Raw genomic sequence first — 69,866 nt, 5'->3', positions numbered from 1 at the left:
CTGAGAGCAGCAGGAGGCAGCAGGTAATGTGACAAATTCCCGCCTCGGGTCTTCCGCACCGCTGAAGCGTTGCAGTTGCGGGAGCTGAGGCCTTATACCAAGAAAGGCAGCGGTGGCCCTGGTGCCCATCTGCCTCCAGCCGCGCTAGTGAGATCACTCGTGCCTCAGGCCGTACCCTGGCTGAAGGCTTGTGTAAATTTAGATAACTGCTGGCGTCGCTTTCACTGACCATAATTGGAGACAGGGCAGCGATCGAGGCAATAACCCTCCAGATTCACGTGCTGATGCGCAGCAATGCTCTGAGATGGACCCAGATTGATGCTATTTGCTCGAAGGGGAATGGGGAAAAAATGGATGTTGAGAATTTTTCCTGTGGTGATGTGCAGGGACCTTTTTAAGAGTTAAAAGGTGGCAAGAAGGAGGAAAAACATTTACCTTGTTTCCTTAGTAACCAGACTCCATGACTGCACAAGCTGGCTGGCTCCCTGTCAACCTCATTTAACACATGAACCTGCTGCCTGATTTCAGCCAAAGTGTAACAAGAGGTCTCACCCATTAATGTTATTTTCTTTATTTTCCGTAAGTTTCAAATTAGCAGGTAGGTAGAGAAGAGCCCCAAATTACTATTCCCTCAATGCAGGCAAGTGGAACTTCCATTCTTGGTCCATCTTGAGGCCCTGGCTTTACGAGCAGCTCTGAAGAGTGAGGTTTTCCTGCACATTAGGGAACCTTAAGTGGCCTTTTTGCTTGGCTGTGAAATTTTAAACCATGTATGTGTGAGTTGGCTGGCAAGTGCCCGGCCCTAAGCCAGCCCTGCGTGCTACTGCTGCTTCTATCAAACCAGTCAGGCGTGTCAGGGGCAACCAGGATTATTGGGATAAATGATGAGGTGTCAGGGATGAGCATCCATGATGAGCTATGTGCCACCTTCATGAAAATCTGCAAAAGCACCTTATTTTTAACAAATCAAATCCTGTAGTGAGGGCTCCAGTGGAGGCTGGGGAGTTGGTGAATGTCTTTTGAAGTGGCAATGGCAGGGGAGAAAATTTTTAGTCAAATTAGCACCTAATTAGAAGGAAGTTGTGCTGAAGAAATGCTGTCCTTGTTGAAGATGCTTGGCACGTGTCTAGCAGGATGAGCTGCTTCAGCTTGAGACCCAGTGCCAGACTTGAGTTTGTTTGTGAAGTGATGGTTGCTGACTAATAAAATGCTGGATGGGGGTGGGAGTGGAACCCACAAAAATGGTTTTTAATTGTTTTCCACCCTGGAATCCTGGGGACAAGAGAACAACCAATGTCAGGAGGTGGCGCTCCTCCCTCTGTAGATGGTGTGCAGGACACTTGTCCCGAGGGGCTTGGCTGGTGGGACTGGCCTGGAGAAAAACCTTGCCTAGCTGAGGCCAGGTCAACTGAGGCTCTTGGCACCTCCAAAGGGTTCCCTGAAGCCCCATGATGCCCCCCAGGTGCTTTGCTGGGGTGCTGTGGGGGTCCAGGCTTGGGAGGTCCCTGCAAAGCTGGGCAGGTGGGGTGTGAAGCTGAGGGACACTGAGCTGGCTTCAGCAAAGCTTCCTGCTCCCAGTGCCTGGTTTCACCCAACAGCCCTCATCCCCCTAGCCTTCCTACTCTGTTTTGGGGACAGTCCCAAGAGCAACAGGCAGCCACCAGTGCAGGTCACAGATCAGTCCAGCAGCTCCTGACAGCCCAGAAACTGCTTTTATTTGGGTTTATGATTTTTTTAACTGCTTTCTCTTAAGAGTGAGGTTTTTTCTGTTCTGCTCGGTCATCTCTCCTGTGCAGTGCTGTGATGGCACTACTCAAGTGTATCTTCCCTGCTACAAAATGGCCAACAACCACCCCATCAAAAAAGATCCGGCATCCTAGCGATGCTCAGACCAGTCTGTGAACCGCAGTGGGGGCAGACACAGCCCTGACCCCATCAAAATAGCACCGGCACCGTGGGAACGTGCCCCATCCCAGCTGGTGCTGGAAGGGCTGTGGCTGTGAAGTGGGGCTGGGTTTCATCCCCAGCTGCCAGTGGTGCAGGGGCTGGGACCTGCTGCTCCCTGCGGGGGGTGAGGGACCTCTTTTCCAGCCTTCCTGGGGCACATCTGGCTCCGGCGCTGCCTCTTTCCCTTGCTGGAGATGAAACGAGATGCAGCTGTGAGGCTGAAGCGGAGACGTTAGAAGTGTGTGAGGACACCCGGGGGGGGAAAAAAAGTTGGAGTTCAAGTTGGAGGTCTTGGCTCCCACAATCAGCTTCACAAGTGGCCCAGCTGACACCCCTGCCTCCCACCCCAGCCCCTGTCTTTGATCTCAGTGACAGGCAGGGAGCTTTAAGTATGCTGGAAGGGGGAAAGGGGCTGATGGAAGCGCCCTGGGGGAGCCACGGCTGGGTTCACATGCGGCACAGCAGCTTTTCTCTACTGGGCTTTTCCAAGCATGACGTGCATTTGATTTGCAGCCCCCCACCCCGGCCTGAGGACTGCTTTCCTACCTGACAACTCTCTGGCTTCTCACCAACCCTTAGAAGTGCCTGTGGGACCTGGTGGGGATGGATGTGGTGGGGAGATGGGTCCCCGTGGAGGTCTGGTCCTCCCTGCATGAGGCGAGGGGGTGGTGGGCAGCCCTGCTCTGGGACCCCAAACCTGCGGGCACCCCCAGTTCGCCATGCCAAGCCAAGGCAAAGCCCAAGCTCCCCCCATCCCCGTGGCCACCAGGGCCTCCCCACTGTTGGGTGACACTGGTCCCGGTGCAGCATTGCTTCCTGGCCTACACAGAGCTTACAGGAGCCCACGTGAGTTTTAGGAAGTCTTCTCATCCCCCTGCAGTGTAGTGCTGCAGAATCACATGTTTCTGTGGTGGCCGTCAGGCACAGTGGGGAAGATTAAATTTATCTCCTACCACCTCCTAGCTTCCCCAAAATGTGGTGCAGGGCTGCCCTCCCTTCCCAGAGGGGACAGCCGCTGTGCTGGGGTCCCCGGGGCCCCCAGGTGACACCTGAGAGGTAGCACTGGGGCTCAGCCCGCCCCCCATCCCCAAAGTACCCTGATGCTGAGTAGATCCAGCCTGGTGCCCTAAGGGACATGGGGACACCTCTTAGAGGCTGTCCCTGGGCTCAGGCATCACTTCGTGCCCAGCCATCACATCACAGGGCTTTTAAAATACATATTTTTTAATTTCTTTATTGACGCCAGCAGCATCCTCCCACAGACACAAATCCCCCCCAGCTTTACGGCTGGAGTTGTCTGCCATGCACTCCATTTCTATCCACCACCGTGTTTGAGGGCTGGATGGAAACCAAAGTTGATTTTTCCCCTTGGGGATCAGCCAGCAACCGGGGCCCTGGTGGGCTGGGTCGACGAGGAGCTGTTGATGGTGGGAGGTATTTATAATCTTTGTTTGGTTCCAGCAAGGCTGGACGCCCACTCCCGTTTCCCTCCATACAATAAGATCAAACAGCTCCAGGACATTTCCTCGCTCCTCTCGGATGAAATCCCTGCATCTGCTGCCCCGCTCCGCCCTACCCAGCGCTGCAGCCTCTTCCTTGGCTCAGAGACTTGAGGGATTGCTCCTGCTGTTTCTTCTGCCCTAAAATGGGAGATTTCCTCATTTTTCTCACCTCCCTTCATTTTCAGAGGTCATGGGTGAGGGGTGTAGGTGCACTGGGACTGCAGCAACTTCCCTGGCTCAGCTTCATCCCCTGGCCCACCTCTGAGGGACCTCGGTGAGGACTCACGTGGGGTCTGAGGGCTCCTGTGCAGGACATGCAGCCTGTGCCCACGGGTGTCACTGAGACCGGGGGTGAGAAAGCAGGATGAGGGGAAGGTGCCCAGCAGGAGTTTAATTCTCTGTCCCATCACTCCATCCTCTTCCTCGGTGCCTGGCCCTGGTGATGAGCAGGGATGAGGGGAGGGTGGGGTCCCAGGAGCTGCAGCTGGCCACATCCCAAGCCAGGCTGTGCTGTCCAGTTCTTCTCCCAAGCTGGTTCCCGCTCCTTTCTCCCAGCAGGCACCTTCCCCAGGTGTCCCCAGCGCCAGGGGGCTGCTGGTGTGGTGGGGGCTCAGTTGCAGGTAGGGGCTGCGGCTGCTTTTCATGTTTCCCCCCCAGCCTGACTCACAGTCACTCTTTCAGCAGGTCCCTATGATCTCAGGGGTAATTACAGGTGTCAAGTTCGGGGCAGCCAAGAGGGGATTTCGGAGGTGGGAGGTAGCAAGGAGCAGTTGGGGGACAGTGAGGGGCCAGGGGAGGATGGAGCTGGGTGGGTGCTAGTGGGATTTTGGTGCCATTTCACATGGCTCCTGCCCTGCTCCATATTGAGGTGCTGGGGCAGCCTTTTGCCCTGGGCAGTTGGGCGCCAGCTCCCTGTTTCAGGGTCTGCAGCTACCCCCTTGCAACCATACTCAGTGTCTGCAGAGACCAGGATGATCCAGCTCTGTTAATCACGGCTTCTTGTGTGCAGCCTGGGCCTTTCCTTTGCTGCATACATGCAGCTCCTGCTCAGCACTGGACAGAACTGGGGAGGTAGGATACAAAAGCTGCAGCCCCAAAGCAGTTCCCTTCCCTTAATGACGTGCCTTTCACCCTCCCTCGCACACTGCTTTGCTTCTTGCACCCCAGATTGAGCCAGACCTTCACAGCACCTCCTTCTGGAGCGCACCAGGGTGTCAGGCTGTGCTTGGAGGGCCAACATGTACACATCGCCCCCAGCTCCAAGCCCTTGGCATCCCTTCTTCAACTCGAGCCTTTGTCCCAAAGGGAAAACCTAGGTAAGGCACACCTATGCCTCCCTCCTCCTCCTCGCCCCAAGGTGCTGAGCTGGGTCTCCCCAAGGCAGGGGCACGGGATGGGTGCCAGGGGCTCAGCTGCTGGCGGAAGCTGTGGAGACGGCGGCGCGGCAGGGACCCAGGTGTGAGCCTTGCAGGTAGCAGGGCCATGACTCAGCCGACCGAAAGCTCCTCAGTGCCCCAGCCGCCGGCACGGCTGTGGCCAGGGGGGCTCCAGCAGGGAAACCAGACAAGCCACCAGCCTCAACGCTCACCAGCGTTCCGCTCCAGCAGCTGTGTACAGCACTGAGTTTCCAATTTTAGTTCATGCTGGGCAAAGCACCTCTTTCTCTTTGAGCCCCAAGAGAGGTGTGTACCCCAAAGCTTTTTCCCCTCTTTGGTCAGCCTAATGTCAGGACCTGACAGGGTCCGACCATGGAGACCTCTTCACCTTGTAGGCAACCTTCCCTCTTCCTCCACAAAGAGTTAAATCTTTCTCTTCAATTCAGCACTTTTCCCCTCCCTCCTGCCCCCGGGATAATGTTTAACTGAGCCCATTGCTAATTAAATATCGATGACCTCAGGCAGGTTTTGTTATCGTCTGGAAACACCTGATGCATGTGTCACCAGCAAGAGTTTTTTTCATCTCAAGTACACCGGCAACCCTTGAACTCGTGTTGGCTTTTCCCTTCTCACCCCATCACCAGCCACCCCTGTCTGCGGGTGCCAGAGCCAGTGGCTGAGGTTTCTCTGGCTGCTGAGCTCATGTGGGCTCGTCATCGCTGATCCTAATTGCAGGGGACAAGCAGAGTGGGAAGGGAGGGTGTATTCCTCTTCCCCTCTCCCAAAGCAGGGCCACTGCCTCCCTCCTCCACTGCCGGGCAGGCTCAGCTTCAACTTGGTGGATCTTCCTCTTCTGGGCTGAACTTGTGCTTTGCTACCTCATGTGAGTGTGTGGATGGCCCGGCTGGGACCTCAGCTGTCCAAAATACCTCCTGGGCTTTCCCACTGGGGCAGGAAAGACCCACAAAGAGGGGGATACCCTGTCCCCTCTTCCTCTGTCCCTCAAGGCAGATCTGGGGCAACACCACCAGACTAAGTAGACTGGAGCTGAAACCCTTAAGGGCTGTGGTGGAGAAGGGGACAGAGAAAAAGGAGCAAAAAACAAAAGCAGTGAGAAAGGGGAGGCTGCGAGGGAGTTGGAGATGTTCTAGGAAGGGGTTATGGGAGACGAAATGGAGCCATATCCTAGATGGGTTTGGGACAACTGGCTCCCCAAGATGCGTGTGTGGAAGAGGAGGGGACTCCTCAGGGGTCACACAGCAGCTGGGCTTTCCCGCCAGTTCTGCCAGCCTTGCGAGCAGCCTCTGAGCCTTGCTGCTCAAGGAGGGCTCTCAGCCCTGCAAAAATTCTCAGGCTTGGTTTTCTTCGTAGTGAAGAGCAGAGGCTTCGCTGACATAATCTTCACACTCCATGGTATAAATAGCCAACCTAAAAAACAAAGGAAAACTCCCCATGAAGACCATGTAAGGCAGAGTTACAGTTACACCATTTATTTGTTCGCTCACTGTAGCTATTTCCTGCCTCTGTTGGTCAGAGACCTCCTGTGCTGGCTGAAAGCCAACTTTTCCTCCCTCACTGGGAATTTATGGATCAGCAGCATTACTGGTAAATAGGGATTACAACCCCCTGGCCCTGGCAGGACAGACTCACACCTATGGTTGGCCTTGGTCCCACGAGTTGCTCCAAGGTCCTGTGCATCTGCTGGGCATCTACAGGGTAGGGTAGTGGTCATCTCCCCTTGGAGCAGCAAGGTCAGGGCTAAATCTGGAGGGATCAGTAAGGCTGGAGACAGCATCCTGCTCTGGCTTTGCTCTGCAAGGCTGGTGTTTGCTGAGTGTTGCAGCAGGCAGGACTTCTTTGAGCTCCTCCATCTCCAGGGCATCTCTTGCATTGCTCCACCTCCCAGACACATGCAGCCCAGTGGGAGGCAGATGATGCGTTAAAGTGGGGCATGGCAGTGTGGTTTCCAGGCCATAAAGCCAGGGGGGATGTCACTTGGGTGGCTTTTGTCACCCAGAGGCAGTTTTTGCTGCACCCCAAGCTGCAGGTCCCTGCCATGTGAGGCGAAGTTTGGGGTGAGCAAGCACCTGCGAAGGGGAGGGCATGCGGACACCCGTGCATGCACGGACCCAGCTTGTTTAACAAGCCAGTGCAAAGTTACAGACATGTCTTCTTCAGGCTCCAGCTGCGCTCCCGCTCTGCAGCTCCCTCCCCGTGCTTGTCGCTGCCTCCAGACCTGCCGCTGGATTGGTCTGTGCTTGTGCTTCCCAGCTCGCTGCAGGCAACGTCAGCCAGGCGCGCTCAGACCCTTCTTCCCCTGCCCCAGCTGCACCAGCCAGCTCCGCACTAAGCAAGGTGGGCGATGCTTCCCTCCATGGCTCCACCAGCACGCTGAGAGGGCGGCAGCTCCTTGGTAGGGAGAGGGGGTGAGCAGCCAGAGATGGGACCTCCTCCAGAAGCACAGCTAGATCGAGGAGAGGTCTTTGGGCCATGGGTCAGGGTTTCCCGAATTTCAGAGCTCGATCTGATGGAACACCTCTCCTACAAGGACAGGCTGAGAGAGTTGGGGTTTTTCAGCCTGGAGAAGAGAAGGCTCCGGGGAGACCTTATTGTGGTTTTTCAGTACTTAAAAGGGGCCTATAAGAAAGATGGAGACAGACTTTTTAGCAGGGCCTTTTGTGATAGGATGAGGGGTAATGGTTTTAAACTAAAGGAGGGGACATTTAGGCTTGACACAAGGAAGACATTTTTTACAATGAGGGTGGTGAAGCACTGGCACAGGTTGCCCAGAGAGGTGGTAGATGCCCCATCCCTGGAAACGTTCAAGGTCAGGCTGGACGGGGCTCTGAGCAACCTGATCTAGTTGAAGATGTTCCTGCTCATTGCAGGGGGTTGGACTAGATGAGCTTTGAAGGTCCCTTCCAACCCAGACTATTCTATGATTCCATGATCTGAGGTGCTAAGCAATCCCAGCTCTCCCTTGGGCATGCCCAGCGTAGATGGATGGACGCTCAGGTCCAGGGCTACAGCTGCACAGGCACATGTCTGCAGGCATTATATCCCTCGATCCTGCCTGCAAGCCAGAGCTGCCTTCACCTCTGCTCATGGATGAGGCTGGAATGCAATTGCTGTTGGCTGCTCCCTGAAAACTCCCTGACCGCAGGGAAATGAAGCTGGATTGGCCAGGGAGAGCACAGTGTGGTCCCTGCTCTGCTGATCACTGGTGGGGACGGAAGCTGTTGTGGGGATGATCAGAGCTGCTTTGCCTGGCCACCATGGCCAAGCTCTGGGGATGGATGCACCTACCAGCAGGCAGCAGGTCACCCAGGATTTCCCCTTTTTGCCTGTTCATTCCCCTGCCTGAAATCCTCCCCATGCACCATGACCCCCAGGGACACGGAAGATGGGGCGCCAAAGGTTGGCGTGAGCTGGTCAGGGCCCCCGCTTGGTCTGGCTCCCGGAAGGGTCCTGTCCAGCGAACTGTCTCCTTGGTCATTGTTATCAGAGTAATTCTCCAGCAGCTCGAATCCTGTTTTTGTGCCGGTGTTGCCTGACTCTACGGGAGTGAGTGGGGAGAGAGAAACACAGGAAACGGCAGCAACGGAAGCAGAATCATCTCCTGGAGGGAGCGAAGAGCTGCTGACGCCACCGAGGGGAACAAAGACAGAGATTCAGAAGGGCTTATGCATGGGCTTGTGCTGGAGACGGCTCGAACAAGTCGTCTCAGTTCCAGGTTAGAGCACAGCTCCCGCCCCTCCATCACACTGTGCCTCCATCTCCCCCAACCCGAGATCCCTCTGCTGAGCTCTGGGGTACAAGGAGACCTAGGGGAGCCAAGAGTGGGGAGAGGAGGCAGCTGTAAGCCAACACTGATGGTTTTGGCATGGAGAAGCCCTGCAGAAGGCAACCGTGGGGAATGTCTTCTGTCCTGGCTCCGGCTGCTAGAGCTTTGGCTGGGGCGGTGGAGTGAGGATGGCCGTGAGAACATGGCAGCACGCAGTGGTGGCATGGGCTCTGGCCTCGCCACTGCCTCAAAGCTCTGCCCCCATCACCCCGAAATGCCAACTGGGCTGTCCCTGCGCCCTGCACACACAATGGGCCCTCTGTCCCACAGAGACAAATGGAAACTTTGAGTGAAAAGGCCAGAGGCCCTGGCTGCCAATCTCACCCAGGGCCAGGAGCAGCGTGCAAGCCTCTGCCTTGCAGAGTCATGAGCCGTCCCTGTCCATGTCCCCATCCATGTCACCCTTCAGGTCCCAAGAAAGCCCCTGTGTTCTTCCTTTCCTGAAGGTGTGGCTTGGCAGTGCCAAGGGCTTTTTCTTGGCTCAAGCCCTTCATCCTCCTGGAATACCAGACGTGCAGACAGCCTGCACAGCCCTGGAGCAGGAAACCCACTGTCCCAACACGGGGCAAAGCCCTTGAGTCTCCCAGGCCCTGGCCTGGTGGGACACAGGTGTCCCAGCCAGGATCGGCTGGAGAGCTCGCTAAGCCCTGGCCTTGTGCATAGCAGTAGAGAGCAATGACAGTGGTCACAACCTTCTCCTTGACACACTTGTGCCAAAAAAATTCCCTCCACCATCATACGCCTAATTCCAAGAAAAGGGCATGTGTTACAGTTGCCTGCAACAGAGACCCTCCTTTCCTGTGTTACAGGGGGCAGCACTCACATCTCAGACCCTTCTGCGGCTGAAGAGCAAAAGCCCATCCCAGTCCCATCAGACACAGACCCCCTTGGTCCATAATCCCGTCCCTATGGCACATCTACTACCTCCTCCAGAGCAGAGCCAAAGGGGGATCTCCCATCAGAAACACCGTGAGGCTCAGCGCTGCTGGGGGGCACCACTAATGCCCAGGAACACATCAAGGACTGTGGAGCCTTGAGGACTGTGGAACCTTGCCTTCCCTGGGGGGAAGCCCACAGCACCCTTGCCCCGCTGCCTGCAGCAAGGACAGCGCAGCCAGGATGCTTCTGCTGCTGCCGGGAGTGCTGCTGTTCCCAGGGTCTGCCTTCGTGAGCAGTGTTTGTGGCTGGAACACAAGTGCCAAAATGTCATCAGCCCCTTATCTACAACATATCCGGGTCCTTTTGGTACCCACTCAGCCTCCAAAAATAGCCCCAGCAGAGGGAAAGAATACATCCCTAAAATAGCACTGCCACTCGGGCTCGCCAGCTCTGGAGCTGACACCTGGTCAAGTGCCCATTGCGGCTTTGCAGGGAGATTTCAGGTCTATTATCCTGCACTTTCCCAGCCTAAAATAGCAGCCATGACCTCACCATGCTGGGAGGTGAGCAGGTGCTTTGCAACCTTTGCCCAATGCAGCACCAGCTGCTGTCCCACCACTCTGTGCCACCCCAGGCCACCACTGGCCGTTGCCATGTGTGGGTCCCAGGTGAGACCCGTCTGCTCATGCTGCCCGTGCTGGCCACGCTGCCTGCGGCAGGACAGGGAGGTGTAAAGCTGCGGAGCGCAGTGAGGGCCAGGTGAGTCACCCTGAGGGATGCAGCCAGCGATGCGGGAGGAGCGGTCCAGCTGGCCACCTCTCCTGAAAAGGAGAGCTGCTGAGGAGGAGGAAGCCGGGAGGAAGGAAGGCCTTGTTTGTCTGTTCCCAGAGCGGCGCAGGAACTGCTATATGAGGAATTACCTGAATTCACTTACATGTCCGGATGCTCTTCATCAGCTTCACCCCCCTTTCCCCATTCAAGCCTCCTCCCAGCTCTCACAACCCTGCCTTTGGCTGTGCTGCTGTAGCTTCTCCTCTAAGCTACCCCAGCATCAGCAGCTGGTTTCCTCCAGGTTGTGAGCTCTCTTCCACCTCCTTATGTTCCAAATTTATCTGCACCTGCTCTTCCTCCCGGAGAGACTGTGTTCACTCCTCATGTGTGAATCCAGGAGCCCAGCTCTGCCTGGCAGGGAAAGCCATGGTGGGTGGGATGGTTTGTGGGCTTCCAGTTACAGGGAGGATGCTGCAGGTGCAGGGTGGCTTGTGGGATGCTCTATGGGACCCAGCTTGGAAATTGGAAGCTCAGGAAGAAGGAAATCAGGGCTCTGCATCCATCACCAACATATGTTGGCCTTTTGCGTCACATTCCAACCCTGCATATCCCAATTTGCTCCCTGTGCAACCCCAGCCTCACGCAGTGTCGCACAGCTGGACTTGTCAGCATCCGTGAAGGACAAGTGGATAAGACTATGACACAAAGGTTTCATGCTCTTTGTAGACTATTGCTTCCTTTCTTGCCCAGCCCTTTAGAAGATCTGGGCAAAGATGTTTATGCAGAATACAAAAGGTTTAAGGATGTGTGTTGGATACTGAGGGATGGAGCCCGGCAGGAGATAAATGGTGATCTGGCAGCAGGATCCAGCACTGCTGCTCTTTGTGTTGAACAGCATTTCCTGGGGCAGGTGGTGGAGGGGGTGAGGCTGCCGAGGACAGGAGGGCTGGGAATCATGAAGCCAAGATACTCTCAGGGAGCAGGATACAGCCAGGGGCTGATGTATCTCGGAGCCAGGGATGGAGGCACATTGTGCTGCAGAACAGACCTGGGGGTTGTCGCATGTGTCCAGGAGCAGGGCTGGGAAGGGAAACGTGGAAAGGCATCCAGAGGAAGGGGAGATCGGCGGTGACGTGTGCTGAGTGGAGGTTAGAGCAGGGATGCTGTCAGGATCAGGGAAGGCTTCTCTTTCAGGGACCATATTGGCAAAGGAGTAGATGCTCAGAGTACCTCCAGGAACAGAGGTGCCCCCAAAAAGCAAGCTTGAAGGATACAGGGCAATGGAAAGGGATTGCTGATCTATACCAGGGAGAGCTGAGAAGGTAAGGAGTGGTAAAACCTCCCCACCTATGCAAAGCTTTGTTTTCCTGCAGGGAGGACCCGTTCAACTGGGGAGTCTCCAATTCTTTCCAACTTCTTAGCACTCCACCATGGTTAAATTAGGGGCTGAGACCATTCCAGGCTGGAGGAGGAGGAAGAAGAGGGTGTGTGAGTCAAAGCAGCAAACAGAAACCTTGAGGAGGCTAATTTTGAAATTGGGAAGGATCTTCTGAAATAACAGGTTATTTCTAGACTTAGGAAACAAACCAAGTAGCCCACTGGCCCAGAAGGGACCATGGGGAGGTCTCATGTCTCTGAATTCAACAGCCTGTTGATCAAGCTGAGGTCACCACTCTTTGCAGAGGACAGGAACTCAGGGAGAGGAAGAGGGGACCGGATGCTCAGCCAAAATACCTTAAGAAGTGATGTTAAGGATATCCCCTCTCCTCCAGAGCCAAGATGTGACGGTACCTCCCTAGGGCTCCATGGAGAGTGATGGTGAGGGGGTCACTTGCAGCAGGTGTCCTCAGGAGGGTTTGACCCATACTTCTTCCCACCTTCTCCATTTCTCTTAGCCTTCCTCCATCAGTAATGTTTGTCTCCCCCCTCCCCCTGTTTTTCATTTTGAAACAAGAACCGGCGATTGAAACTTTCCAAGCCCACGCAAACAGGATACACGTGGGTCAGGACTAGGCAGGGAGCAATGTAGTGACAGAGGGGTGAGATTGCTGACCCTGGAGAGGCCGTGGAGACAATCTGATGGGCTTTGGGAGGTCTGGAAGAGCAAGCAGGATCATGTTGCAGCAGCAGGAGAAACAAGAGGCCAGCTTGAACATCATGCCAGGCCTTTCTCATCTTTGAGGGACTTAGAAAGCACATTAGCCTGTTCAATTCCACTGTCTATCTGAGCGGGGTTTTGTCATTGCTAAAGTTAGCTGTCAATCCTGGTGGTGCTTCCCCAGGGAGGTATGGGAAAGCCCTGCCAGCATGGGGATCAGAAGTCCTGAGAGGCCTTGCCTACGTTCCTTGGCCTGCTTCTGTCTAGTAGACAAGTCACTGCTAAAGAACTCAGGTCATCTCATGCAGGGAAGGTGGTACCATCCACTCATCTGTCAGACAAATGTGACTGAACTTTAGAATCCTCGGTAGAGCCCTGTGAACTGTTGATGGTTCTGCAAAGGGGGGGGATGTGGTCATGAGCAGGGATGTGGCAGAATATGAGGAGAGATGCACAGCTTTCCTGGTTCCTGCGAAAGGAAGCCACCATCTGTTACCAGAAAGATGAATACCAAGGGAAGAGAAATTTAATTAGATAATCTATTTAATTAAGACAGGTGACAGGCTGTAAATTTACCTCCTGGAGAGAACTTTGGAGAGACCTCAAGCAAGGATGCTCCTGACCTTGTTCTTTCAGCCAAGTCCAAGTGCCTGGGCAAGAAGAGGGGCTGCAGGTCCCCAGCATCCTCCTCACTGCCCAACCCCACTGGCTGCCCTCCCGACTGTGGGGGGACAGATGAGACATGACCCCCAACGCAACCAGCTGGCTGCAGCTCTGTGGGAGCTGGGAGCTTCGAGCTTCTGAGCTCCTGAGGCCCTTGCTCCATCTGAGTGTCCTCTCCTCCACAGTGCTCGGATTTCTAGTCCTCCCCTCTGCTGGGGTGGAGACGTGGTGTTCACAGACCAGGCCATGGACTGCAGCTCTCAGCAGCCAGGTGGGACAGCTCTGCAGGCCTGGCTGGTCATCAGCACCTGGGGATGGTGGGAATTGGTAGCCAGACCACGTCCTCAAAACAAAGCACCCCTTATCTAGGAACGAGGGATCCCACAGCAACAGGCCAGGCTATGTGCAGACCTGCTTTGCCTTGCAAGTCAACATCTGCTGAAGGCCCAGTTTACTCAGGCTTAATCCCTGTGGCTTCCTCATTCTTCCCCTCTCCCCACCCCCTTTTTCCCCTGAAGAAGTTTCTAAGATTTTTTTTTCTTTAATTGGCATTGTCTGTTTGATCCGTAGCTCCTGGCCACGCAAAACAAGGCATGCATCTTACTGGAGACAGGATAGAGGACTCTTGGAGTTAATAGTTTTCTCTATTGTCTTTCAAATGTGTGCTGAGATGTCCGTAGCTGGGGGACCCATTGTGCTGCCTTCCTGCTTGTTTTTCCAACAGTCTCCAGTGAATAAAAGCAATGCAGGGCTTGTAATACACTTACCATGACCTCTAATCTTGCTGTACAATCTATCTCAATTGCCAGGTCACATACAGTATTCACTAACAGTGGTTCCACCTCCATCTCACCTACTTCTCCAAAACACAGCCCCAAGCTTTTCCTGGCTGTCTCCGGCTTTCCTTGTTGTCTGGACCACCACCTCCCCTACCTTCATCCATACCTTCTTCTCCCTCCTCCCTTCTTTTTGCTCTCCTGAGTGGTCTCTTTACCCTGCTTTCCCCTGAGCACTTGGTCTCTGGAGGTGCTGGCACAGGCGTGTGCTGTGGCAGCGAGGTGACTGATGCTATTGAAAGTGTGCCTGTACCTTCAAGGTCACATTTGTTGAAGACCATCTTACCTTCTTGTCCCACCATGGGTGGATTGGGGTGATGCCCTGACCCACCCGTGGTGGGATGAGAAGGTAGTAACTCAGCAACCAGTGTCAGCAGCACAACAGGGAGCCACTGCAACGTCTGAAGGGGACTTCAGGGCAGACAAAGCCTGCGGGTTTGCCTTCCCACCCTGGCTATGAGCTCACTCTGCCGCGTGGGCTTGATGAGATTCGCAGATGTGGCGGCACACAATGCAGTGGGGAAACCCTTGTTCTCCTGCGGTTATTCGGCATGGTTCCTCTGGGAATGTTTGCCCTTCCTACCGTTTTCCTGCTACGCTGGAAGCCCTCAGGTGTCCCTCGACTAGGACAGCCACCTGGGCTTTGAGGATGAGTCACCCCCTCTTCCCGCGCTTTCCTCAGCCTTCCCTTTGGCAAAGACTGGCAACAGACAGCAGGAATGAATCAGGGGCTGGGATGGCTAAGGGACCAGCAGCGCCCCCCCCAGCATCCTGGTACATGTGTCCCAGCTGCAGCACCATAGAGGACTGGGCAGTGCCCATTGCTGAGCAGCACGGGTTGGTAACCCCAGGGGACAGAGGAATCTCCAAGTCATCTCACTGGAAGCTGCACACAAGCATTGCCGCCTAAAAGGACTGAATTCCAGCTGTGGTCTTTTCCAGCACCAAGGGAACGTTCCCAGATCCTGCTCCAGACAGAGCAAGGATCCCTCCCTGCTCCAAGGGTTTGTGTCCAGACCAAGGATAAAGCACCAGCTCTGTGCTTTGGCATTCTGGGTCCATCATCCAGCCTTTCCTTCTTGTTTTTTCTCTCATTTGCTTCTTCACACCAGTGGGTAGACCCCAGCCTGGACGTCCATGCCCACCTCAAACAGTTGGCAGGTTATTCCTCCTGAACTGCCGGAGCAAACGACCAATCTCCCTGCTGTTGGCAAGGAGGTGTAGGCAGGAAGGTGCGGAGCTGGGGCACCACCACAGCCCAAATCTCCAGCCAAACTGTTCGTCAGTCACATCTGCTGAAGAGGCAACCGGCAAGCCTGGTCATGCTCTGGGATTCCCGAGCACTGTGCAGCTGAGCCTCTCTTGAGAAAACTGGCAACAGGCTGAGCCTCACTGGTTCCAACCGCTTGCAACTTCGCTGTCTTCTTCCCATCTCCCACACCGAGCCTGTAACGTGCTCATACCTCACTGTGCCACATCTCTAGGATTGGTCACTGGAGGCATCACAGCCACAAAAACATGGGCTGGGGGAAAGGCTTGGCAAGCAAGATTTTCTGGATTGTGTCATGCAGGGTAGGGAACAAGGGGATCAGACTAAGCACTCAGAGTGGTTGTCTTTGAATTTAGGAAAGGCAGCTGGAAATCAGCCTCCTCTGGAGGTGGTTCAGACAGTTACAGAAGAGACTTGTCATTTGGCTGCTCCTCTGGGCCTTTCTTCCCAGAGTTCTGCTCATTTCAAAACCACCACATCTGTGGAGGCAGGAGATGGACTCAGTGCCTCTGAGAATTAGGAATGTGGCCTTGATGATAGGCAAAGCTTGCAGGAATTTGTGCAGGGGTCTTCCACCTGGCCACTATCACAGGTAGTGGTCCCCAGTTGCTCTCCTTGGCCTGCATACACTGTTATGGGTGCTCTGGGTTGCTCATGATACTCTCCAACCTGGCTCTGGTGCAGGTCTGTGTTTGGTACCATGAGTGTGAAAATGGCTGACCACCATGATGGGAAGGTGCTGAACAATCTCAGAGTGCCCTGGTGGTGGGCTGTGAGAGCTGGAAGAGACACGGCAGTGGTAGCTGGAAAGACCACCGCCATGTGATACAGCTGGAGGGCTCAAAGGCTTTGAGGGCCAGGAGGGACCAACTCTTCCAACGGCATCTGCAGCCAAGGCTGGTGACAGTGTGGGCAGGTGCTCAGATCCTCCCCGCTCCCTCCCAGGCAGGTAGTGCCACAGTGAAACGCTACCCAAATATTCCACCATCTTTATCAGCCTTGGCTTTACCACACATAATCTCACTCCCTTTTCCGAATTGCTCCTCAGGTTACACCTCCTGATGGTAATCAATGGGACGTCATGCAAGGGGACCTGAGGACATGGGTGAGACATGGGGGCAAGGAGAGGAGGCTGTGGCTGAGCGGCTCCCATGGAAGCCCACCAGAGAGGGTGGCCAGCCTGGGCAAGTGCCCAGGGGGCGCAGACGCAGGGGTGGCTGCAGCTGCCCCTTCTCGTGCTGGCAGCTCAGCTGTGGGTAAGCTGCCTGCGATTCGTGTTATCTCTGACGAAAGGCAAACAGAAAGGGGAAAGTGAGAAGGAATTCCTCATCTGAGAGGGCTCTTATCGTCTTTCCGCTTCCCTCGCCCTGGAGAGATAGGGCAGCTCAATGCTCTGTTGTTCCTCAGGGGGCCTCTCCTCCCCTACCCCCGGCTGCTGGGGGATGCGATGGGAGCTCCTGACCATGGCAGTCCCTGCCCTGTGGCTCACCACACACCCCTGAGCACACGTTCCCCATTATGCCTGTACCTCCATCCCCACCTGAGCCCCCACCACAGCGCCTTTGAGTTTCGCAGCCCACACACCGGAGATCCCGGTCCAAGCACATGTTGAGCTGGGCAGCAAGCACAGTCAGCACATGGTGGCCCCAGCCACGTGACAGTGCTGTAACTCACTGCAACCTTGATCAGCCTCATGTAACTGAGGCCAAGAAATAAAACTCAGACTCTTATCAACCCTGCTGTGATTCGCAGCACGCTTATGCAGTGACCAAGTCAGTTAAATCTCTGGCAGAAGCAGAGCAGGTTGAGCTTGCTGGCTGAGGATGGGAGGAGGTAGCTGCAGGTGGTTGGATGCCCCTAAAGCAGTGAGGTCTTCAAGGGCAGGCAGAAGACCTGAAATAGTCCATGCCACCTCATGCGGGAGAAGCAGAGATGGTGGAGAGCCATGCTCCATTCTGGTGACAGCAGGAGGAAACTGCTGGTCAACACCATCGTGAAATCTCAAGGCTCCTTCCACCCATCCATGTAAGAAGAGCACTTGGGAAAGATTTTACGCAGCATGCCAGCTGCCAGAAATGGTGAAGCTATTGATCATCAGGTTACAGAGCTACGGCATAAAATCATGTGAATCCAAAGAGTGAACAGATGGCCAGCCTGAGCGGGGATGAAATTATTTTGTTGCAGAACTGACAAGCAGCTCGATTCAGTGTTAGTGTAAGAACTGGATTTGATTTGGCAGAGAAAACTGGGTGCTTGCAAGGCTTGGTAGTGCCACGTTTATTCAGCTCTTGGATTTTTATTCTTCTTGAGGTTGTTTCACTGAAGCTGGGGATGCACTTGCAACTCATTCAGCTGTGGTTTGATGCAGTTGCCCAAATATTGGTATCCAGTTTCATTTTAGATGCAGTAGTGTATCCTGCCTGGCCAGCTGCTCCTCCAGATGGGTGTTGGTCTCCATTAAGTTTTGTGACAGATCTGCCAGCCCCCTTCGTGTGTCTCAGATACCCCAAGACATCTCAAATAGCTCTAAACATCTCTGTTTCGGCAACGGGATCCCAGAATTATTGAAGAAAATATTTAATTTTGCTGCTTACTCCTTTTCTGATAGTGCGTTGGGGATTTTGGGTAGCACAGAAAAACCTCTGAAGAAGTGGTCATAAGGCAATCAAAATAAAAGGCTCTCTTCAACATGGGGATGGGGGACAAAATGTTTTAGAGCCAAAGGCAAAGAAAGCACAACTATTTCCACTCTCTTTTCTCATGTTGGAGGCTGCGAGGACTCTTCTCTCGGTAACTGAGGTCTCTCACAGCAGCACATCTCTGAGGGTGAGAACTCAGAAATGCCTGTGGCTGTCATGCTGATTTGGAATAAAATTGACCAGAAATCATAACTGGAGTCTGAAGAAGAAACTCCAAAGAGAGGAGCTCTGACCCAAATAACAACAACCACTAAGGCTCCTTGCAGAGTCAAGCCCTGCGAAGGCAGAGGGATATTCGTAGCTGAGAACAGTCCGTTCTCAGAGCTGTCTCATTTTGGTACCACTAAAGCAGGATGCCTGGGAAAGTCCCCTTATTTTTTCGTTGCAGAAGAGCTGGTGCCAACGTGAAGAAGCCTGGCAGAACGCAAGGGCAGGTTCAAGCAGGTTCAGCCAGGGGAAATAGGGCCCCGGAGGCTTTACCAGCTCGGTGCAAACAGCACTGCAGAGTCTGCTCTCCTGGGGTCTCCTGCTGGCAGTGTGCTTTGGTGGACCTCCTTTTGCAGGCAGACCTTGGAAAAGGGGCTCTGCCCCCCCTCCCTTAGTCCCTGGTTGGCAGAGGAAGAAGAGGGAGAAGGTTGGGAGGCCATAGTTTGGGAAGGATCCCAAAATGGAGGAGCCTCCTGGAGATTTTCAGACATATCCAGGGGCACAGTGAGGTTCCACAGGGTCTGGGGCAAAACTCAGGCCTGTGATCTTTCCTAAATGAGGATGTTTCATAACATAACGAGCCAGGCCACTCTCAATGGGTACCCGGGGGCAAACTGCTCTCACTTTTCTTTCTCCCCTGACGCCCTGCCCACCCTCTAGATCATCCTGGGCATGTTAAATGAATTAAAATTAAATACACCTCTAATTTATCTCCATTCTATTCTCCCTGGAGAATGATTGTCCCAGGGTGATCCCTCTGATAATGAGAAGAGAACTGCTTTCGAAAATTAAAAAATACTTGTTACAGAAACCCCAAAACCAAATGCCCTGAGATTAACAAGGAGGCTAAAAACCCCAGTGAATGTAAATTTGTGGAGATTAGCAGCTGTTCAAAAGCAAGATGATCACCCAATGGCATATGCTTCCAGAGCATTGACTAAAGCCCTACAGAACTGTGAATAGATTAGGAAAAAATGCTGGCAATTGCTGTGACGTTACAAGTGGTTTCATGGATATCCTTGCAGGCAGGAATTGGTGGAGGCAGACGCCCACCCTGGGCTGCTAGAAGCCGTGCTACAGAAACCAGGGTGGGACTCATGGCCCAGACATCTGATCGTGAAATTGGAGGAATATTTGCTACTGAAATTCCAGTATGTTTTCCAGAGAGAGGGAATGAGGGAAAGGAAATGACTGCCAGAATGGCTCCAGCCCTCCTTCTTGGTGAAACCTCAGTAAGAAGCACAAAATAACCCAATGCCCACAGTCTGGGGAGTAAAGGCCTCATTAAAGAGGAGTGAAAATCCCTGGCAGTCCAAATGCAGCACCTCGTCGGGACAATAAAGGCAAGGGGATCCTGTGCAGAGAGACATTCCTTCATTATGTCACCCGGCACAAGGTCAGATGTACTAAATCACAGCACTTGTCTGGGGACCCAGACGGGTAAGAAGAGACTAGGTGATGTCGGCTGTAGGTGTGGTGCTAAAGCCATTAGCGCCCTGCAAGTGCTGCACTCGAGACGGGAAGAAAAGTGCAGCCAGTTATGGGAAAAGCAGATTGCCTAGGAAAGCTGGGAGCTTTCTGGTGTTAGACACTTCCCAGTAAGGGTCCAGGTGCTGCCCACACAAACGCAAGCTTAACCCCGTGGAAATCAGCCGATTCCTCACTATGTATGGACTCAAAACCTCCCCCAAGCAGGAGGTAACCCAGACCTCCTCCAGCACCCTTGCCCCTTCCATCCCCTCATCCCTCTCTGCCCTCTGCCCCCGCTTCCCTTCCCCGTGCTCAGTTGTTCCAGCAGCAGCCTCCACGCTCACTGCTGTCTGCGTGCCTGGCTTGGGTGACCTTTTCCCGGGGACAATGGCTACTATTGAATCCCGGGCAGGCATGGCCGGCCGTGACACGGAGCTGCAGACGCAACGGTCCCATGGCTGCAAAGAGGGTCCTGCCCAGCACAGCTGGGAGCGGGGGAGGCTGGTCTGGGAAAAAGGCTTCAGCCACCAGCCTGCCTTTCATGGCACTTGGTGGCTCGTGCGTCACACGGATGGCTCTGTGGTTAGATACGCTTCTTACCCGATTTAGTCGCACTGCGAGGTGCCAGAGCCTCAGCACTGAAAATTAAAGCCCATACCATGACTTCAGGAGCGTACAGTGGTGATAAATACCTTCCCATGTGCCCACACACAATAACAGCCTTGCTAGGGAAAAAAAAATCTCAAATCGTTTTGGAGAGTTGGTTACTTTGATTCACTGAGCCCTTCATGGCCTTAGCAGCATTGCTAATAAGCAGCAATCTACACCATGACGGGATGGTGTTTTTTTTAGTGTGCACTTATCACGCTAAGGCTTGTGGATATGGAACTAGAAGGCAGGGACCAATTTATTGACTAAACCCCACCACTGGCCCTCTCCACAGGGCTTGGGATGTCTGCTTCCCTACATCTGCCACGAGCTAACAATTCCTCCCTGTCTCACCAGGGAAAATAAATGACTCAGTGACACACAGAAATTGCAAGATGGAAACTGATATCTGAATGCTGTGATGATGATGAATATTACTATTGTTGCTATTATTCCTAGTTCCAGACAGGACTAGAGGATCTGTTCTGTATAACTGACGCTCTCCCCCAACCCCTTTCAGCTTGCCTGCATTTTTTACAGAAACATCAGTTCGAGTTTGGCATTTCCACCCAGCACCACCTCTCAGCAAAAACACAGGTGTTTATGCTTCAGAGCCCATTGCTGCATCCCTGCCTGGAGCTAGAGCAGGACCAGAGATAACCCTGGTGAGGCCAGCCCCTCTGCAGAAGGAGGCCAGCGTCACTCCAGATCTGAGATGTGGTAAAGGTGCAAATGAGAGGGAAGCCACGCTAGCTTGAACTTAAAAGCAGAGGGAAAGAGTTTTCTACCCCTAGCATGAGCTAAGCTGCAACACCTCAATTCAGAGAAGAGCCAGGAAAACAAACACATTGAATTAATAGACTCAGGTCTTTAGATCGGTAATTTCCATAAGCGCTACAGGTAAAAAAACGGTCTCTGGAAACATGTAGAGTCAGGCATGAACCTCAGGGCCAACCTCGAATGAGGAAAAGCACTGCATGAGAAAAATACACTGATTAGTCCGGCATCAGCAGGTTTTAAAAGGTGCTCAGCACCCCGGCTAAGCTGGCACTTGTAGTGACCGTGCACTAGCTCTGTTCCTGGGTAGAAAAGCTCCCGAAAGAAGGGAGCAGCCCCTCTCCCAATGCAATGATTTCTTCTGAAGCATGCAGACAGGTCACCCTCCAGACCACCAGCAAACCAGCCTGTCTGGGGACAGCAAACGCCCTGCCAAGCAATGCCCAAAAGCTCTGGCTCCTTTACTAGCCACTGCCTTGATATCTGCTGGTGCCCAGGGAGACTGCTGTGTGTTGGGTAAGAGAAATCCCAATTACACAATCCCACCTCTCCCTCCCCCTCTTCCTACCACCCTTGGTGAGGGTGGGAGCATGCACGTGAGCACCCCCACACATACATGCGTTGGGGGTTTAAAGGTCAGTATCAACCAGTCCTCTCCCTGCAGGACGCTCCAGCCCGAGTTCCCACATGTGTCCTTGGGAACATGCCTCCCTCAGAGCGGGGAACAGATACCTGGGATTTGCTTTGCCTGCTGGGACGGTTTCCCTGCAGAGGGGGGAGAAAAGGGGGTTAATTCAGGGTTTCATTAACCTAACAGTTGATTGCAACAGCAACTTGTCCTATATAGGAATTGTGTCAGGAAAGAGGCTGAGGAGGAGGGGGAGAAGACAGTGGGTTACAGCAACCCTGCTACTTCTTCCAGCCTTGCTTCCCTCAGCTGAGGTTCAGAAGAATGGAGCAGCTCGAGTCGGTTTGACACCCAGCCCCAGGCTGGAATCAAAAGGACTTGTCAAATTCAGTGCAGGCAAGGAAAAGGCAAAGCTGTGCCATTGTGCATGGCCATCTCAGCATAAGAAACACAGATGATCCTGCAGGAACAGATGTCAGGACATGTGCAGGACCACAGAGAGCCTCTAGGCCATTTGCACAGCATCCATGCCCATGCAAGAAATTATATGGCAAAAATCTCCCTGCACTTATATGGCCTTCTGGAGGTGTGTGGAGCATCCCCTGCATGGAGGCAGAGCCATAGATAAATACATCTCACACAGATGTAGGGATACTCCCCAGCATGGAGGGGGACGATCTTGGAATGAGTGGTTTAAAGATTGGGTTCAGCTGGTCTAAGCTTCTGCTGCCAGCAAAAGGGCTGGTGCCTCTGTCTTTACAGTGCCTTCTCCAGCTTCCTACGTCAGCTCGAGTGAGCAGGTGGCAAGGTGACAAGTTGGAGATGATTCGGCTGAAAATGATCCCAGCAAAATGAACGAACTGGGGGAAAAAAAGAGGGAATGCACAGCTGGAGGGAGAGGGGAGAAGGCAGGAGAGCCGCTTTCCCCAGAAGCCTTTTTCCAAGCGATTTGCGCCAATTTTGAAACCACACCCTCAGTCACAGACAGAGATGTAAATACGTCTGTTCCCAAGCAGAACTGCATCGCATGGACACCCCTCCTCCCCAAAAGCACCCACTTGGCTGCCCTGCACCAAAGGCCAGCGAGGCGGGGGGTGGAGGGTGAGAGAGGGGTTTTACTCGGGACCTTCTGGAAGGGCCCAGGTGCAGCTCTGGGAGCGTGTGAGAGCTGCCGAGGTGGAAGGAGGAATGCGGGAAGGAAGGAGCTATTGTCACCAGAGAGGGCTTTGTGCGACCGGCATTGCTGAGATTCCCGTGGCCCCGGCAGCCCCACAGATGCTGCCACCGGAGCGAGTACAGGGGGAAGGAGAAAGAGGCCAGACAGGCTGATGAGAGGGGCTGCGCCATTCCTCTAGCTGTGTTTTCTTGAGATAAGTCTGACCTATTTGCAGTCACTCCGGAGCAGCGGCAGGAGCTGGCCTTTACGTCTGACTTGACCTTCTATTGTGGCTCAGACACTGGAGGAGATTAAGGCACTAATCAAACAAATCCCAAACTTTGAGGTGTACCCAGCATGGGGCTGAGGTGATCTGGGGAAGTCCAGACTCACCAACAACTGCCAGGTCCAAAACAGCCCTGCCTTGAACCTATGCCAAGCAGAGTGACTTGGGAGGCTGGGGCATCTGGAAGTGTCTACCTCTCAGCATACACATCCAGTGACCATTGATCCAAAAATCCCATAGGACACCTCTCAAAGCAAGAGCCAAACACCTAGATCGATGGCTTGAAGTCAAGTCCAAGTTACTGTGGCACACAAGCATGCCAGGAGCATCCGGCATGCTATTATTTTTTGCTTTGTTAAGACAAGTCCAGATCCAGGCCATAAATAATTGCAGGGGAAGGATAATGAGAAGAAAGATGGCAGAAAGATTGCAGTGTTCTGAGACACAGCAAAGGGCTAAGAATCCATGTTTCAAGTGGCTGTGGTTGACTGTTTCACCGGAAAGGACAAGGGCTTGTGTCACCTTGGAGCACATGTCCCTTCTCAAACCGGAGTGGTGGTGGTAGTCCAGGACATGCACGCAATGTGCTTGCAAATATCTTGGCAGGTTTGAAGGGAGGGGAAGGGGATGTGTGCTCCTGCATCACTTCTGGACCTTAAGGACCAGGGCTGTCAGCCCAGCACCTTTCCTCAAAAAAGGGGGCAGGAGAAGAAAAGTAATGCCTTCAGGGAATCCCTTCGGGGGGGAACATGAAGAAAGCAAAATGTTTTGCATGTTTTAATCACATTTTCATCAGAGGCATGAACAGGAGACTGTATCCCCTTGCCGTGTCCCAGGCCAGTGAATGCATGCACTGTTAGCACATCCTGATGCGGCGGTGACGGTCCCCCACCAGCACGGTGTGCCTGAGAGGTGCAGGCAGCCCTGTCCAAGCAGCGCGAGGCTGCAGGGAGCTCTGGGGCCCCATTCACCCTGCGTGAGCTCAGGAGAGTCACCTGGAGGGGCACATGGCCAATGCACAGGGTACAGAAGGGAAGAACTTGCAGGCTGGGCTTGACTTCAAGTCCAGCAAGAAGTTGAGAGGGCTGATATTTTTAAAAAATATGTTTTGTTTGGTTTGTTTTTTTAACAACAAAAAAGCATCCTTGGATCCCAGCTGGGTCCAAGGGCCTGCAAGACATGAGGGTATATATGTACCACGCTCGCCTCCTTTATCTGGGTTTTTCCATTCTCTGAGGTATCTCAACCCTCCCTCTCCCCAAGATAATGGAGAGTCAGTCAAAATGGCATTTTAAACTCTTGGCTCCTTCTACCAACAATTGGACAAAGCAAAGAGGCAGGATGGGAGAAACTGGTTTTCTGGAAACTTCTGTAAGATGGAGAGGGGTCACACCCCCTTCAATAGAGATTGGAGTCGGGGGGTCATTTTACATCTGCCTTTAATGAAGAATGGTGGGAAGGGAAATTTAGCTCCGATGAGCTAATTAAATATATATATAATTTCCACTCTGTTAGCAAAGGAAAAAAAAAGCCTTGGAGCAGCTGCTGGGTCATTGTTTGTGAATTTAAAAATAAAAGTTTCTTGGCATAGATTTCAGAGATGGAGACACTATCTTGCATTGTCATTCCAGGGGGAAAAGGAGAGCAAAAGAAAGAAGGATGAGGCCAGGCAAGGAAAGTTCAGCTTGACTACATGTTCCTCAGGTGTGTCTTGGCTTTTGAGCCTCTTTTCCCTCTGGCTGGTTTAGGTAATCAACACCCTGATCGAATGGTGAGCCTCACCAGGGGCAGATTTACAGGCCCCACACCCTGAAGAGCTGGGAATGTCCTGCCATGGGGATGGCTAATGCTTGGGAATGCCCTGAGCACATTGGTGGGCCTTAATGACCCAACCAGGCTCAGCTAGGATCACCATCCCACTGCCCAGGGGCTCCATTTAAGCTCAGATCCAGGTATCCAATTCTGACCTGAGCTATGATGTAGGTGTAGTTGTGCCTGGCCTTGTCTCTGGCAGTCTCAGTTTCCTGACTGGTTGTCCCAGACAGACTCCAGACTTCACTGGTGGTAGCTTTGTCTCCAGGATGCTATGCTACAGCCTCGCCTCCAGCCTTTTCTCCTGCTACTCCTGACCAGACCTTGCCTGATACAGGGCTGTGACTAGAAACTGTCCCTGTCATCAGGAGGTGCTGATTGCCTGTGGGACTGTGTTGGGGTTGTATTTGGCCCTGGGCCAGTCTGCCATGTGGGGCAGCCCCACTTCTGCTTCTTGCTGGCCATGAGCTGAGGTTTCTCCAGTCCTGAGCTGCACATCACAGAGCCTGGTCCTTGGGTTGTGCAGGACCTGGTCATACATCATCTCAAGTGAAGGCCACAGACCTTCCACCCTGCTCCTTCCCCAGTGACCCTAGGGCACTAACTCCTTCCCTTTTTCAGTCCCTGGGGCTTCTCAGTGCTGGCTCTCCTGTGCCACCAACCACTACCTGGCCTCTCCACAAGTAGAGGCTTGGCACCCTTCTCCATGTCTGCCTGCCTCTGGGACCTCTTTTTTATTTCTGCCTCTGAAGCAGATTCATGTCACTGCCTTGCTTCCAGGTTCTGATCCCAACCTGGGTCTACGTCCCTTGTCCCCATACTGTGACCATACCCTGGTCTTGTGCCACCATCCTGACCCAACTGCATGTCCCTGCCCCGGCTGTGTGTGACCCAACCAACAGCAGCCAGGGTATTTCACAAGGAGGTGTCCATTGCGCCCAGACCTTCACAAGGTGTGAGAACATACCCTGATGGTTGTCAGGACCATGAGTGCGTTACTGGGCCCTATCTGTCCCGGCCAGCCTCACGTGGGACTTACACCCAGACATCCTCATGGAGCAGGGGCTCCACTTAACACCAGCTCTGCTGTAGGTGTACCCATGTCTGGTGCTGTCTCCTGCTGGCCTGGTTTACTGACCTTTTTTTCCTAGATGGACTTTGTAGGTCACTTAGTCTTCAGTCCCATCTCTGTCTCTGCTCAGGTACTGAGGGACTGTTTGTGGATCAGTGAGATTACTACTTGGGCTGGGGGTCACTCCTGTTTCCTGGCTGTCCTCTCTTCTGGAGAAGCCCTGTTTGTGCTGCTCCGTCACACTGGTGACAAGCCAGACCATGGTAGGAGGCCTCATCTCCTGGGGCTTTGATGCTGGTTTTTCCCTCCCCACCCTGCTGCATCCATTAGCCCGATGCTTTCTGGCAGTGGCTGCACGTGGAACGGGAGACCTGAACTTTTCCATTCCCCATCCTCCGGCACTGCCAATCCCTCCAAGCTGGGAACAGGCATTAAATTCGCTTTCCTCCAGCAGTGAGCTCCCAGCTCTTCCCTTCGCTTCTTGAGCCCCGTGTGCTGCTCGCCCTGGCTGAGAGGAAAGGGACGGAAAGAGGGCATTCTACTCTGCCCCAGCAGGTCCAGCCTCGCTCAGTTTCTCTGCAGGGGCTGTGGTAGCTTCCCTCTCCCTGTGAGCACCCAGTGCTGCTCCTTTCCCTCACTGTCCCACTGACAGCTCTGACACGCTTGGCATGCTGTCCTTGGCACATGCAAGTGTCATTGCAAAGAGCCTGCCCCACAACTCTTGGCAAAAAAGAAATTAATAATAATATATTTTTTAAATACTCATAACCCACCCCTTCACCAGATTATGCAGCCAGGAAAAGAGAGCGGAACATGGGAGAGCCTGGCTAGCCTCAAAGCCCAGCTCTACCTACTTGCCTACTTGACCACCAAGCTGGAGAATGTTGGAAAAGGCTCTCGGGAGACACTGTTCAAAGCTGAAGGAGAGCAGGAGGAGCTTTTTCCTTGCTTTTGAGGCAGTGTCCCAACCCATCTGCCTGGATCCCACTGTCGGAAAGGGCCTCTGCACCTCCAGACACCTCACAGACACGCTGGCAAGCTCGAGTTAGCTCCTGGCGTCCATCCCTGTGCAGAAAATGCTGATGGCCTGTGCTCCCCTTTCCACTGACACTGGGTGGTGTGGTCAGTACTCACAGTCTAGGCTTCTTTCCTCTCCAGGAGCAAGACAGAAAGGCTTCCCACGTGTGCACCTAAGACAAGTCTGATCGTCAAGAGGTGTTGGCTCCCTCCTCACCGTGGTTATGGGAAGGCCTTTTTGTTTAAAGAGGAAAACAAATGAATAGATTCCCCTGACACCCAGCCTTATCAGGCTCAAACCCAAGGGAGTCCCTTGTTTAAACATCAGGAGTACATTGCTGGATAACACCCTCCCCTCTTGGCTTTTTTTTTTTTCAGTTGGGTTGGGCTTTTTTTTCTGCCTCTATTTGCTCTTTCCAAGCTGCTTACTTCTTGCCAGGCCTGCTGGGGAAAGTGGGAGGATGGTGAGAGTCCTACAAGCCTGGGCTTCTGAGCAGGAGCAGCACAAGGGCAGTACTGCTCCAAGGACTTGGCATGACGGAGCTGGAGGCGAGGATGCTGTGAGCAGGTGGAAACTCATGGACAGAGTGTTTGGGACACATCAGGGCCTGGACACAAGGAGGCTGAAGTGGAAGAGAAAGTTCCCTCTCTCTTGACCTTAGGCTTCCTTCTCTTCTCTGCACATCTAAGCCAGTGAGGTGAAAAACGGTGTGCTCTCCTCCTCCCTGCCCTACAAAAATAGAGGCTAGACTCAAACTTGGAATTCCCCTCTGTCTCATCACTGGGGAGACAGGGTCTTGGTGGTGATCTCACCCCATCAGAAACCTTTCTGTTCATAAGGCTAGCAAGCAATGAAGAGGGAGGCCAGGGAGGAGGAGGGGAGTTATGGCAGGAAACCAAGAACACATCAGACACTCTAAATTTAGATCTTTTTATTCAGCTCGGACAATATTCCTTGATTTCTCATTGTTCGGGAGAGGGCAGAGGGCAGGGGATCTATTGAAAGGCTTTGTCCTGAGAGATGCCACTTTGTCTGGGCATATGGGGCTGGAGGAGTCACAGATCGAGCCAGTTTGGCTTGGGTGAGGGGCGTGTGTTCCGCTGCTCCAAACGCCCTTGGGCTGTGGTGGTGGGTGAGCATCTCTGAGCAGCCCTGGTACCTGCCAGGCTGAGCTCAGGGCTTCCCTCAACCCCGTGCACCCACTGCCACCCATGGTCAAGGCTGTGCTAAGGACCAGCGTGAGGGCCCCTCAGCAAGCACACGTGACCAGCGAGCGGCACCTTTGCTTTGGGGCAGGTCCCCATGTCAGACACAGGGCGTGTAGGATAAATACACACCCGCTCTATACGTCTCGCTGCCTTTCCAGCATCGCAGCTCAAAGTCTATTTTTAAACTCCCTCCTTTATTACACAGGCCAGCAGATAGCAACGGCCTGCCTCCCGCCATGCCAGGCCTGCTGCTCTCCTGTACCCCAGGGACCTAGGTGTCCTCTGTAATATGCAGGGGTCACCCTGCCCGGGGATGGGGCACAAACCCGCTCTCCTCCCCCATCACAGGCTCAGGCCACGGTGGGTGCAGGCAAACCAGGGTGCCCGGCTGCATTTGTGCTGTTGTTACCCCAGCAAAAGGGTGTCGCAGGGTGTTTCGTCCCACAGTATCAATGGGGTGACAGTTTTGCTGGGGGCTCGCAGCTTGCAGGAGGTAAATGAGCAGAAAGTTGGGCACAGGGTCACCAAATCTACCCACTGCTGGTGTCGGCACAACGGAATTGGTATGGTTGGGAGGACCAGCTCTCACGGACAGCGCACACGGGGCTTTCTGCCTCGGCCGATGCCCTGGCCCCCAGCAACTGGTATTTAGAGCAGGTTTTGCTCTGTGACGTGAACAGCAGTAGCAGGTGTGGGGGAGAGAGAGAGATGCTTGCTTTTGGTTTTCGACCCTCATCTTCATTTCACATCATGAGTCATGTTACGTTCTGAGCTGAGTAACTGCTGGGGCTATTTTTACTCCAGCTCAGCAAGCTTCCTTCTCGCTGCTGCCGCTGCTGCCACCGCTCGCTGCGGACCCAGGGGCAAAGGATGGGGACATGGTGAGTGGCAGAGGCCAAGGGCAGGGGAAAGCAATGTTTGGGGTGGTGTCAGTGGAAAGGGGGACCGCTGCCCACCTAATCAATTTGGAAACAAAAATAGTATATGCCTCTTGAAAAACAACAGATGACCTGTGATGTGTGGTATATTCACACACACATATATATTTATTATACTGGGAGAGAGGAAGGGGGGGAGGGAAAGAAATTCCTTTTGAGTGCTATTCACCAGTCTGGAAAAATAAAGAAGGAAAGCAGAACATTTTTTCCTTTCATCAAAACAGGAAAGAGAGGGGGAATGGGGTGGGGAGCAGATCCATAGACATAGTGGATGGTTGCCAGAGTAAGGAAATTGTTCCCTTCTACCCTAAATTTGGGGGCTGGGGGGGTGAAAGAAATATACCGTAGTGTGAGCAGGCAAGGCTGCGTCCCCTCCTCCCCACCTGGTGCAGGAATGTGTATGCACTCGGGAAAGCTCTGGGAAATCAGTCGTCTCAGCTTTGCCTTCTCTCTTTGAATCTGCTCGAGCTGCACATCCACAGAGATGTGAAATGCCTTTGCCTTCTCCTTCACCCCAAAGCGTGGGGCAGCAAGCCACGGCCGGCACGAGCCCTCTCCCTTTCTGCTGTTGTCAGGGTCCCTGCCCTTCCCTCTGCCTGTGCCTGTGCTCTCTTCCCCCTTCCCCATCCTCTCCTCTCAGGCAGGTTTCTGTCAGGATTGGGCGAGATGCGGGAGGTGGTGAGGGGCAGGGGAATCCCTCCACCTGGGAGAGACAGGCAGAGGGAGGGATCCTGGAGGAAGCCTGGCAGGTCCCATCAAGCACCTCCTCACCAGGTGACACCTTCCCTTTCCCCTGGAGCTAGCTGCTCTGTGATAGCTTTACTCATCCTTGGAAAGCATTTTCCCTGCCAGCACCAGGAGTGAGAAGGCGAATTATGCAAGCCCTGGGCACCTTGAGGCTCTGCCTTTCTCCAGCAACAAATATAAACACCAAGCTCCCTGCCTGCCTCCGTCTCCTTCCTTTGGTCTCTCTTCTCCTTTCCTCCTTTCTTCCACCATTAGTCTGAACTCAGCCTTTAGGAAGTCGGGGCAGCTCCCAGGGTGGCAACCTCTGGGGCAAGTGGTGTAAACAGTGGCGTAAGCTGGATGTGATTACTCCATTCTTATCACTTGGGTTGGGATAAACCTCATACAACCTGGCAACATGGTATAAAACCCACAGAATGGGCCTCCTGGTGTAAAGTAGGCATAAAACTTACTCCAGGTGCTTAATTTCGATGTCATGGCTGCTCCTTTCCATTGATGGCTCTGGCAGCCCCACAGAATAGGCATAGGGATTGCTCATAGTTCTCCTGAACTTAGAGACCGGAGCAAGAGCACCACCTCAGTTAGACACCTTGAGTGGGCGGGCTGACTACACGTTGGCTGTCAACACCTCCTAATTTCTTTCCATTGATTGTTTTTCAAAATAGGACTCATCATGGAGAGGCTGAGACATCTCAGATGTTCAGACTGAGTCTTGCTTTCCATTGTAAGTCCTGTTTTTCTTCCTGCTGTTTCACAATTCTCTCCCCCTCTAAAAAAAAAAAAGATCTCACCCCTCACATCATGCCTCTGTGGATGGTGGTGAGGAGATCATTTTTTCCACCAACGTGAGATGAGGGGAGAGCAGCCTTGCAGCAAGGAACTGCCTATTGTCCTCTGACACGTGTCGCCCTCCTCCCTAGTGATAAGAAAATAACTGAGGAGATGAGTTCAGCTGTCCGCAGGTTTGAAAGCCGTAGTGGTGGTGAAAGTGTTTTAATAAGAAACCCTGCTACAGGCCCTTATGAAATCTCTAGTTTTGTTGTGGTTTGTCTGTCAGGCCATTGTCAGCTAGCACAGTTGAGACTTGACCTTGTCAAGTTGCGATGTTCTGGCGGGACATTTTTACAGTCCAGCTGCTTCATGTAGCCTCAAAATATCTTCCCACCATAGGAAATAGTGCTTTCAAGCTCTTATTCTGTGGCATCTGGGACGCCGATAGCCCCAAAGGCCTCCACACCCACCCCACAGGGCAGGTGAGGGGAAGATAGAGTCATCCCCACTAGATTTAAAGGTTCATGGGATAAATGACAAGCTAATTTCACAAAAGCCAGAGCACCCACCTGGCTCAGGGCACAGCAGTTTTAAGTGTGTGCACCCCTGTTGAACTCAATGCCTTTGGGCCTGGGCCAGCCTGCATCTAAAGACCTCACTAGAGAAAAACCTGTCCCTATCTTAAAAGCAGAAAGAGTAAGGAAAAGTGATTGAAGCCTGAGCAGCTTGAATATCATTTTGCTCTATTTCCAGGCAGGCTCATAGGTAGATGATTAGTCAAATTCCAAACATCCTCTTCCTTGCTGTCTGGACGTTCAACAGGGATTAGCTTTTTGTTTCTGATGTCGAGCTTCTAAAAACTGCCCAGCATCATCCACATGAAAATAAATAACTTTATTTCTATCCCAGCTTGTACGTAACATAGCCGGATATTAAAAAAAAAACCAACCAAAAAAACCCCGCACCATGAGTAGCCCCCCCAAAAGCAAGCCCTGCAGTAATTCTGGTTGCTACTGAGCAAGAAATTTGCAGCAATCCCTGCTAGTTTACTGCTGAGTCCTTCTCCTCTCCGATGGCGACATCTCTCCCTGCTGAGGAGTTTAATCAACCTTCCCACACACAGGCTGTTCTGTCCTGGCCAGGCAGCCACTAAGACATGGGGGACCCCCTACACAGCTTGAATAAGGTGGTATGGAGGTGGAGGAGCCACGCCAGGTTATTTGAGGGCAGATATCCTCAAACAGTACTTGAGCCTCCATTTACCCCTTCTGAACTTTAAATATGTAATGGGGTCATGGACATTTGGGACCTAGCTGCCCTCAGCTCTCTCTACACAGATAGAAGGACTTCCAGAAGCTGGTTTGACCACCCCAAATCCTTGATTTTCCCCCTGCTGATCACCAAGAGCCTCCTACAGATTTCAAGAGTTTCAGCACCCAGGTAGACACTAGGGTAGAAGCTTCACCCTGCCAGGGGGTTGGAGCCGAACTGTCATCACATGAAATGGCTGGTACACCGCTGGCAGGCCAGGACAGAGAATGTGGGGAATTCTGAGAGTGCCGTGAGGAATTTTGGGTGGGACAGGCCTAGAATGGCTGGAGCATCTAAGGTAAAGTCCTGTTAAGGTCTCTGGCTGTGGAAACCATCAAAGGTATGCACTGTATTTCCACTTCCTCACACTTGAGCTCCAAAATTGGGACTGAGCCACTTCAGACTTGGTTTGAGGGACTCCCAGGACACTCCTTATCTCTGCACTCATGCACCTCAGATGGCCCATGCTTTGTAGCTGGCATGGCTCTGATGAACTCCCACCTGTGGGGAAATCTGCCTGCTCTTCTTCTGGGTTAGTGTGAAGTGTCAGTAATCCCTTGCCACCCAAGAGCATCTTGACATGCTGCCCTACTGTAGGACCTTTCATTTTCTGTTTGAATTATGTGTCCCTGTGACAGGAGGAACAGAGGAGCTATGCTGTTTTAAGAAAGTTGTGGAGGACCCTCAGTCCTCCTTGTGTCCCTGTGCTTCCTGACCAACATCAAAGTCAGGCTCAGGGCTGTAGCTAGCCAATTTAGGAGGTGTTGTCAGATACCTACTACAGAAGAGCATTTGGTGGCTTGCCTGCTGCTTGGTTCTGGTAGCTGGTCCTTGTACCCAGACACTTTGGACGGTGCATCAGCAAGTGCTGGTGCAAGACTGTGTGTTTTAGAGTGGGTTGGCTGCATGAGACTCGCAGTCACCCAGATAGTCTAAGGGAGCATGTGTGATACTGTGAGATGAGGCCACTGGCATGCCGGTGGGTGTATGTATGTATGTATGTGAGAAAGGAAGAGAGTGGGAGAGAGTGAAGGAGAACACATGGATACCCAGGGATGTGTGAATGAGACAAAATTTGCACGTAGCTGTGCATGCGAGCGGCTCGAATAGAAGTGCGTGCGTAGCATAGAAAAAGCAGGGAAGATGCTTGGGATTCAGAGCGAACGCCTGCGGTGCATGACAGTGCAGGAACGTATCGGCGGATTGGAGCCTGCACAAAGATGGTGCAGACACCCCTCCTGGTCATGCCCAGAGTGTGCTTTGCGGGTGTGCAACCCTGCACCGGGAGATCGCTTGTACATACATAGGAGGGTGTGCGTACGGATGTTTTCTCCATAGGATATGACTCTTTCTTGAACTCACCTGTTAGCACCCTTCCCCACCCCATCCCTCTCCCCCCCCAAGCAAATATCTGCTTGCTTAATTTCCCCTCAGATGTTTATTACATCGTGGAGATAATCATGCAGTAAAATACCTCCCGGTGCCATGAGCAACACCAGATTGCCTTGTAGCAATGTTTAAATTTCTCTGGTTTGTTGTTTTTTTTTTCCCCCTGCACACAAAGAGACGTAAGATATTAAAGCCATCTCTCTCCCTGGAGCTAGTGGTGCAGCAGGGCAGGGAAGGTGAGTGGAGCTTAGAGAAATGGGCTCCAGACTGCAATAAAGAGAACCCGGGGCCAAAAAAATAACAAACTACCGTGCCGGGAACTCCTTTCTTCTTATCTCTTGTCGAGGAGGAAGGAATTTCTGTCCCCATTCCTTACGCGATATTAAAGCCACATTATATGTGTTATTACAGCGCTAGTAATTTTTAATTAATTTATCATTTAAATTAACACACTTTTTATTTTGTCAGCAATGGACTACTACTCCCTCACTAGATTTTTCGCCTTGGTCCCCCGCCAAGAGGATGGCAAGTTATGCTCCACCCATCTCCTCTCCTTTATAAAAGGAGCAGCCCCAAGTGCCAGTTTAGTCTCTCTTGCAGCTCGCAGACTAAAATAAAGACCCACCGGCTTGCTCGCCTCCCTTTCAATTTTACCTTTTCTGCCTTTTTTTTTTCTTCTTTTTTTCTTTCTCGTTGAAACAGAGCGCGGGAGGCAGCAGCGGCTCTGCTCTGAGGCTTGTCAAGGCTCAGCGCATACGCACACACATGCACGCAACCCAGAGCAAAAACATTTGCTCTCACCTGTCTCCAAACCCAAAGCAAACCTCAGGTCCAAGCAAACTGCCAACCCTTCGCACGAGAAGGCACCCAAGCCAGAATCTAACCTAAGGGGAAGAAATTAAATGCGCAGCAGCAACTTTTCGCTAAAAAGCAAGCAGCCGTAAGGAAGAAAAGGAGCATTTTAAGAAAATGACATCTTAAAGAAGAAGATTTTATTTTTGGATTTCACACCAAACTTTGGAACAAAGTTGGGTTTTTTAAAAATAATTATTATTTTGTGCATATTTTTCTAAGAACACTGAGTCATTCTTACCTGCATGTAAAATCTTTGTACATACATATATATTTTTAAAGGAAGAAAATCGGGAAGAAAAGTAGCATGTGGACCACCTAGCAGAAGGCAACACCGAAGCATCCCTTGCAGCGAGAGGGACGTAGGCTCTGGATGCGTATAATTTCGAGGGACTGCATTTTTTTTCCACCGGGCTTATGAGATAGCAAGAGAGGCAGGCGAGTCACCGAGAATTACTTCTGTCTCCCCTCACCACCACCTCCTCTCCTGAGGGCTCCTGCAACTCTCGCCCCAGCAGCCCGGCTCGGAGGGGACATGGGAATGTGCGGCGCCCCCCATGCCTGAGGCCGGGCGGCCGCGGGGCTCTCTGCGGGAAGCGCTTCCCTCCCGGGGCTCGCCGTCCATGTGCCCGCAGCCGGCGGGGCCTGAAGTCGGCATGAATTTCGGCGTGGTCTTCGCGTTCGTCCTCTCCCTGCCCCTGGCCCGTATGGAGGTGAGTTTCCGTCGCCGGCAGCGGGCGGTGCTGCCGAGCTGCGAGCCCCGGAGCGGGCGGGCGGGAGACCGGCGGCGGCGCCTCTCGGCCCGCAGGTGCGGCGGGGTGACGCCCGGGGGTGGCGGGGGGGCAGCGGAGCGGAGCGGCGGGGGCGAGGAGCCCGGGGCGGGCGGCGGCTCTCCTGAGCCTTGCTGAGGGGAGGGCTCGGCGCTAATGGCGGGCAGAGCCGCCCGCCCCCGTGTGCGTCCCGGGCTGGAGCCAGCGCCAGGCTGGTGCGGGAGAGCAGTCCCAGATTGCTGCTGGGGAGCCCTGCGGAGCCCGCAGCCTCCTGCCCCGCCGCCTTTGCCCAGCGGCTGCCACCCCGGGCACAGCACCAGCCGGCGGCTGCGCCCAGCCTCTCACCCCCTCCGGTTATTTTGGCATCACAGTGCCGTGCCTGGGGCAGGGACCCAAGCCTGGTTAGTTGCCACCTCCAGAAAAACGCACTGGGTGAAGCACAACTGGGCATCGCCAAGGTCCTGGTGGGAAAAGGGCAGGGGGGCTTTCAAAGGGGCGAGGAAGGGGACAGCGTGGCCAGAGACACTGATGCTGGGGTGGCACAGTAGTTCGGTAAGGTGTGTTTCTAGCTGGGAAGAGGCTAGAGATGAGTGTCCTGCAGCCCTCCTGCACGCTCTCCTCGGGGGGAGGCCGGGCACAGGGTGGAGGCCAGGTGGTGGATTTGGCTGATGTACATACACCAGCCCTCTTTGGTTTCCCCACATGAAAACCAGAGCCTCTTTCTCCCCTGAGCCATGATTGAGGAATAGGAGCCCCTAACCCCCAAATCCTTTGACCTCTGCTGCCCCGTTTTATCAACTGATGGTGAGCAGATTGAGAGGATCAGAAAGCCCCTCACACATTTACCCACAGCGCTCGGTTACTGCCTCAGCTCCATCCAAAGTGACTCTACCCATGGGTTATATCTGCAGCTTAGGGACTGTCAGGGGCAGGATATATCCTTCCACCAAGACTTTCCTCCCTTTGCATCATTTCTTTCTCTTCCTTCCTCATTTTGAGGCAGCCCCTCTCGTGGGCGGCAGGGAAGGGTTTGGGTACAAACCATCACATTACCTCCTTATGGGCCCATTTTGCCCTTGCCCAAGCCGCAAAGGGAAGCAGTTAGAACTGTGGGCTGCCCAGTGGTTATGTTTGTTTTGAGCAGAGGATGGTATTTCCTCTGTGGGTGGCTCAGATCTCTTTCTCCTGTGCAACGTGAAACATCAGCTATGGTTGGCGCTGAGGAAGGGTGAAGATGGAAGTGTGTGATCCCAGGGGGCTGTTATTCTGTGCTGGAATCCCATTAAAAGACTGCACAGCTCTATGACAGCCTAGTAGGGTTAGAGTTTGGGAATCGCGGCTCTGGGTTTCTTGAGAGGAATTGCACTATTCATCATTTTATGACCAGAGAACCAAGTAGGTTTCTGGTTGGGTAGATACTTCTGCCTGCAGCTGGTCCCCACATCCACTTTGAGGGCATTGTGTTCTGCACCAGATGCATACCACACAACTCCTACCAGGTTGCTGAGCCACAGTCATCCTCTGAAAGGGGCTTACACCTCCTCCCCAGCCCTGCAGGAGAAGGTGCATGGGGAACGGCAGTTCACCCTGATCAGCAGAGGCCTGAACCAGGAGATGGAACCTCCTGAGTCCCTCTCCCTCTTCGATCACACCCATCTGGAGCTGGAGGGCCCTGGAGCTCTTCCAGCAGGAGGGAGTACGCACCTCAGAGGGAAAGTATTTGCCGGTTGGGAAGCGAGGATGCTAAACCCATTTGCATTTGCCCTGAGGGCTGTAATAGTTGCCTTGCAACATTTACAGAGTTGGGCTGAGCCCAGTGTGGTTGTGCTGGGGTGAAGCCCCACTGTCAGGGCTTTCTGGAATTCCCGAGGAATGGGGTGCAGCCAGGCGCTTGCTTGTAATCTCAGCCCAGCTCCGCATCACATCTTCCTGGTGCAAGGCTCCTGGGCTCTTCCTGAGTCTTCTTAGCATGAGGTGGTGACAAGGACAAAGCAGCGGAAGGCGGGGTGGATGACATGTCTGGGGTGAGTGAGCTCGTGGAAGGAGCCAGGCGAGTCGTCCCTGCCTCCTCCTCACCATCAGCTGATGTGCAGCAGCAGGGGGGAATGACAGTGGTTCCTGCGCTGTTTCCAGTGCTGCCGGTACCCAGCTGGTCCTGGGGGTGGGAATGCCTCCAGCCCTCGCAGGGGAGGTGTGGGAGGTGTGTGGAGGAGCAGGGTGGGGCAGCGGAGTCCCCCTTGAAATGGGAAAAGGGTGCATAAGTCTGGATGTATTTTAAGAACGTGGGCTAGATCAAACGTTAAGTTTGATTCTTTTAAGGGAGGAAAATGTAAGCCACTGTCCCACGTGGAAGGGGCTCATGTGAGGAGGGTTGTGCCTGTTGTGGGTGAGGCGTGTGTGGGTGTCAGGGTCCCCTGTAGCCAGGAGTGGTGCTGGGAGGGTGGAAGCCCTATGCCAGGGGAACAAGAGCCTCCGGGGTTCAGCGGGCCTGTGGCAGGTGCTGCCAGTCTTGCTGTCTGCCAGGGAATGCAGCAGAGTCTCCCCTCAGGGTCCTCACATCAGCTTCAGAGGGAATTAAAAAGTGCTGTTTGTTTGGGTTTTCTTTTTTGCCTGGTTGATCATTCAAGACCCTGCTGCCAAGATCGCTTGCCATGGTCTCTGTGGAGGTTCTCAGGAAAGTCCTGCTGTCCTGGGTAGAGGAGCAGATAGCTGAGTGTTTCCCTGCGCTGGGCTGGTGGTGCTGCTACCCTTCTGGACTTCTGTGTGCAGTCACACATAGATGTGTAGACACACCATCCAAAAAAAAGAGGACTGGAAGAGTCCTCACCTTGGGAGTGTCCTTGGCTGGTTTCTTTGAGCCCTGAGGGTCTGCCTTCCCTGCCAGTTGCACAATCCTTGCTCCCTCCTCCTCTGTATCTGCTGTGCTACCAAGAAAGACACACCTTCCAGCAAGACTCTGAAACCCGTGCCTGTGAATAGCTGGAGGAAGGGCTGGAGCGCAGCCCTGCATATTCCCTGTGTCGCCTCGGCAGCAGCTGGTCACAAGGGGACCTTTCAGCAGCCCTGGTGCTCAGACAATCTATTTGCAGAAAGCTGCAGAGGCAGTGGATGGTGAGGTTAGGGAGGAGGCTGATTTTGGGGAGCAGGGACAGGGGGACTGTCATGTTTGCAGGGTTTGCAGCAGCCAAACAGCCCTGCTGACGTCTGGGAGGGAGGCAAAGCTGACGTGCCCAGGGGCCCCGGCGTCACAACCATGGCGCAGAGCAGCTGCCGGGCGGGCAGGGCCCCTGCCCAGGTGCTCTGCTGCCTGGTCTCAGGTGTGCCCTGGATCTCGCCCCCCAGGTGCCAGCAGCCAGGAGAAGGGGACGGGACGTCACTGCTGGGGACTGGCAGAGTGGGGAGTGTCCCTGTGGTTCAGGGGAGAGCCAGGCACTGGGTGCAGAAGGACAGAGGGAGGGAAGAATAAACTTACTTTCTTCTAGGAATTCAGGGCCTCGCAGGAATACAAGGCCAGGCCTTGGGGCTCTTGACAGCCAGCCAGGAGTCCATTGAGACAAAAGTCTTCTTTGATCTGCCGCACAGTTAAAAAAGGAGATTGTTAACCTGTGTTAGACAAATAACTCCAGAGGAGCTGCAAAGCAGGAACAGCACCAGCTGCTCAGGCTGCTCTGCTGAGGATCCCACCTCCTGCACTGCTCCTCTACCTTCTGACCCCGTGGGATCAGGTGGGGGTGGCTGCTGGACCTCTGCTTCCCTGTGTCCCGTTCCCACAAGGGCCTTGGTGTGTGTGGTGCCCTGATTTCAGAGCTTCCCAGGCACAGGGCTGGGATGGGGGGCAAAGACATGGCTGTTCCAAATCACAGACCCCAAAGGGAGCAAGGAAGAGCCATGCAGCTCAGGTCTGGCTGGCTGCTCTTAGGCCAGCCTCTGACACGGCTCTGCAGCATAAGAGGAAAATAAGGAGCTTCACAGGCTTGCAGTTGTCACTGGCAGAGCTCACAAACCCCGGAGAGGAGGACAGGATTATGAGACATGTGGGCTGGCGATACACCACAGCCATGCTGATAGTATCTGCGACAAGAAAAAAATCTGCGCCTAAAACTGCTGCTGTGGGCAGAGAGTGGAGCTTATTCCCACAGGCAATCTCCAGCAATCCATCTCTTGAGGGCCTGTATTTGCAGTCCCTGGCTCGTGTCTGTTCCCCCTGCTCAGTTAGCAAGGCGACACCTACCAGCACGCCTCCAAAGTCACCAAACCTCGTAACACCTGCCCACGCTCTCCCCTAGCGAGTGCCGGAGTTTAAAATAAAGTTCCATTTCCTACATGTATTAAGTGTCAGGAAGGACCAAGGGCATCCATGCAAGGCAGCATTTGCACACAAATGTGTTTGGCTGACAGGTGCAAACATTAAAAGCCTGCAATTTCACCGCTCAGTGCTGAGCTCTGGCTGCAAGTACTGGGAATTGCAAATGATCCCTTTTCCCGTAAACGCCGTGTGTGTATGTGTGTTGCGAGGAAGGGAAGTGCTGCAGAGCCTCTCCAGCACTGGGCTGTTGGTCCTACTCTTCCTCATGCAGCAGGAGTTGTCAGAAGGCATCTTCATTTCACAGCTACTCAGTGATCCCTGAATTATACAAGTCTCTCTCTGGCTGTGCATTCATCACTGACACTGCTTCCCTCTCCATCTGAGACTGAGGAAGTAATGCCCGGGGATGTAAAATCTGCTTTTTGCTGCAGGCAGACAGCCAGCTCTGTGGTGAGATGTGACAGTGACAGGGACAGAGCGGGGCAGAGAGGCTCGATCTGACTTGAGCTCTCTGGTGGATCTGGCTGCGGAGGTTTAAGACACGTTAGTGTTGTCTGCTCTGCAGCTATCCTGGGAGGCTTCTGCCCGTGCCTTGGGCTGCAGCAGCCTTCAAGCCACCGTGTCCTAGTTTAAGTTATAGTCTTAGAGGCTGGGCTAGCAGGGCTGAGGAGGGAGCACTGTTAGTGGAAGTGAAGGGCGGGTGGCCAAGTGACAGGCACGTCTGGGAGGTTGCCAGGTTCAAGCAGCCATGCAAAAGCGGCTGAAGGTTTGGGCTAAAGCCCTCAAGCTTTAAAAGCCAACATTTAACCACCTGCCCGGCAGTTTCCCTCGACTCCAAGTGGAAGGGAAATGAAGGCAGACAGGGAGGGAATAGCTGTGTGCTGGAAGGACCACACACATGCGACCAACTGCCCATAAAACCCCACAGGAAAATCCCTGCGTTTCACAAGCGCACGAGCCAAGTCCTCCTCTCAGTTACAGGGGCATGTGTAGGGCTGCGTCTCAGCACCCGGCTGAAAGAGCAGCTTTTCCGCATGAGTAGCCCTGAAAGAAGAGAGCTAGGAGCTAAGCAAACACTTTGGCCAGTACTTTCCCCTGTCTTTTTTCTAGTCTTTCGGAAGTATGTTCTAATCAGCGCTTGCTTTCCCACACTGCTCCTTTGTAGTCGTGTTAAGTGCTGTCACTGGGGTCCACTCAAGTCTGGTGCCAGGGTAAAATTCCCAAGAGATTGATGGCGCTGCACCTGCCCGCACAAACCCTGAACTTGACCCATTGTCTGATGCCTATAAACCTGCTTGCTTAAGGTTTTTTGGCACTGGGGTGCAATGACATCCAAACTCCCATGTGTTTTCTTTATCCAAATCAGCTCCTCAGCCCACCTCAAACAGCCTTTCATGTCCTCCCTGCAGCATTTGTGGTTTCACCGCAGGCTCACGCTGGAGCAGCGTCGGCTGTGAAGGTCAATCTTCCTCTCCACCCCCCCACCTCTCTTTTTTTTTTTTAAGAGTATGCAAATGATGGATAATATTGGGCCACTGTGGCTTGAAAAACACGCGCACGCACACGCACATCCACACGATATCTGACAAAGCCCGTGAGGGAGTTTCATAACAGAGGGAAATATTGGGAAGGTTTTATCTGATAGCATAAGGGAAGTCTGTTAAAACGCCTTTACTGCGGGCAGCAGGAACGAGAGGCCACCTGGAGAAGTCATACAGCACCGGAGAAGGAAGCCTTGCTGGCTGCTTGCATGGCTTTTGGGGCTCTGCTCTGTAGCCTAGGCATTTTTTTTTTGCTTTTTCAGTCTCCTGACCGCTTTTTGAGAGGCAGCAAGACAAGCTGTCTTGCTTTTGCTCAGGTTTCAGGCTCATGCCTTCATGAGGGTGCCTTTGCATTTGTCTGGTTCTGTTGTGCCTCCTCTGTGCTCCTTCGATTCCCCCCACCCGCACTCCATGACACAGTATTTGCAGATCACCTCTCTAATGCTTGTTTCTCCCCTTCTTTTCTTTTTGTCATCTGGCAGGGGGACCCCATACCCGAAGACATTTACGAGATTTTGGGTGGCAGCTCAGTGCGCTCCATCAGTGACCTCCAGCGTGCCCTGCGGATAGACTCCGTAGGTAAATCTCCTCTTCACCGAACACTCCTCTATTTTTTCTTAACTCTTTAGGGGAGAGGGAGGGGATATTCTGTTTTCCAGCAGGCACACTATCAACAGACCTCATTGTAAATACAGGAACCACTCAGGAGCCCAAACTTGGCTATTTACAGACCTAGCCCCCCTGAAACCTGTGGGAGCTGGGCAACTAGATGCATTTTTAGATCTCTTCCTAACTGCCTAGTCTATCAAGGGACACAGGCTTTCAAAAATAATAAGAGATGGGCAAGGTGAGTGCAAGGAACTGAGGTCAGCACTTTTTACCCTGGAAGATCCACAGTCAGCAGGGCTTGAACTAGCCAAAGATAAGTTTAGGAGGTGGAGAAATGGGAGGTGGAAATATAATGATAGAAGAGGACAGGGCTGAGTGGGTTCAGGTTTAGCACCCACAAAAGGCCCTGGGCTCCCAGAGGCTCTCAAGTCAGGAGAAACAGAGCCCATGTCCGTAGGTGCGATACGGGACAGGGGCTGAGTCAGGGCATCGCCGCTTCACCTCCCGCCCCTGGATCGGAGCTCCGGGGGCTGCGATGCCTGGGGTCACTTGGCCGGGGCTGAGGGCAGCGAGCAGCGGGAGCGGCAAAGCGTGGAGGGGTCGGCACGTGTGGGAATTGGAGCACGCGCCGCCGCCGCTGGGCTGGCCCAGGAATTTATTTATAAACGGTCTCTTCAGAGCAAATTCCTTTCTATTCTAACTCCACTCCCGCCCGTCGTCCCCCAGCCCCCCCAGCTCGCCTTCTCTCTCGTGTTTTGTCTGTTTGGAGCTTTGTAATCCTTGCCGAGACACTATCTACGGGGGAACAGAATTTCCTGCTTTTGTTTCCTATGCCAGTCCAACCACTGGCGCAGTCTCAAAAGCATTCCCGCTGCCTTTCAAAACGGCCCTGGAGGGGCAGGGGGGGGAAAGCGAAGGGGAGGGCACCAGCTGCGTTCAGCTATTGTTTGCCTTAGAAAGAGGCGACAAGGCTCCCCACCACCACCACGGCCGCTCCCTGCCCTCACCAGCTCCCTCCTCCTCATCCACGAGCCACACAATGGGGCAACTTCCAAAATTAGCTGTGCTGGATTGTCCCAGGCTGGTCCCCCCGCCCCAAGCCTCTTCAGTGCTGACCCGGGGTGTAGAAGGACAACCTGGGGGAGGGAGGGACCCAGTTTTCAATAGGAGATTTGTTTCAAGTCAACAGTTGTTGCTATTTTTTTTTCCTCTCCTCTCATCAATTCAACCTCTGCACAAAAGGCAGCCCCCACCCTTGTTTGATAAAATGCCAGGCGGCACAGGATGAAGGAGTGGGGAAGGAGCCACTGAGAAGATGCGTGCAGTCTGTCATGTCCCGTTGTCTAAGGAACAGATACATCTATATCACGGTTACTAACCACCCTCACAGTGAAGAAACAGAATGTGCTTCTCTTATTGGCCTGAAAAGCCCAGGGGTATGGGAGAAGGCTGCAGAGCTTTCTATCACTGGTTCCACCTCATGTCCCAGATGGGAGAGGCTGGTCAGGGTAACAGAAAATGGCCCAGTGAAGCTGTATCTTTGTTACACTCTGTGCCTCTCAGATAGTGACTGAGGGGCATCACCATTTGCTTGCCCTGTGTAGAATTACTGTATTAGCAAATAATGGTATTAGCAAAATAATCCCAAAGCAACTGGAGCTATTCCCTGTGCTCTCTGCACACCCTGTACGTGTCACAGCTGCTGCCCTCCTCTGACTGCACAGGGAGCCAGGATTAGACAGCTCCAGGAGGCGGATGAGCTATTGCTCTCCTGACCTTAAATGCTACTGTAGACCCCACAACAGAGGTGTGTAGAGTCAGAGTCATCTCCCTTAACTGTGGCTGCCTGCAAAGCAAGTATGACCGTCTAAGCCAGTCATCCAGACACCCTCTCTAACCCCTGGGTAACTATATGCCCTTCTAGAGCATGATCCATCAGATCTCAGATTTTGGGTGTCTGCCTCGGGGCAAGATGAGTGGCATCCTATAATTGATCACAGCTCTCTAGCCACTTTAAAGGGTTTCTGTCTGTCCACCTCATCTGTAGATGTTGACTGCACAGGCAAATGATTCCTACCTCACGAATGCAGCCTCTGTGCACTCATTCCAAATCCTTCAGCAGTTGCCTCAGAGCTGATCCCCACTTCCCCTTATACAAGGGTTGTGCTAGGGCAAGACTGAGGAAGAGGGATGGGACATGATAGGTATGGGAAGTCTGTTCCACTGCTCATCTGATAAACAGAGATCTTCCACTGGCCCCAAATTCCCTTTAAGAAAATTGCTCCCTTGATGCTGACGTCCATTCAGCTTCCTTCAGCTGCTAAAGCAGGTCTGAGAAGGAAAGAGCCGTGGCTGGGTGGGAGCTGTCTCTGAGCGCGGCCATTGTCCGGAGCTCAGGAGGGGCTGCGCGTTGGAGTGCTCCGTGGGGACTGCGGGCATTTCTCTATTCAGCGCTTCCTATGGGAAAAAGCAGTGGGGTGGGAGGGAACTGCTCAGGGCTGGCCTGAATGCTTTCTGCCTTCCTCTCCCATCGCTGACTGAGCTACCTCTAGGTCCTGCAGCTTACCTTAGGGTAGGATAGAGGAGAAGCCATCTCAACTTTATTTTTCTGTTCTTACATCATAAAACTGACTTTAACCTAAAGCAGTTGTGGTAGGTTGGGGAGAGAAAGCAAACACCCCACCTCCCACCCATCATCCTCTTCACCTGCCCCCTCATGCCCCAGCTCTCCCAGTCCCAAGCCATCCCAGCAAGGCACCTCAGTGTTATATACCAAACATTCTGCTGGTCCCATCCAGTCTTTGATGCTTCTTGTTGTATCCTGGTCTCAGCCAGCTGATCTGAATCCCCCTGTTACTCCTGTCTGACACCAGAAAGCGCTGCTGTAGGCCTTGTCACTCTTGATCTGGCGTTTTCCACTCCCAGGCCTGACCGGGACACCTCTTTCATGATAGGCTTGTTGCTTTGAGATGCCTAGTCTGAGCCAAGAGTCTCCGTGCTCCAGCACAGCTGTGACCTTGCTGGTGGATTTACACCTAGCACCATGTACTGGGGCCATGGCTTGTCCCACATCTCTGCTCTCTGCCTGATGAGCGGAGCAGAAGTGGCTGCTGTCTTCTCCTGCCTCTACCTGGTGCTATGAGGTCATGTATTTGCCTTTGCAGAGGAGGATAGCTCGAACCTGGACCTGAATGCAACTCAGCCCGGTCAAAACCCTGTGGCCCTGTCTCGAGAGCGACGAAGCCTAGGTGAGCCGGGGGTGTTGCACCTGTGATAGTTGGAGCACTCACCTGAGAAGCTGTGGTGGGTGCAGATGCATGTCTGAGATAAACATGTGTGGGGGTAGAGGTTATGGTGCACATGGATGTGTGGGCAGATGAGAAGGAAGGTCTGGGCCTTGCATAGAAGCTGGGTGTTACACTCCAGGAGGGCAGGAGAGGGAGTCTGGAGCTCTGTAAGCTGCTCTGCTTTAAATCCACTTGGTGCTGATTTGCTCTAAAGAAGTGTCATCTTCTGCTCAGGACTGCCGCTGCAGTGAGAAGCATCTTTTTACTGTGGGCTCCTCCACAGGGTGCAGCAGGGAGGGAGCTGGAGGGCTGGGAGAAAGAGAAGGAACATGTGTGTGTGTGAGAGCTGTGTGCGGTCTTTCTCTCCCAGTAGAGGTGGCTGCAGAAGGCTGGTAACAGCTGCAAAGCCTGTTTCATCTCCCCTTCTTCTCTTGGCCCTCCATAGATGCTCTGGCAGCAGCAGAGCCAGCTGTCCTGGCGGAGTGTAAGACGCGGGAGGTGGTCTTTGAAATCTCCCGCAACATGGTGGACAGCACCAACGCCAACTTTGTGGTGTGGCCGCCCTGCGTGGAGGTGCAGCGCTGCTCCGGCTGTTGCAACAACCGCAATGTGCAGTGTCGCCCCACTCAGATCCGCGTCCGGCACGTCCAGGTAAGGGAGATGCCTCCTGCTGCTCCCTCCTCCCTCAGCCCACCTCCATCCTAGCCCCCAAAACTAAAACCACAGCGGGTCCTGGGTGCAAGGCCCACACTGCTGCCTCACACCCCCTCTGCAGTCACGTCTCCTGCGTTAGCCACGCAGCGCTGGAGCCTCTGGCACAGGCTGATGTCTGCGCCGGCTGCTCGGAGCGCTGGTGCTGTCCAGCAGCTGGGGACTGTCACTGTCGCAGAGCTACAGGGCACCGTCCCCAGCTGCAGCTCCACTCCATGGCTATTCCTGCGCCTGGAGGTGGCCTTGGCTGCTGTGTTAGAGCAAAAGAAACAGGACACTTTCATCACGGGAACTGGTTTTGATGCAAAAAGAGGAGGGCTGGGAGTGTCAGTGCTCCATCCCCACGCTGCTGCCACAGCTTCTTCCCAAGACACACACCGGAGCAGCTTCTTCTCTTTCTCAGCCCCACAGTTACCTCTTGACCCACTCCAGCGGCAAGCAGACACCTGACAGCTAACCTCTTGCTCTGATCCTGCCCTCCTCACAGCCACCAGCGATCTCCTCACAGCTTCCTCCCAGACAGCTTGTTTAAAAATAATACTCATCCCGTACTAAACCTCTGCCTGAGTCGTAAGAGACTCCCCCAGGCAGGAGGCAGAGGTTGGCTGGGAGAAGTTGTATTCACACAGCCCTTTTTATCAGGAAATTCCTTTCTCAGAAAAGCCAAGCCAAATGAGGGAAAAATGGGGGGGAACAGGAGTTGTTTTTCTGGAAAAAAACAAGTGAGAGGTCAAAAGCCAGCCTGAAAAAGTGACCTGGAAATGGTTTCTTTGAGGACAGAGGTCTCTCTATTGTTTGGCTGGAAGTGTTTGTCTAGTGAGCAGCGTGTGGTCTGAAGCGTGTGGAGTGGGCTTTCAAGGAAAGATAAACAGCCTGGCTGCTTCTGCGCTGCCTGAGGGATGCTGCTGGGGGCAGTGGGTTTAGAGGAATTCGATCCCAGACGCGCGGCTGAGCAAGTATTTTTAGCTTGCAGAGCACTTCAGGGACCGCGGTCTTGTTAGATAAGCTGAGTGGGGTCAGGCCCGGCTGCTCCTGGAGTGGGAGGATGGCTTAGGAAGCGGGTGCCCTGCAGTGGGATGTGGAGCCCTGAGTCTCTCCTCTGAGTCAGCACTAGCGGAGAGTCCGAGGGAATTTCCAGAGCGCCGCCTTCCCCGCGGAACACAGAGCTGAGGGCTTCAGCCCTGCCAGTCATTAAAGAGCTTGAGACAAATTCAGACAGGCCTCAGCAGCGCTGGTAAGGCTGTGTTTGCTTGCATTGGGCCCGAGTTTTTCTCCTTTTGCCCTTCCTGTAGCATCCTGTGGGAATTATTTCTGGCTGCCCCCAGGTCTCCGTCATCACAGTCTGTCAGAAACAGGTCAGCATCTTCTGCACGTCCCATGTTTCTGTCTGTGATCAACCTGTCAACCTGCTTCAGCAGCGGCAGTAGTTAGGAACTGGGGAAACAACCAGTTACATCTGAACTCGCCTGGTCTAGGTCTGCTCTGCTGCTGTGTTGCCATACACACCACCCATGAACTTGAACCATGCTCTGTAAACTGCCTTCTGAACCTTCAGGAAGAAAAACAGTACTGAAGCATACCGACACTGATTATTTTTATAGAGTGGGAGCTACAGCTGTATTCATCTCTGTGCCTCTCTCTTTCAAACAGGTGAACAAAATCGAATTTGTCCAGAGGAAGCCAAAATTCAAAAAAGTCGTTGTGCCTTTGGAGGACCATGTGCAGTGTCGGTGCGAAGCCGTGTCCCGTCAGCCCCCCCGGAGCAGCCGGCCAGGGACACGTGAACAGAGACGTAAGGATCTTGGTGTTAGTAGAGCAGAGGGAGGGGTGAGAACGGAGGCTGGGAAGAGGGGAAAGAGCCCTCGGCTGGTTTAAATTTGCTTGACTCCAGCGAATCCCCTGGGCCTTCACTGGTTTATACCAGCCAAGGGACGTCTGCCTGCCAGCAAGGGGATGGAACCGAAGGGAGTGAAGGAGGGGAAGGTGAGAGGTGAAGGGAAGGGACAAGGGGACAAGGGAGAGGGCAGAGACTGGGGAGAACAGAGGATGAGGGACAGAAGAACGGAAGAAGGAGGCCTTCTGGCCCTCCTGTTGCAGAGTTCTTTGTTGATAATGGGTGAGGAAAGACATTTCAACATGACGCAGCTGTCCCTCGCTGTACAGACACTCTCCCCTCTGTTTGGCAGGTTCGTCACCGTCCTTCACCACAGCCGCTGCGTCACAGAGGCAGCGAGTACGCCGGCCGCCGGCACAGAAGAGGAAACATAAGAAGTACAAGCATGTCAACGATAAGAAAGTGCTGAAAGAAATCCTCGTAGCATAGAAGTGCTGGCAGGGGAGAGAGAGCACAAGGCAGGTAACAGCAAGCTGCTTTTCTAGTCGTGAGCAACGCTCTCCCGGGACACGGTTCTGCCTGAGCGGCTCAGACACTTTGCACAGCACCAGCTGCTCATTCAGTGTGGGGCTACTGCAGGGCCTGGGCGTCATAAAACCAGGGCTGAAGGGGAAGGACTAGGCTGGGACCCAAGGCGTGCACTTTATTTATGGCTTTAGGGTTCTTCATAGAGCTGGAAGGATTGTGCTGCAAGCCTACTTGCTCTTGGGCCTGCCCTCTCTGCCTCTCCTTCCAGGCAGACAGTGAGCCTGACTTCTCTCTGCACCTAAATCCACTCGGGGTCCATATGATTAATCTCTTCTGTGAAACAACTCCTGTTCTCCTTTCTCTATTGATTCTCCGTTGAAAGCAGAGAATTATTGTTGCTCTGGGGATCCCTTTTTATTTCATTAGATGAGTTGGCAGAAAGACTGAAAAGAAAAGCAGCAATGCTTTTGGTTCGTCTTTCTCCTAGCAGGAAGCCTGTGTGCATAAGAAAGGTCATACCAGGGGAAAGGAGAACTGGAATCTCTGGCAAGAGATCTGGACTTTGTCAGTCCAGGGCCTGATTCTTCTCTCCCTGACTTGTGTAAACAGGAGTAATTCCCTTGTCATCAGAAGAATTTCAGTGCTACAAGGGAAAGGAAAATAAGCCCCAGTGCCCCGTGAGAGAGGGGAAGGTGCAGAAAAGAAAGACTAGCCAGGACATAGACCTGGGGGGCTGAATTTAGAGAGAGGTGGCACAGCCTACGCAGGGAAAGCCCCATCCTGTGACTCAGCAATTCCAGCCCATCAAACGAGCCCGGGCTGTTCTCTTCCCATCCGCTTCCCCTCACTTCAGGAGAGAGGGACGAGGGGCTTCCATGACATGTCAGGAGCTGGGGATGAGGGGCACCGGTCAAGTGTCATGGGATTAGCATTCCCACGCTTAGCATGATGAGGGCTCCGATTATACCAGGATCCTCCTGGCCAGCCCAAGGTTCCCAGGGCAGAAATAATGCAAACTCATGCAAATCTCAGCTCCATTCAGGGGAAAAAATAGAGAAGGTCAAAAGCCCTCCGCGGCTTCTAATCTGGCACTTGGACATGAACATTTCCAGAGGAGAAAATGGGAGAGGAGGGGAGTTGCAGGGGGAGAGGGTTACATATTCTAATGCAGTGTCTGTTTTTGTTTTGCTTCCAGGTTTATTTAATATATTTGCTGTATTGCCCCCATGGGGTCCTTGGAGTGATAACTTTTCCTCTTTGTTCGTCTGCCTCGACGTCTGATTCAGACAGCAAATGGTGCTTCCCTTTCCATCAGTGGACCTTCTCCCACCAAAGCCTCTCCTTTCTTTCATTTATTAGCATAATTTTAAAGTTTTACACACACACACACAAAAAAGAACAAACATAACCTATATATATATATATATATCAGAAAAGAACAAAGTACAAATAAAACCATGAACCCCAACAGCCGCAACATGCAACAAGGACAGGACAATGCCTTCCCTGCTCCAGAGGACAGGATGGGAAACATGAAAAGGAAAGTGGGTCTAATTTCTTCCGAAGGGAGGAGAAAAACAAATGGACAGAGGGTGGAAGGGGAGTATTCTCCCTTCCCCTCATGTTTTTCGTAAGGCTGGGGGGCCCGTCTGAGATCAACACTTGCACCGGACCTACATTTTGAAAACAGGCATATCTCAGATCGCAAGTGGCAACCAGTGATGGAAAATGCACTAAGGACTTTTATTGCCCTACCTGGACAGATATATATATTTTTAATGTGCGTGTGTATATTTTATTTTAAAAAAGAAAAACCAAAACCACTAAGATATACAACATCTCGGGGAACAGAACAACAAGAACAAAAACCCACCACAAAACAAAACAAAGAAGCCAAATGCATTCCCCTGCCCCTTTCCCCTCCTGCTCCTGGTGCTGACTGGAAGGTGTTTAGATCATGGGGAAGGAGCAGAGGGTGGCAGAATCGTCTCCACACCCCTGGCCCCTGCCAAGAGGAGCCTCTTTGCACATGCTGGTGGAGAATTCAACTTTCCAGGCTCGGACTCTGATTATTTTTTAACTTCGCTCTGTATGTGTGCGCGTGTATATCTGTGTATATGTGTATATATATATATACGTGTGCGTGCGTGTGTGTATGTGTATTTATACATACATATATAAATATATATATATATGTTCTTAAATGGATTTCATTCCCCAGTGGCAGGAAGCTCAGAGGCATGTGCGTGCATCGGCGTTGTTGGGCTGGCAGAAAAGCCCAGTGTTACTGCAACGTGCCTGCGAGGCCCGGGATGGGACAGGCAGAGACATCATCTGATCTGTCTCCGTCTTGTTGCCCTTTTCTCTCCCTCCCCACCAACCCCCCAGCACAACTTCCTTGCAGGAGGTGAAGCGGCACCACGATGAGACCAGCAACAGCCAAACTTAGAAGCATGACTTAATCTCAGTGAGCTGTCCTTGCCTTCGCTGTGGTCCTGAAAGCAGAATCATGTCATTCCCCCGAGGGTTTTAACCCCTTCACGGTGTCCTGCACACCCTTCGCTGTTCTCTCTGTGCCAACGTCCCCACATGTCCCATCTTTTTTCCTCACCTTTTCTCTCTCACATTCCTTCTGGATTTTGCCCCTTAGATGGTACCAGCCCATCTAGCTTGCGAGTTGGTCCAAGACGTAGCAGCTGTGTGTAGGTATAGAGAAAGAAATGAGGATGGTCTCTGCAGTTGGCAGCAGCCGTCTGAGACAGAGGTGAGCTCTTCTAAGTGAGGAGGACTCAGAGGACGACTGGAGGGGCAGTTGTAGAGTCCTTGCTCCAGAGGAGGGAGGGCTCTGCAGCCAGGGGCTATTTCTGCACACCTAGTACTCAGTCACTGTTAGCAGAAATGTTATGCATGAAGGGAATGTGCAGTGTCACCTTGGTGTCCTGGTGCTGTGCTGGGCACTACAGAGTTACGCATGCAGAAAATGCTTGTCTGGAGCTGGCGTGGCAGTGTTCCCCTTCCCCTCCTGCCTCCAGCTGCTGCTCCCCTTGCACACACACACCCCTGTTGTGGGGCAAAGCCCCAGAGGGAGCCAGGGGAAGGGGGAGAAGCCACAGCCTGAAGTTGTTACAGATCACGGAGGGATGCTGCTCTTGCGACCTGCAAGCCCAGAGCACTTCTCGCACCGCTGCCGAGGCGGCACATTGCTCCCCTCCCTCCCACCATCTCCAAACCCTCAAAGTCTTAAGACACTTTGTTTTCCTGTTCCAAAATCTGTTTCCTTTGGTTTGTAAAGATGGTGAGGTTTTATTTTAAGATTTTTTTTTTTTGCTTTTTTAAAAAAATGTAAGATTAATTTATACTCAGTACTGTATTTAAAGTTGTAAAAAAAAAAAAAAAAAAAAAAAGAAACCAAACCTCTCAACATTTTCTCTTTCTTTTGTGGAGCTGAATGAAATGCAGAGGCCAAACCAGCTCACTGCGGGGTACAGCAGGATTCCCAGGGCCTCCAGTTCCGTTTTCAGGACACTTACTCTGAGATTGCAGAGAGAAGCGACCAAAGCTGGGAAAGTCCTGGGAGCCCACGCACAGCCCTGCCCACGGCCAGCAGTGCTGCACTTCTCCTTCCCGCCTGTCTCCCTGCTCTCGGACTGGTTTGGAGTGACTCAGGTGCTGGGATTGCATCTCAAAAATGTCCCCTGCTCCTTAGCTGCTGCGTTTGGACACCCAGCCAGAATTTCCCTGTGCTTTCATCCCATCTCCGGATTCCTCTGCTTTGAAGGGCTTGGGACAGTCGGCAGTGTTTACACTCCCAAAGCTGTACAAACAGTCGGCCCCTTCCCTCCTTAGTCACTTCGTCTAGACAACGGCGGTCCTTCCCTCCCTCGGAAAGGCCTTTGCGTTTCCCTTTCCTCCCAGCAAGGGAGGTATCACACATCTGACACTTGGGCACAAGGCTGTGGGGAGTGAAGGCAGCTGCTGCCCCATGCATCAGTTTTGGGGTCCCCTGGCACATGCATAGAACCCCCAATCCATGGCTCAGCTCTGAGGAGCACAGACCCAAGTGGGGACTCATGCTGCAGCAGCGAAGCTGGGGAGCTGGGTGCCTGAGTGTGCTCCAGGCTCACCTCAAGGACATGCCTGGCGTGTGCCTCACTCCAGCATGGTTCATTTTGGGATGAGGATTTGTTTTCCATGATCCTCCAAAGGGAACTGGAGTAAGGGTGAGCTCTATCTGCCCCTGAGGATGGAAAATGGGCAAAATCACAGTGAGAGTAATAATCCCATCCCTGCTCTGACTTCTTTAGGATAACACAGTGAGAAGAAAGATTTTTGGCATGACACTTCTTTGGGCTTGAGGGCCTGTCAGCAGGGAATTTGGGGAGCCAGGGGTGCAGGGAGGGGTACAAGGCACAAGAGATGTGGGTGCATCAGCCTGGACCAGAGGCGGGAGGAAGGGTTTGGCAGGGGCCAGCACACCGCCTGGCGGTGGTGGCCCCAGGGGAGATGTGCAACCCCAGCTGCAAGCGTGCGCCTCTGCTTTTCACAGCTCAAAATGAAGTGGTGCCGAAAGAAGCCGTGGGCCCGGGCGCCTGGAGCTCACACCTCAGCAGCACCACTTGCTCGCAGCTCCCTGGCGCGCGTTCAGCACAGGGCGGTGCGAGGATCAGGAAGACAGACGCCTGCACCGCTGCCCAGGGCTGGAGCAGGTGGTTTACATCCACCCCGCAAAGCCAGGCGCGGGAAAGAAATCCCAAAATCAGCCCCAGGAGGGCTGCAGCACGCCACTGGCAAGCATTTCCTCTGCTCAGGGGTGCCAGCTTGGCTCGCCTGATGCTACAGGTGATCTCAGAGGAACTGGGGAGCCTTGGAAGCTCTCCCTGGTTTAATTGCTCGACTGCTGCTTTACCTAAAGGCCCAGCCTCGGGATATGTCATTCATCGGGAGGTTTATCTTTCGTTGGAGGGAACACAGCCAACCTTCACAGAGAGGCTTCAGCAGTGGGTCTTCCTGCAAGAACACAGCTCCTGAAAGCAGCAGGCAGATGGGAGGGGGAACTCGTGGGCTATTTGGGTGCAAAAAGCAAACCCTCTGTGTTTTAAAGCCAGGCTTCAGGCTTTTTAGCGTTGAGGGTTTGCAATGCTAAAGCCGTTGCATAGCTAAACGAAGTGAAAAATCAGTTTGCAAGAGTTTCATCGCTGTGCCAAGGGAAACCCTTGACTCTTTGCTTATTTTATTTGCGCTCAGGAATGCGAATAGCTTAAGCTCACCCCCACGGCTGGTCATGGCTTGAAGGAAGAGCCTTCTTCAGCCCAGCCATGCAGGACAGAGCCCACATGGGCATTTCCCTCCCTGGTGTAAGCCATGGTCCCCATGACAGTCATTTTGTCCCACTGCCCAACCTGCACACACTCTGAACATGGCTGGGAGAGGGTTTGGTGGGAGCTGTTGCCATCCCATGGGACCCTGGGGTGGGATGGGGATGTGTCGGTGGTTGGCCCCGTCTCACTGTCCATGTGCGAATGCCTGGTGTGCCTTAGGGGTGGAGAAGCTGGCTGTGCCAAGGCAAAGGCAGACTAAAAAGAGGGAGGAAAATATGAAGAATTTAAAAATATTTAGGAAAAAACAAAACAAAACAAAACCACAACAAAACCTCCTCACCCAAGCGCGCAGCTGTTCCCCACTCGCCTCCATGCAGCCTGTGACCAAACAGTGCCACATCCCCCGCCGAGCCATGATCTGCCCGTGACCAACTGAACTTGTTAGGGGCTTGGGAATTTCCCATCTTAAAAGACATTGTGAGGAAGCCAGGCGGCCTCGGCTGTTTTCAGCTTTCATCACAAGGTTAAAGGAATGATGGAGCTCCCCAAAAAATGAGCAGAAGGAGAGTGGGAACTGGAGGGACCTCCCTGCAAGTGGTGTGGGCACTGGGTTAACGCAAGACCCCCAGTCATAGTGGTGGGTCTGTGGGGCTCTTGGCAGAGCAGCCAGGAGGGTGAAGAGATCAGGATATAAATTATGGCAGAGCTCACCTACCATCTATTTTTCCTCCCCAGCCAGGCAGATACCAAACAGGACTCTCCAGTGCCATGGACTGCCTTGGGTTCACAGCAAAGGCCGTAGCAAGGCCAGGAAGAAAGCTGCCTCCAGGGAAGCAAAGCCCTACTAACTCAATAAAAGAAGCTGTTTGCAAGCAATTAAGCAGAAACCCAAACATGGCAGGGAGCTGGGCAGCAGGGAGGTTTGTGGCTTGACAAGTCAACATGAATTTCAAAATGTTTGCTGTGATTCGCATTTTGCATGCGCTGCAAAAACGAGGAGCGGATAGTGCAGAGATGCTGGGCAAGCAGCTCCAGTGCAGGTCTTGCCCTGGCAGCTTCGGAAACCTCCAAGTTCCCAAATGCCCTGACCTTTGGCCCTGACCACCACCGGTCAACGCAGTCAGTGAAGGCAAGCTCTGCTCCCCAAACCCAGGCCCTTCTCAGGTGTTTTCTGTGGGAGGAGAAACTATTTTTCAGGATGAATCCCAGCGCAGACCCAGGGAAGAGCAGAGGAGAAGGTGTTGACTACTGCTGGCCCTGCAGCGCAGAGCCGGCTGTGAGTGATGATGTCAGAGGAAAAAGCAAATGACGTCAGCACAGAGAAAGCAGTGATTAATGAACCAGGGTGTAATTAATCAACCAAGGTGTGCTCCAAGAATGAAGCTTTTATTCAGACACACATGCCTGCTTGCAGTCCAGGAAGGACACCCAGGGGATGGCTCATCAGAGAGCTCTGGCTGCCTTGTAGGCAATCTTCTCCCCCAGCAACATCAGACGTCACCTCATGTGGGTCTGGCACATACACAGCCCAGTGTACACTGAGTTGGACTAGAAGATCTCCAGAGGTCCCTTCCAGTCCCAGCCATTCTGTGATTCTGTGTGATTTTGTGAAAAGCCCTGGGAGGTACCTGCAATACCGCAAGCCCTGGGCTGGCTGCACGTGTCTGGGTAAAGCAGGACAGGGAACAGCCACCCCCTAGGAGGACATGTCTCATGCTGGGGGGGCTGTGCAAAGGGGCCCGCACCGTTAAAGCCTGCAGAGGGGTTGTTTAAGTGGAAAAAGTGTTTCACCATGGAAATTGTTTGTATTTCACTAATTGACTGAGGAGAGAGAAAAAGAGAGAGAGAGAGAAAAGACCTTCCTTCCCTCTGACAGGTTCAGGAATTTTTTCCACTAATCAAGAAGAAAAACAAAACGCTTGTGCTGGAAGGGGGAGGGGAGGAAAAGGGGGGTCTCCCTGGTGTCCCATAAACCCGGTGGCCATGGACAAAACACCACAATCACAGCATAGCCTTGCCCTGGAAAGTTTGAGGCAGCACTGGCTGACGGTGCGAAGGGGAACCGTACCTCTCACTGGTGGGGGACCCCGCTTTGGAGCATCCCAGCCTGGGCGAGGGGCAGCTGCCCCCGAGAAGGATGCACAAGTCCAGATGAGGCTCTCGGTCCACAAAGGGCAGGACTATTTCCTGCTGGTGGTGGTGCAGGTTTGTCGGTGGGGAGAGATGGGGGATGCTCTGCTTGCCAGAGCATCCCAACAGCTTGGTCAGACGGTCATTGTTTGCCTGGGGTCATTGCGAACGAAGCACGGCATGGCTGTTGTAAAAGGACTGAAGTGGGTGCTCTTTGCATTCAGGTTTGGCTGCGGGGAGGCTTTCCTGGCTCAGCCGAGGCTGGTGTGAACAGCCTGGTAATCGAATAAAGCATTTTCCCAGCACGGGCGCCTTCAACTGCGTTAAATGAAACAGAAAGGAGCAGCTGAACAGGATTTGCAGTTTTTTCCCCATGATATGAATTTTCCCTTTTCCATGGATAGTCCCACCGGGTACGCTGTGACCTATTGTTGTACTTACTTATTTACTCAGGTTTTGTTGATGGTTTCAAAGCTCGTGGCCAGGAAGGAGCAACTATGTTCTGAACACAGATGCAGAACCAAGTGCAACCCCCAAACCCAGAGCTGAACCCGATTCCCTTCCCTCCCTGCTCTAACCCAGCCATGAGAAAGTGGGATATTGGATTCCAAGTTCATCCTGTGTGTTTTTTTCCAAGCAACAGGTGAGCTGGTTGGAGTGCCTGTGGTCAATGACCTTCATCATCTTTTGGAGAGAGTGCTGGGTTGGGTGGATGGGTGTAGAAGAAGCCCTGGCAGCTTGTAGGTTTCTCAGTGCCATAGGGAGGAAGAGCAGGTGCTGATACTCCACCAGTTCCCGTGGAAGGCCAGCCAGAAATGGGGGATTTTTGGGAGCTGGAAAACATGAATATTTATGAACCTGGATTTAAAAAAAAAAAAAAAAAAAAAAAAAAAGAAAACACCTCTGAGGAATCTGGATGCATGTGAACACCCACCCGGGAAGTGGAAGTCCCCGGGCAGCAAATGGTGGGAGCTGGCATGGAGCTGCCATGCCCACTGCGGTGCTTTACCTGGGCTGTGGGTGCAGCTGGGGAAGGATGTCACTGCTGCTGGCAGTGTCCCTGGCATTTGGGGCACCAGTGGCCACAAAGCCAAAGTGCCACAAGCTTGACATGCAGTCACCTTACACCTCCCAGCCCAGGGTCCTTTTCTCGGCCCACAATGCAGCAGAGACAGCCATTTGAGTCAGATAAGATGCAAACACCAGAGTCTGGAGGAGACCTCAAACAGCTGGGCTTTTTGGAAGCAGGAACACATATGTGCAGGTGACTCTACCTGCACAACAGGACCAGAAGCACCCAGCTGGGTCTACAGCAACCAGGAAAGCTGCTGCACTGCGTGCTTCCCACCTGTGTTCTGTGGACTGACAGGTCCCCTGGAGACCAGGACAGGACAACTTCCCTGCCAGGCCTCCCACCAAGCCATGGGTAAGGCAGATGGGCCATGAGTCCCAAATGTGATGAGTCCTTATTGAGTTGGAGTGGAAGGAAATAAGGGCCTGGTGGGACCTGGATGCCTACGGTCGCCTGGAGCTGGTACCATCTGGGATTTATTGGGGTCTAAGGGAGGGTGGAAGTCGTCACCACAGTGCTTGAATTTGGAAGAGCAACAAGCTCTGCTGCTCCACAGGGCTGGTAGGACCTGGCTCCCTGTGTCATGCGTCACCAAATAGAAGAGGTCTCTGCACCAGGTTTTGGCAGTATCAGAGGTGCTTTGGGTATGGCCATCTGCATCTCAGGTCTCTAGCACTCATATGGGGTGGCAATAGTTCCCATCCACAGGTTTGAAAATGGCCTTGAGAAGTTCATGAGGAGCTGCAGGAACCAGCTACTGAAAGTCAGAGTGAACTTGTAAAGGAGTAGGAGGGTGAAGCTGAGCCCAAGAAAGGCAAGAGTTGCTTTTTGGGAGCTTTTTCTTTCACTCCTTTCTACCCCTCACCCAAAGACCCCTCCTGCTTGCCAGGAAACTTGGTCGGGGCAAGCATTTTGCCACCTGGCTTATGCACGCACCAGTCAAGGAAACAATTCTGCAATTGAAAGAGGAAATCTCAGTCCCGGCTATTTCCAACCTCTATTGTTTGTTACTCAACTCATGTATTACACAGACCAGTAAGCAGAGCGGCAAGATTGCAACACTATGCATGTGCTTTCAGACATTTAATTTTAGCATTTCAAGAAGGATTTGTGGTATCGAGAAAGTCCAGTTCTAAGGAAAGAGGAAACCTGTGATTCTGACACTTGACTTTGACCATAAAAGGAAGCAGATCATTTGGGTGACCTAACAGGTTTAGTCATACAGGCTGTAATCTTCTGGGAGCCCAGCGAATCCCTGCTGGAGTTTTCCCATTCCCATGGACATGGTTCACTTGAGAGCCCTCGGCAAGGCCAACATCCTCGAGCAACTGGAGCTTTGTTCCTCAGATTAGGCTCCTGATCTTTGAACCTTTGCTCTGGGCAGCACGGGACTCAGGTACACCCCTTCCCAAATAATTTTGGGCTGGAATGGGCTTTGCCAGTGAGTGTCAGACCTCGATGCTGTTCTTCTACAGACCCTGGGTTATAAGGTGCTTGTCAACATGGTGTCCAGAATCTTCCCACTTTTCCCCAACTCAAGGGCTCTCCTCAGCTGCACATGTAAGAGGCTGTGAAAAAGAAGTTGAATTTAAGAATTTAGTAATAAATTGAGCTCTGTATGGAGCACAGGCTTCGGGCTGAGTTCAAAGTGAAGAAGCCCCCTTTGCCTTGTCCTGCACTGCGTGCTCATCTGCAGTGTGGCTTAGTTCCCTTCTGGGGAGGTGTAAAAAGGCCCTTCATATTGGGAAGAGAATTGGAACAGATGCAGGGCAGGTCTTCCCTGTAGGGGAAGAGACAGGCCTGGGGCAGCAAGGACCTGCCTCCATGCTGAGTGAAGGCAGCTTCTCTGGTGGTGACCGCAGTCCCACAGATACCCTGACCCTGTGTTGTGGGGATTTCACCACCAGAAATACACCAAAGAAATGCATATATCTACCCAAACTGCAGTGGCTTGGTGGTAATTCCCCACCCGGCAATAGGCAAGCCTCAAAGAAACCCCAAACCTTGCCAGCTCCTCACCCTGCCACTTGCCGGGGCAGAGGCACCAGGCACTGGGATGAGGCTGATCTCCTGCTGCATGACCAGTCATGGGCTAAACCTGCAGCCAGCCTGTCCCAATTTTGTCCCTGTTTTGTGCAGGGAGGGCCATTGCTGGGACTCCCTTGAGAGCTTGCCCAGGCCCTGGGGGCATGGCTGCACTGGCCGCTTCCTAAAATGCAGAAGAACCCTTGGGCTTTTTTGAAATCTTGCAGATATAACATGCTTTCAATTCCTCAAAAACGGGGTTCTGCGTGTGACCAGAGGCACCGTCCTCTTTCCTCCTGGTCTTTTCTACTTCCACCAACACGTGTGTGCAGCTGGTGATGGGAGCCGGGGAGTCTCCTTCTCCTTCTCTTTAGTGGTCAGTGTGGCTCTGAAGTGTGCCTCTTTCATTGAGAAAGTTACCAAACCCTGGCAGGTTGTGAAAGAGGAAAGCGGGAAGTGGGAGAAGGTGGAATAAAGGTGTGTTTTATAGAAAGAAAGAAATCTTTATTTTCCCAAGTACCTGGTTGTGCAAGACCCCGAGGATCTTGATTTGACTGTGAGACAAAACCACCATGACGTAGCTCTGGCCAAGGGTCAGCAGCAGCCCTGTTTGGTTTGTCATGTCAATGAAAAAAGGGGGGAAAAAAAGAAAGAAAAGAAAGCTCTTCTTGCTGCAGCACTTGAATTAGCTGTATTGAAGATCCTGGCTCACCTGTGCAAGGGTGGAGGGGCTGGGAGCAGGTCCAGACAGCTGGCTTAGGGGTAGCCTTGGGCTCCGTGCTTTGTTTGGGGGTGAAGCAGGCTGTGGGTGCTTTCCTGCACCCCTAGAAGCTGAAGCAGAGCCAGCAGAAGGAGGGTGTCCTGTAGACTCCTCCATCACCATGTCGGTTCCCAATGGCAGCTTGGGAGCAGGGGAAGCACCAAGTGAGAAGCCCAGTCTGGCTGATGGGTCAGGGATTTTAGAAGAGGAAAGAGCAGGACAATCGTGTTTTTTGAAAGCTAAATTCAGCTGCACGGACCAGGGTAACTCATGCTCCTGTATATCCCTGTCCTCCCCATGCACAACACCCCAGTGGGGAAGAGAGCAGGACTTTCTCATCCAGTGAAACCCCAAACTGTGAGACCTGAGCCCAAAGTCCTTGCAGTACATCTTTGCCGGCTGGCCAGGGTGGTCAAGGGCAGGACATGGGGACTCAGTGAAGCCACACAGCCTCTCATCCTACAGCAGGTACCCCAAACCCCCAGCATGGGCTTGTGTCAACATGCTCTGCTGCAGGGCTGAAGCTTGGGGGCCGTGCTGGAACAGGCACTCCCAGGACATGGCCAGGAAGGACAAACTGAGGGATAGGTGACAGAAGAGGGCCCAAGACCATCAGGGAAAAGGGAGATGCTGAGAGGGCTTGTCTGCTTCCATCTGGGGACCTGGTGGCCATGGGAGGGTGGCCCATGTTGACCACTCACCCCAACAGTGTGGGCAGGTGGTGGAGGTGAAGCGTGGGTGCGCAGGTGGCCAGGGTGACCACCCATGGGCGCCCTGTCCCTCCTGCTGGGCTGTTTTGCAGTCGCTGGCCAAGGCAAGAATGCCAGGAATGCGAAATCATTGCTCGGTGCCCTGTTGTTGTTCCCCCCCCGGCTTCCCCCCGCTTCTCTGTCCCGTTGCAAGAACAGGATATTCGCCTGAGCGATGTACACTCACACACGTCTTGTTATCAGGAAAAAACACTCAGTCAGCGTCTGGAATGGGCTCTGATTAACCGTGTGGCCACCAGGCATCCTCACTGGGCCGCAGGCGAAGTGCTCGCTCGTGATGGGGTATGGGCAGGCAGGCAGCAGTGGGTTGGACCTGCCGGGGCTGCTGGCACAGCAGGGTGTGGAGGTGAGCACTGAGCGCCAGCACAGCCCTGCTGTCACCCGGTGGTCCCTCGCCCTCTGCCCTCCCTCCTGGCACAGCTGCAGGGCAGCAGGAGGAGCCTCTGTGGAGGGGAGCATCCAGCGCCATGGTGGGGGTTCGCCCCCTCCTTATGACAGTGAAGCTGGGACCCTCAGGCTGAGCGGTGCCCCCAGCCCCATCTCCCAACGTCAGCCACCCTGAGTCATGTCAACACATCCCTGCTTCCAGCACGGGCTCTGCAAAGACGTCCTGTCTCAGGTAAACAGGATCTCGCTGCGCTGCATGACCTTGTTTACCTCCCCGAAAGAATCTGGCTGGAATTTATTTTTTATTATTTTTTTTTTCTTCCTAAGGGCTGGTGAGTCACCCTGCAGAAATGTGCGCTGCCTTTCCACACTGACTCACGCCGCTGCCCGCTCTCCCGCCTCTCCCTCCTGCCCCCCGGCCCCAGGGCAGGCGAGAAGCCCCCGATGATGCAACCCGTACACTGGTGCGGGCGCTGGTGGCCGTGGCGGCGGCGTCTCTGCCGCAGGAAGCACGGCTGAGCACTCAGGCAGCCCCTGTGCCAAAACACAGGAAGAGCGCCGAGAAATTACCCCGTGCATTGTCAACTCCAAAAACACCAAATAAAACAAAACAAAGCAAAAAAAACCAACCAACCAAAAAAAAAATTGGCCTCACTAAAACAATTGCCCAGAAGAAAAGAGAAAAAAAAAAAAAGAGGCCAATGGACCTGGCCCAGTGCCAGGACCCTTGTTTTCCTCTCCCAACACAATGCACATTAAATAATATTTCCTTCTCGCAACAAGGCCCTCCTGGGCTGGTTTTTGTTTTTCTCCCCCAATGCACGCGGTCAGTCAGCACTGATGGCTCCCATCATGGCAGTGTTGGCACTTTGCTGACCCCCACTGCCACAGATCTCCCATTCCCAGTACCATGGAGGAACGAGGGACCTGCGGTTGGGCTGCCCGCCACCCCCTGCCTCTTCTGCACCGAGCGGGGGGCTCTTCAGAGCTTCTCCAAACCTCTCCTATCCACCGGCATGATCCAGGCTTTGTCACTTTGCAGGATAATATCTGCTCAAGGTAAGCTAGGTGGCTGTCTCCAGACAGCCCTGCCTACCCATGCCCAAGCTGTGAAGCCATCCATACAATCAATCACAGCACTCATATCGTATACATCAATTTACTGCCAGATGAAATAAAACAGAATAACAAAGCAATATACAGCACAGGTGGGATGAAGAGTTTTGTGGCATCCCTGGCCAGGTGTCCAGGCAGGGACAAGGGCAATCCTTGCTACTTGCACCTTGGCTCTTCTGTTCCCGTTTGGCTTGTGCTCTGCTTTCTGTTCTTTGGGATTTCTCTTCCCAAGGACAATGTCACTGGCACAAAACTGACTGAATTTAAATGTCTGTGTTGCTGAGGAATCCAAGTAAAACCGTTTTTGTTCATTCTAACTTCTTTCCTGAGAAATTTAGCATCTGAGACACCACACCTCCCATTTGTTGGCACTGTCAATAAACAGTCTTAAGGGGACTGATCAGATCTATGTTTCTTTGAGGGTTATTTGGCTTTCTGACCAAACAGCAGGTGCATGAAAGAAAGGAGTTGCCCCTTTTCTTTGTGTAAAAAATGGCATTACTTCAGCTGCATGTGTGTGTCCTCAGATTTCTTCTTTCTTAGGTGAGGACATGGGCTGCTGGGCAAGATGGATGCTGTAGTTCTTGAGTGCTCGCAGACCCGGCACATTTCTGTTACTGAGAAGGCTCAGCGCCCTGTTGATAGCGGGCACAGCTGGGCAGCCTTCTCCTGGCAGCAGGAAAGAAGGCCAGGCTCTGCAGCAGAGCAGCAGATGGCAAGTCTAAGTAGGCATTTGACGTACATGTCTGCTGACCCCTTCAGTTGAGCAAACTCATTTGTTTCAAGGATTGACTTTGTGCACTGACATTCCAGAAACGCCAGATCTGAGGTCCCACCTACCTGCATTGTCTGGGCTCCAACGTCAGGTCCTGGCCCTGCGTGAAGAATTTGTGTTCTGGGTAATAATAAATGCCTTGTGAAGGTGACATCTTCTTGGCACTGTTTTGGTCTGTTCTTCTCCCACCCGGAAGATAAAACTTGTCCCCTGCTACGGGGTGTATGTGGTAAATGACATCAGCATTCAGGGTAACATCTTTATCAGTGAAAGCTGGTTTCTGAGCAAACGTGAGCCATGTCCAAGAGGTTTTGGAGATGGATTAGTGGGAGGCAATTAGGCAGGAAACTGGGGCAGAAACGGGGTGCAGCACATGGCTCTGCAGAAGGCTGCGTGTTTGTACTTCCCCTGTGTTTGCTGTGCCCCCTGTGCGTACTCAAACCCATCCGTGTGTGGTAGTAACCCTGGTCACTCACCAGGGCAGAACGCTTACCTGCTTTACCAACAGTGGGATTCACCTCACAGCAGACATCTAAACATTGGCTCTTAATTCTCAGCCAGCTATCTCAGCTCCCTTGAGAGTCAACAGAGCAAGATGGGCATGTCCAGAAAGCAGGTCAATTCCCTGGCTTAGTTTTTTTAAGGTTGGGATGAACCACGCTGTGGCAGCGGTCAACGCTCTCCTTTGTCTAGAGAAGGAGACAATGGCTGCTACTGTTCTACTGCTTAATTTTCAGTCAGCTCAGTTTAAGGTGCTTAATTTTTAGCTGGCAAACACCAAGAACAGTGAATCCCACCTCAGGAGAACAATGTGCCAATGTATGACAAGCAGCAGCAGGTCCAGGAGCACAGCGCCTGTCTTGATTTATTTAACAACTACAGTTAGTGCTAAAATTTGATCATGGGAACCGCTGCCTCAGCAAAATCCAGCTTGCTCAACATGCAGAGCATGCCTCGTCCTCCAACAGCGTTGTCAAAGAATACATCCCACTGGGACCTCGAAACATGTCGGAAAGAGTTGCTAGGGCTAGCAACTTGCTCCTGAGCGTGGGGTTTTCCCTGGGTCTGGCACAGCACTTGTTTTTATCAGCTGCCAAACCTCTGGCAATTCACCAGCTCCTGATAACACAAGTATAAACCTGGAATAGCCAAACCCAAACATTTAGCCCACATTGCTGTGTGTATGTGTCCTCACATCCTGTGGGAACAACCAGGTTAACCATATTTGCCTCTACGTCTAGGTCAGCCCCTGTGAACATCTCAGTGACAGAGAGCAGCGCTGCTGGCAGATCTCCCTCCTGCCAGTGAGAACTTGGTGGAAACTTTTATCCAGCAAACTGTTTGTTGCTTGGCCTCCTCTGCTAAAGGAGCAGGTGCTGGAGGTTGTTTGGGTAGCTGATTAAACAAATCCCAGCCTTTCCTGCCAGACCAGGTGAACACAAACCTTTTCAGCTGCCTTGTCCCTACCAGCTCATCAAGCAGCATTCAGCAGCTCAGTTACTGCTGAATGTTCAGCTTTGGGGCACAGAATGTCCTTCTGGCCATAGCCCTAGTGACAGCCATGAGTTCAGCTTTGAAATGGCCCTTGGAAATGCTGCACAACTAGGATAAAGAAAGGGAAATATTCATGTTGGTATAATCCAGGTTGTCTCAATATTCTTACGAACGTGCTTTTCAAACCATTTTTAATGGTCTCAGGACTCAAGCTTGGAGGCCTGTGTAGGTAAGTGATGGCTTGGCTGGTTGTGGGACACCTTGCTTGTTGAAAGCTGTATCAGTGTCATGCCAACTCAGCAGACTGAGGCATTTTCAAGGTGACTATCAGAACAATCACTTCCCATAGCAACCTGTCACAGGGAATATGTGCTGTTTTGATTGGAAAAATCCATCTCTAGCTCTGTTTTCTTCCCCATTGGCATCCCATTTGTGGTTGCTCTGCTAACTGCAATAGCAAAGTCCAGCAAGATCCCATTTTGGTTACGGAGGCAGGAACACATCTGGGATATGTGATGAAAAGCCCTCCGAGCTGATCTGTATCACAGAGAGTGGGAAGCAATGGTGGTGACCTCAGCCATGCCTGAATGATGAAAAGTCATGTGAACATTGTTAAAAGGAGTCATAAGGCACTACTCCATTTATTTGGTATCCCCTAGCTTTCTCCACTCAGGTATAAACCTCCTGCAGATGGTGGCAACCCTACATTGAATGAAAGATTACTAGTTCAACGATCCACCAATGTATGACCCATCACTGCTCTCACCTTCTGTGAACAGAGGTGTTACTGGACATATATTTTTACATTCCTTATGCAATATGTGGCCTTTCTTAGTGTTTCTGTTACCATTTATTTTGTACACCCCATTTTAACAAACTACCCACTCCCAAAACCACTGGCCGTGCTCATGCGGAGCTACAGCAGGCTGCTTTGGAATGAGGCACATCTTTAGTGACAGCTTCACATTGACACCTAGAATTGATTGTCTATTTTTCCTCATGTTTAATTTATTTACATGTTTATCCTACAAAATAGTTCTATTGACTGGCAACTTTCTTTGCATGAACTTTTAGGTGTTGCGATGACTAGTGACTCTACAGAGTCCTACATCTTTTAGGGGGGTTCCATTGCCCATTTGACCAAATTGTACCAAGAACCATCTTTCTGTCAGGTTTTGCAAATAGACAGTGGTGTATCCACCAATGAGGCGGAATGAACAGATTTCCTCAGCAACATATCTAACTATGCTGCAATTTCAGGCTCTTCCTAAGAAAACTTTCTGAAGTGCAGTCTAAGGTTGTATCATTTCAGATGGGAAGCGTAACTGCCTATTGAGAAAAACGGGAACATACACTCCATTTTAAGCCCATTACACAAAGGAATTACTTAGAGAGTCACGAGGATGCAAAGCTAATATCGTCCCCTAGATAGTAACTGCTGCATCTAGTACTGCTCAGCAATGTGCAAAAATAGAAGTGGTCAGAAATCTACCCAGACAAAAGCCAAGATTCTTCTTCTGATGTCATTCAGACATCAGACGTGGCTCCTGAGCTGCAAATATCCTATCAACCTGACCGTGTGCCAGCGCTCCCTCCCCATCCCCGTTCTCCCAGACACCTGCAGTTTTCTTTGAAGCAGGGACACAGTGAGCGTTTCCCAGAGACATGTCAGGACTCAGAGGGAAAGGCGGAGAGATGGATTTTATCTGTCAGCTCACGGTGAAATACAGTGACAACCCCCCACCCCAGCCCCAAAAGAAAGCTTAGTTTTTTCTAGTTAAAAAAAGTGTTTGGCTCAATCCCTAGACCAGCTGCTTCCTACATAAATAAGAGGCATGCACAGTGTACAGAAAAGAATATTTGACATTCCTAATCAATTAGATAAGGGGAAAAAACAGTCCGTTTTCCTGTTCAAAATAAAATTATCATGGTTACTTCAGATTTCAAGGGCATTTATCTTTCAGCTTCAGACAGAGGGGCACTGAGGAGGCTGCAGGTTACTGACCTGGGGCTGGAGAATGACTAAGCTACCAGCTGGGATGGAGGAGCCCAGGCCCAGCTCTATCGGGGCTCTGGGACAGGAATAGTTGTGGCAGTTGCCAGCCAAGTCAGGTGTGCCTTGGTAGAGCCAGGTTTTTGCAAGGACTGAGCCAGGTCTGGAATAACTGGCAGCGCTGGAGGAGGGAGTTAAAATACCTCAACCAAATTGTTCAAGAGAAGCACTCCCAGATCTTGCCTGCACGCTCACCGGCTTTGAAAACTTGTATAAACATTTACCCAAGGAAATGCCAAGGAAATCAAGGTGAGGAAGAAGGTGGCTGGGAGGACTGTAGAACACAGGTGCCTTCCCTACACCAGTTCAGCTCAGGACATTGCAGTGCAAGAGACACAACCTGAAACATGTTTGGTATCTTCTACTTAGTTAGAAGCATAGGAGGCTCCAGGCCCCCGAGCAGGTGCGGGGCACCACTGCCAGCCCCACAGCAGAGGCAGGAGGCATGGGTGCAGCAGCAAGGTGCCCTCTCCTCAAAGAGCTCATGTCTCTCTCCAGATCACCAGCAGCATTTAAGGCATCTCCGCAGGCCACTGGAGAAAGAATCAGATTTTTGAGAGGACCGGCTCTGCTGTCTCCCAGTTCAGGGGAAAGCAGCGGCTCCATAGTGCTGCCCTTTGCAGCCAGGGCAGGCGGGTGGATGGCAGGTCCTTGGCATGGGTTTTACCCCAAGCAGCTCCAGGCCCTCCTGTGCAGTTCCTGGAGACTTCAGGCCCAGGTGGCTGTATCGGAAGTCTTGATTGCTGCTGCTTTGCTTTTGCAATATCAGTACCTGTGTTCTTCCAGGATTTGTCAGGACAGCATGTTTCCCTAGGCAATTAAAAAAAAAAACAAATGCAAATAGGGCAATAAAAAGTCTGAGCCTACAAACCCGCAGTCAGGCCCAGAAGAGCCCTCTGGAGACTGCACTCGCTGTTGAAATTCTGGGCCTGTAGTGCCACCTAATGAACAAGTGACATTCAGATTTCACATGCGTGTTCTTGCGTGCCAGGAAATCAGGCAAAGGGTTCCTTAGGGTGCTCCATTCCTCTCTAATGCCTTTAGTACCTCTTCCAGGGCTTCAAAAATAACTTATTCGATCCTTGCACCCAGCCTTTAGGCAGCAGATAACAATAATCCTGTTCTGCAGACAAGTCACAGAGCAGCTTTTTGCCTAACCCAAATACACCAGACAAGTCAATAGTAGTTGAGTAGCAAATTAGAGTAACTCCTCTCTCTGCATCACTTCTGGAAATGCTGCATCCAAGGGACAGAGCAGAGACACAGTGCAGTGTTGCAACCTGCGCCCTCCTCCTGGGACTCACCGACTTGTTCCCCATGCACCACCAGGACCCTTCTGAGTGACAAGCTGTGAAATCTCATATTTTAAGAGGGAGTTTGGGCTCCATTTGATTGGTGAGGACAGTGGTCAGGCATTGTCCAGCATAGCTCTAAAGGACCTAAAGGAGACTCCTTCAGGATGAAACCAGCTAATGCTCAGTTTTTTCATAGGAAATCATTGATGAGAAGGACAATGAACACCCCACACAAAGCATGAGCTTGGTGCTGTTGGGACCAACTGCCTTCTCAGGCCCAGAGGGCAAGACATGGAGGTCCCAAGGTGCCTCCCAGGACTGCATTCAGGTTTCTGGTCTCTGCTGTTATAAGGAGTCGCCACAAAGGGCAAACCATCACCCAGGCAGAGAGCTGCCTGGAGGAAGCAGGCAGAAAATGTGCAAGTTCAGTCCTTCCCTGGAGCTTAGAAGTTAGGGCTGTGCATTCCTCCTCTGTCTTCCTCTTCTGTTGTCACCTGAGATCAGGCACCCACCAAAGCAGAGGCCTCCTGTAAAGGTGCTACCACAGAGTGCAGCATGCAAGTGGCAGCCGTACGGCCACAGCATCCCTCCTCCTCCCCGCTGGAAAGTGGGAGGTCTGAGCTAAGCGTTCTCCTCAGCCCAGAGGTTCCGCAGCCCACCCTTTCCACCAGCCCCGTCTGCTCTGCCCTGTGTGGCCTGGCATAGCAGGGCATGGTTTCATATGCTACATCTGTGATACGAATGAAGACCACCTGCCAGCTCCTGCATGCCAAGGGCATAACCCAGACTGGTCCTACCTTGAAGGGTGGGTGCCTGCTTCTGGCAACAAAGCAGCAGATCTGAACTCAAACACCAGTTACATCATGGCCTGCACAGATGCTGAACCCCTCAGCTAGATTTGCAAGACTCTCTGGCCCTCTACGTGGTTTTTAAGTATTTAAAAATTTTCAGGCTGCTTCGGGCATGAAGAAAGTGACCGATGCGACTCTGGCCCCTTTACAGTGGAAGAACGGGGGATGTGCACCATCTCACATGCAAATAGTTCTCTGTGAAAAGAAACATTTTTAGAGCTGGGTGCTCTGCAGTCAGGAGATGCCACAAGAGGCTTGTACATGAGGGTGGGAGTCTTCAGAAATTTTAAGCAACTGAACAGCTGAAGAAGTTTCTACAGAGAATGTGGGAGCTAAGGCTATTCAAAGACATATCATATGTCCACAGATGGGCAGGCTTTCACTAAAAAAACAAAACTCAGATTAATTGAAACAACAAATCTCAATTTCATTGAAACCACAAATTATATATATATTAAAAGCAAACAAACAAACAAGCAAACCAAAACAAAAACACAAACAAAAAAACACCACACAAAAGTATTTATTTTCCCTTACCCACCCACACTTCTCGTCTAGGCTTCAGAGCACTTGAATATTCTACTACTGCTTCCCACAGAGGAATTTATCTGAATTGTGTACTTTGTGTACCAAACCAGTGTACTTCACTCTTGCTGTGACACAGGAGTACCCAGCAGTCAAGGTAGCCCAGAGAAAAGGAAAATCGTTCTCTAGCTAAGTGTTTATCTTGGGAACCGGAGGTGGGTGTTTCAGCACCTTCACTAGGACCTCTTTAGGTATTTCACATGAGTCAGGCACCGGATAACATGTACACACAGTCAGGGATCAGGACTGGGACAAAAATCTCCTCTTGCCCAGGAAGATTACCGTGAAGATGAGATGAGTCACACTCATTCCTTAGTCCAGTGAACTCTGAATTTGTCTTGCACTGAGTGACACATCTTCAGTGGCTGAATTTGTGTTCCCCTTGCTCCTGAGACAGATAATAATGTGGTGTTCGGGCAGTCTCCCAGAAGATGGAATTTCACAACCCTGAAGAGAGAGGAGGGACTGGACCCTGACTGCCAGCACTGCTGCTGTTTGCTATAACTATTGAGCTATTGTTTAACAGGTAAGAAAACAAGTCCTCTTCCAGCAGCGTTTTTGAAGAAAAACAGTAGCTGCAACTTTCTGCACTGTTCTTGTTCTGGGAAAACTGGGAAGAAACACGTACCTGCTGGTTCCCAGTCACACCTGGGTGTGAGCCATGGTGCAGAGGAAAGCTGAGATGCCCACTAAGCTGAGGTGACACTAAGGACGAAGTGCCAGCTGTGCGGTGTTTAGAGGACCACGGTCCAGGATTCAGTACTTACCATTCTCTTTAGGTGGTACTCGAGGTGCCTCAGATCTGTGCCCAAGGCACGGCCACAATGGAAGAGAAATGCGGGGTGCTCTGATCTAAAGAAGATGAAAGGCTGAATGAGACAACTCCCATGTATGTCTTGTAAAGAGAGAAAAAACCCCGTGCTGTGCAAAAAGGTTCTACAGAAGGAAGTTAAATGACCACAGAAGGTATTTTTCTTCATGGCAGACCCCAAACAGAGCTGTCAGAGGGACCTAAGCTTAGATCAGATTATCTTTCTTCTACACCCCCGGGACTAGTTCCCTTGGCCAAGGCAAGAGGACTTCTGTGTTTGTTTTCCTTGTGTGTGTTGTGTAACCCCTGGAGGCACAGAAATACTTTGTGCGGGGGTTGTGGCTCACTGGCCATCCATCCACTGTTGGGAAATCCCTGACAAACACACAGCAAAAGTGTGGCCTTAAACACTTTGTTTGCTGGCTGCTGTTGCAAGGGTTCTGGGTAAACCAAGGAAATGCCAGTTGGCCGAGGGCAGCTGCACTTCCATTAAAAGTACTAATTGATGTGGGCATACCAACAGGGTAGTCTTCTGATGCCATTGGGTTTAACTGCACTGCTAGCCCGTGCATCCTGCCTGTGCCCCAGCCCACTCCACTTGCTGAGCCAGCCCATGGGTCTGGGGGGGCTATTTTCCAGTGCCCTTTCGCTGTCCTTTATTTC

General features: G+C 52.5%; 1 protein-coding gene across 2 annotated transcripts; it reads left to right on the top strand.

The window, feature by feature from the left end:
- Window positions 1–30,517: 30,517 nt before the first annotated feature.
- On the top strand, window positions 30,518–51,182 carry PDGFB (platelet derived growth factor subunit B). 2 transcript variants are annotated; one of them, XM_082051651.1, is made up of 8 exons: window positions 30,518–30,576; window positions 34,026–34,888; window positions 41,275–41,371; window positions 44,566–44,649; window positions 45,134–45,339; window positions 47,050–47,191; window positions 47,586–47,755; window positions 48,957–51,182. In XM_082051651.1, exons 2-7 carry the CDS (start codon window positions 34,733–34,735, stop codon window positions 47,720–47,722), a joined length of 822 nt encoding a protein of 273 aa, XP_081907777.1. In that variant the 5' UTR covers window positions 30,518–30,576; window positions 34,026–34,732; the 3' UTR covers window positions 47,723–47,755; window positions 48,957–51,182. The 2 variants fall into 2 exon arrangements, with proteins under 2 accessions (XP_081907777.1, XP_081907778.1); XM_082051652.1 differs by lacking the exon at window positions 30,518–30,576 and having other exon boundaries at window positions 33,940–34,888; window positions 47,586–47,751.
- Window positions 51,183–69,866: the final 18,684 nt, after the last annotated feature.

This window comes from Streptopelia decaocto (assembly GCF_964273445.1).
Source record: "Streptopelia decaocto genome assembly, chromosome: 1".
Classification (NCBI taxonomy): Eukaryota; Metazoa; Chordata; class Aves; order Columbiformes; family Columbidae; genus Streptopelia; species Streptopelia decaocto.
The sequence above is the reverse complement of the archived record's forward strand: the minus strand, read 5'-3'. Positions and strand labels throughout refer to the sequence as shown.

What these genes read in the sequence shown, in the direction of transcription:
- PDGFB (XM_082051651.1), top strand. Translation starts at nt 34,733, where the DNA reads ATGCCTGAGGCCGGGCGGCCGCGGGGCTCTCTGCGGGAAGCGCTTCCC. An exon ending in TCGAGAGCGACGAAGCCTAG is followed by an intron (nt 44,650 to 45,133) that starts GTGAGCCGGGGG and finishes GGCCCTCCATAG; the next exon opens with ATGCTCTGGCAGCAGCAGAG. An exon ending in AGGGACACGTGAACAGAGAC is followed by an intron (nt 47,192 to 47,585) that starts GTAAGGATCTTG and finishes TCTGTTTGGCAG; the next exon opens with GTTCGTCACCGTCCTTCACC.